The 60,357-nt window shown below is 48.9% G+C and overlaps 1 protein-coding gene across 1 annotated transcript; it reads left to right on the top strand.

Moving 5' to 3' along the window:
- The first annotated feature begins 22,546 nt into the window (after positions 1–22,546).
- On the top strand, positions 22,547–59,389 carry LOC116952589 (integral membrane protein 2B-like). Its single transcript, XM_032972075.2, has 6 exons — positions 22,547–22,856; positions 47,542–47,676; positions 48,898–49,170; positions 53,931–54,041; positions 55,374–55,521; positions 56,017–59,389. The coding sequence occupies exons 1-6, from the start codon at positions 22,770–22,772 to the stop codon at positions 56,109–56,111; spliced, it is 849 nt and encodes a 282-aa protein (XP_032827966.1). The 5' UTR covers positions 22,547–22,769; the 3' UTR covers positions 56,112–59,389.
- The last annotated feature ends 968 nt before the right edge of the window (positions 59,390–60,357 follow it).

The raw sequence follows: 60,357 nt of genomic DNA, 5'->3' as shown, positions 1-60,357 counted from the left end.
TTCCCGCGGTCTTGTTCGGTGCAGCGTAGTTTTACAAGTTCCCCTGACCGCGTTCTCTCCCACGGCTTGCACCTAGCACTCGGGATTTCCTCCCCAAAAGGTGCGAAGTGAACCTGAACATTGCTCGGCGGAATTTGTTAAACAATGCGCTTTGGGATTGCGGAAAGAATGAAGGTTTTTCTCCCGGTGCTCTGGTTGCCTGCCACATGTATAATAAGCACTTATTGGCTCGAACACATCTTACTATGTAGAGGACAGCAGAGCTCGGTAGTGCTGGCTTGCCACCTCGCTGCTGCCTTCCAGCTGGTGTCTGTGGTTCCTCTGTGATGGGTGCAATTTGCATGAACGACGATGCTGTTGTAAAACTTAAGCATTGGGAATGAATATAAGAAAAATGAATACAATACTCGCGGAATGACAATACACAACCGCATGAAGGTTGAGAGGTCTCTCTTGAATTGTGCGATGGGCTTTTCCCACCTGGTTGAAATAAAGGATGCAAGGTTCAGCTGAATATGGGGGAAAGACACAGACATGGATGGCCATTGGTGGATACTGCACTCGGTTCCCGATACCTTGTCAGGATCGTGGGAAGCGCCCAGTACCACTGGGAACTGCTTCAATGAGCAGTTGGTGGCTATATTCTCATACTGAGGCCAGTAGCTGGTATTGGGCAATATCTATTGAATGTGAGGAGTTATCAAAAAGTCTTAGGCTTGACATAAGCGCTGGTGCTACAGCAAAAGGGGTGGATATTCAGTTACAAATGTGAGCTCGGAATTTACATTTCATAGAACAAAAAAATAACACTTGTGAAATTGTGTTTTTGGATCCACTGAAACAGTGGGAAATGTGGACGTTCCAGACACATCCGTCAAAATCCCATTGCAGGCCTACTTCATCGTGGCTTCCACTTTTTTTTTACCAGTTTAAGGATCACCCGTGCGAAAGTAATGTGACAAGCAACCGTGTCATAAGAGGAAGCGGCATGAGGAGCGAGACGAGAGTTATTTCTGGTAGGACAGAAGCCGTGTGCTTTGCAGTTATAGTGGACTGGAGAACAGTATCATAAAGGTCCGTATCTCCTTTTTTTCCAATCATTCCTGGTATTCATACTTAAAGGAGTACACCAAGCAGCTCTCTGACCTGTCTGCCATCCACAAAAAGTGCAAAATACTCAATTAGTAATTGGCCATATGTCTCAAAACAGCACCCGCTGGAAACTAATTTTGGAATGTAATAGAACCTGTCATTGGTGGAGTAAGAGAGTGGGAAAGAACATTGCATTGATAGCAAGTCCCAGATCTCAAGACTGGTTATCGCAATACGTGCAGGTACAGCTACTGCTGGCATTGGCCGGCCTTTAACGGTTGTGCAGGGCTGGACATCAGGAGGGGGGATACTGACGGCCATGGTGTCTGAAAATCGTCCGTCCCTGGTGAATACACGCACGAGATGTGCTAGGGGGCTCTGTGCTATAATAGCGATTGTTTGCATTGTCCTGAATGGGTTTAGATAGGAACGCTCGCTCTGTGTGCCTGCTGTAATTAATATAATTATCTGTAAACGTGCATTAGTTTAATTGCGATGAATTTTATATTCTTGTAGGGGTCAATAAACTGTAAATTGCCAATCTGTGGTCTTGGGATTTTGATTTGCATTGAAAGTGTTAGCCGAATGCCAGAGCGCACGTTCATGTGTCCGCATGTCCTAACTGGTTGCAAATCGGTTTGCTCGCTGCACCACGATCTTGAGCACCTAGGGCCTAGTACCGAACGGCCTACGCAATTGTAAACATTGGAGCGGGCGTGATGATGTCGTCTGCGGAACTCTACTTTTCTCACGTTACATTTTTGTAGCGTTAGCAAATTGCCTTCCCGCTTAGATGTATGCGGTGTTTCTGTGCTCGGGCCCCTGGGTTCGGTTCCCAGCCATGCACAACGTAAGTGGCAACTCGCGCTCGCTTGGGGCCTCCCCAAGGTTGACTCGGGATTTAATTGAGGACTTGATGCAGAATGTGGACATCAGAATTGGAGAGAGACAAAGGAGGTCATGCATTCTAACCACACCACCCCTGCATGTGCCCTTAGCACAGCTTATAAGGAAGACTAACAGGAGATATTACATGCGTGAGAGCATATGTGGTCCGTAGCCCAGAGTGGAAATTGGTACCACTTAAGGTTTAAGAACTTTAGTACCGATTGACGTGACTAATAAGAGTGGGCTATTTTATCACCCACTCATTCCAAATGGTAATCACAAAATTCACTTTTACTGACCACGTGAAGAAATGGGAACCCATAAGAGAGGTGGCGGCGGTGGCTGCGTAGTGGTTGTTGATGCAGCTGGACAGGATACAAAACCTCAATCGGGAGCAGCATTTGCAGCAGATGTTGCGGCGTCTGTTTCACGAGCTGGCTGTGCCACCCGGAGGCGGCAGCTAAAGAAGCTGTTGAGCCTCCCTTAACAGACGTGGCATCGGCTGTGGTGCCTCGGGCTTCTGCTCTGGCTGCACCGCTCGAGGGGACGGCTGTTGAGGCTCAAACAGAGGCGGCGAATGCTGCAGGCTTGCGCGGTGGTCGCTGCCAGCTGCTGGTGCAGCAGTAGCAACTGCTTCTATCATACAGTCGACTTTTTTTCTTTCAAACGAGGTAGATTTCGGCGTGAGCCTCTGGACTCTGGTGAGGTATTTGGTGGAGAATGCCCTTGAGTTTTCGGTGCTCCAAAACTTTTTATTCTACCAGGTAAGTCTCACTGAGCTATATGTAGCTCTTTTTCAGAAGTGACCTGGCCACAAATGATAGCTCGGCAAAGTGGCTTATAATCACGTGATGTTGATTCTAAATGTGGAGGGGAAAGCAGAAGGACCCGGAGAAAAATCCACCCGACCACGGGGATAACATGCAAACTCCAAATATACAGCAGGCGTCAGGGTCGGGATCTAACCCACGACCTCCTGTATACCAGGTGAGGTGGTTAACATCTCGCCACTGCGGCACCCACATGGCGGCTGCGACTTAGGAAGGTTTCACTGACGAGAGGCCTCCAGGCCCAGACTCCCCCGGGGCACCTACTCGGACCACGTCTCTTTCCTCCTGCCTCAAATCCTGCTGAATCTCTTTGGACGGTGGTCTTCCCGGCTAAGGCGAGATACGTGGCTATCCCACTGCTGCCACCAGATGAAGAGGAGTCCAGCACGATGTGTACGTTTACTACGTTTACTCTTGTACTCGCCAAACACAGAAGAAACTTCAACTTGGACACCTCGAGCGCTCATTTAACCCATCCCTTTTATCCCGTTTTTGGATCCAACTCGACCCTTTAACCATCTCCACTTTCTTAACTTCTTTTATATTTATAGAGAGGCTTAGACTCAAGGCACCTTTACGGAGTTTAAAAGCGGGAATCAGATTTAGATTTTCAAGGGGCAGTGCAAGGACCGAGGATTGAGCTACCGTAACAGAGGGCACACATGGGGTCACGAAAAGGCTACAGGGGAGGGATGGGGGAAGGAGTGGAGGGGGGGGAATGGACAAGAATGTGAGGCTTCGAGGAATGGAAGGAGGTTCAGGAGGTCGACTGCTTAATGTCCAGGGGGAGATTATTCCAGCTACCCTAACCACCCTCAAGCGACCACTCGCCCTCCAGTATTGAGTTTTTGACGGGCTTTTCACTCCAAATCTTCCCCGTCAATCACCGTTGAATTCCATTTTATCTTTAACCAATCGGGTGCGGGCCGGAGCCCATCTTTGACAACTTTTTTCAGCGCGTGATTGGCCGATTCTATATATCTGTAATAGGGGGCTTTTTTGGGGTTGGATCGCGTAAATATAAATGTGTCGTTAAACTCGCCACCACCGGACACAGCCAATTAGTAAGGTTTGTTACGTAAACAAATTGTACCAATTCTGACTTCAAATTTTCGTGACTGCAGGAATTCATATTCTTTGGTTCTTTCGGTAAAGTCACGGAGATAGAAAAAAGTAAAAGATAAAAAAACCATGACGTTTCGATCGCAACACAAGCGGTCGTCATCAGGGAAAGGGGGTTAGCCTCTCAAGACAAGCTGTTTATAAAGGTTTAAAATGGGCGTAGCCCAAGTGTTAAAAAACGGTGACCCAGAAGCATGTTGGGCGGTGCTGGTGGTGGGTTTCCACCAATAAAAGGGCTGCCGTGATCTGATCCCATCTGTGAAGGACAAGATCCCTGACATGCAATATCCAGGCGTCTACAAACTAAGCTGTGTCTGCGGCAGTAGTTGCATTTGGGAAACTAGGCGACATGTCTCGGACCTTGTTCGTGAACAGAAGGCAGATCTGAAACACGGTCGGACCAATACCTCGGCCGTGGCTGATCATTGTTTTAATGCTGTGGGCTCACACGAAATTGATTTCTCCAAGACGACGAAGGTACTTTGCAAACCCACTGGCTATATATCAACAAAGATTCGTTCATGAAGCCATCCACATATATACAGACATAGACACAATTTCAACCGAGAAGATGGGTACAAACACGGTAATCACTGGAAGGACGTTATCATCCAGTTTAAGTCATAACTGGATGTAATGTTTCCATTTTAGCCTTGGCAGCACTTTAATTGGTGGAAGCCCACTTCCAGGACCATCACTGCCCACCACTACCATCACCACTAGCAGTAGCCCTTTATTGGTGGAAGCCCACTACCAAGACCATCACTTTTCACTACTACCATCACCTCTAGCAGCAACCTCCACTGCCACCAGTGTGTAATTACCTGGCAGCACCGCCCTACATGCTGCTGGGTCACCGTTTTTTTTAATTCCTTGCATTAACATTAGCTACTGAAAGTGAGGTGCAATAATTACCTGGCAGCCCTTTAATTGGTAGAAACCCACCACCAGCATCGCCCTACATGCGTCTGGGTCACCGTTATTTAACACTTGGGCTACGCCCATTTTAAACCTTTATAAACAGCTTGCCTTGAGAGGCTAACCCCCTTTCCCTGATGACGACCGCTTGTGTTGCGATTGAAACGTCGTGGGTTTTTTTATCTTTCATTTTTTTTTTGTCTATATGTACCAATTCGTTTCTAGTTCAGCACACCAGTGTGTTGGAGAGTGAACCCACAACATTTACAATTCGAGTGACATTTCGCCGGTAATTGCAACCAGACTCATTAGGCGACAGCCAGAATTGTGTAGAATGGCCTCCTGTTTAGGTATTAGAGGGGGTAAGTTTGAGCCAAACAGGTGCAAAGACCGGGGGGGGGGGGTTAATGTAGTTCTATAAATTACAATGGATTTCCATCAGTTAATACATGGATTCCTCTACGTACGAACATTCGACTTACGACCTTTCAGAGATACGAACCAGCCTATCCGTATGGCCAGTTGCCAGTTTGGACCGAGAGTCGTTAGTTCAACCGCCGCGCAGCAGAAGCCCGTGGTGGCATCTATATCTGCAGGAGATTATACAAAGTTTAAAGCCATTCCCGGTATTTAGTGTCCATGCCGTAAAACATGTTTGGAATCTACAGGAGTAAAGTTAGGCTTAAGAACAACTTATAAACAGACCTCTGGAACCTACCTCGTACGTAAGTTGAGGAGTCCCTGTGACGCAGCCGGTCAAGCTGCTGTTTGGCCGCGAAGAAATATATCATACTAGGGATTTTTCGGGGGCAACTGTGGTGCCCCTCACAGCCATTTACGGCCTTCGGCCAGGAAAATCACAAACAAATTGCACACGAGCGACGCATTCACGATGCTCCGTTTTGAAGTTTTAAAATGAAACATTTTTTAATTGTATTATGTTTTGAATTAGATAATTCTATTGCTTCATTAAAAGCTTTTTGTCACTTAACATCTGGAAGATTTCATTGAAAACGACATTTGGTGTGAATTTTCTCTCGTCGTTAAATAGATGTCCTTGCTGGGGGATTCGGTTCGATGCGGACTTTCACCTGGTTGGGATTGGGTGATCGAGATAGGGCGACATCGAGATAAGGCGACATTGAGCTGACCGTGCGAGAAGACCGCCGTCTGCAGATCGATTGCAATGTCATCGAACGTCTGTCCCTGCGTCTCCGTCGTGCATGCACGGGGCGCATAGGTTTGCAGCGCCCCCTGCATGAAAACGACGAAGTGTAGCGTTCATCACATTCATCACAGATAAAGTTGGGCGTTTATATTTATATAATACTCCTTTCGGCGATGCTACACGTCTAAAAGATTCGTTTGTGCACTGTGCGGGTATATGTGTAAGACGATTAATAAATGTATGCACGTGTGGGTGCATGCGTATGAGATATATCCGTGCGCGTTGTGGGGACTACGTGTGTGTGTGTTAAGGGTTTCGTAGGAACACGTGGTGGTGTTACGATGGCGGTGAGGGTGGTGGCAGCATTACGCGATGCATAAGGGCCCAGTCGGCCACAAGGGAACCCCGAATCAACAGATAAACAAAACAGTTCAAGGTGGTTGTTTTTCATTTATTAATTTAAAATAACCTGCGATCTACCAACGGACCAAGCCCGATGATTAACGCGTCTGCCTGTCGGCAAATCAATAGAGCAGCATCACGTTGCGCGATCCACCCCCTTTGAGGAAATCCTAGACCCACGGAGGCCCGGCATGAAAGCAAGACGCACGATAACTTAATTGTGAATAGTATTGTATCTATAAATATTTTTTTTATTAATACAGTGTCAGACTGTCTTCCTCTAAACCCAGTACACGGTGCAAAGAAAACAATCAACATAGTTATAGCCTACCATATTGTATACGGGTTAAAAATAATCCGTAGTCGCTATTTCAGTAAAAGTGAGTCGGGAGGAAAGAGGGGGGGGCCCACATTCGAAGCTTGAAAAGCCCCCCACCCCCCCCCACTTTGGGTTCAGTCGTTGCGCCCCTGGGTGTACGGGCACGTAAGCACAATCACAACTAAAACACAAATATCAAAGGTGGCGTGGACACAAGCTAGCCAGGATTGGTTGATGGAAAGGAGGAGCAGGAAAGGAGGTTGGAGGAACCTTCTCCTCTGGGCTCTTGAAGAGATGCGCTTATTGTGTGTGTGTGATTTGGAGTGTAAGAGGTTGTTAATAAAGCATTACCTGGAGATCGCCTCGTGTGGACTCCCTTTCACAGGCACGTACGTTTAACTTATTTCGCGCCGTATCGTCGCCAACCATGCTAATTGGAGGTGCGGGAAATGTATATCAAACGTGTGTATTATATACGTACATGTACGTGTAGGTACACACACATGCATGTGGGTACATGTGAAGAGGAATCACGAGTCCAGCGGTCGCTTGGTAAGGGCTACTTTTACTCTGCCTTGAACTCTTAAACACACCGGTCGGGAGCTGTACACGAATCTCCAGAGATCTCCTCACCCTGCTCTCGTATCGCTTTTCCCCAATCTTCTGGAGCATTCTCGATCTCTCCAACGCTTCCCAACACTCCAGAAATCCCAATCAGTGCCTCCTAACGGGCCTCTAATGGTTCTCTCCTGTCCATAAACTTGGCGGGGCTCTTGTTCTTCAAATCCCTTGCAGCAAATCGGGTCAAAATCGCCCTCAACCCCACCAAATCAGTAAGCGATCGGCCAAAGGCATGAGTGGAAGGCACTACTCTGCTCGGCAGAGCCGATACTGCTGACAGCTTAACCTATAAGTGGCTGACTAATGCCCATTTTGAATGACAAAGACATTAGGAGTCTTGTGCAGGTGGAGGTGGGTGCGTTTCAAGGTTACTGCCAAGAGAGTTGCCTGGAGAAACTGACAACAATGGAGCTGTGGGCAGGGCACGGCGAAACGGGGTGATCGCCCTGGGCCCCCCACTTCGGGAGGGGGAGGACGGGGGAAGGCGTGCTTCAACGTCACGTTGTCGGATGTAAACTTCCAGCTTAGTTTGAAGGCATGGGGGTGGAGGGGCACGCACAGTGGGTAGTTTGCCCCGGGCCCCGCAGCCCCCCCCCCCCCCCCCCATGGACGGCCCTGGCTGTGGGTAAAACATTTCAGGGAGAGTGCACCTGCAGACTTTGGTTATCGCTGTGAGGCCTTTGTGTCTTGTGGTCAGCCCGGTACTTGCCTGGAACTTCCTGGTGGGCCTGTACCCATATCTCCCATGGCTACACAAAAGAGTGCTTCACATTCAATCGCAGAGTTGCTACCCTTTCATATAAGTCCAGTCTACACCACCTCGTTTAATACAGTTCTGTAGCACAGGATTTAAAAGGGTAGTGACAATGTTACGAATTGGTGATTGCATAGACATACAGTGTGTTAGCCTCGCGTTTATTTCGTGTTGCAATGCTTAGGCTAAATGCCTCCCAAAAATCAACCCCTCGTCCACGTCGTGGGAGATGGCAACAGGTAAAATACAGGATTTCCAGACAGGAGCGACCACCTGGGCCGCTTCGGTAACCAAGAAGGCCTGTCTGGACTCACCTGGAAACGCGCTGGCTAACGGGGCTCTGGTTATCCACTTAGGCTAAGGGAGTAAACCCTGATAAAATCCCGGGTGGATACCGAGTGGCCAACGGCCCACCTCGGTGGGTCGGATGAGCTACGGTCCAGAGGGCCAATGGCATATGGCGGAGGAGCCACTGGATGTCTGGTGCTTCAGGAAAAGCCTTCCAATCGTCTTGGTTTTCTGCCTTGCCATTGGACCCAGGCTTGGCTCCTGGTTAAGCCCCGTGCGGTAGCTGATGTGCAACAGACACTGCGCGTAAATTAATTCACGCACTGGCACCCTTCAGGGAAATTGTGCCATCGCACCACCTCACTGCACACCTAAAGCCCTTGGGCGATTGGCAAGTGCCGTGCGGGGCAGGTCTATGCAGCTAGAAGCTCCTAGTCACAACCCAGCACCAAGGTGGCAGCTATTAGAAGGTCGTCATGCACTCGGATTAGGCAGGAGTGCATCCCGGCAGCTGTAGCCGTCACTGAGCAGCCCACCAGGATCCACTTTGCTCACCCCAAATGGGGAGGGGGCTAGAAAAGATGCCCTAAACAGAGGGAGCATCAATAATTGCGGTCGAAACAAAAAGAAATAAAACCTAAACATTGGATCCTGCAATGTCAGGATCCTCACAGACAATCCAAACTCGCAACGTCCAGAGCGCCGAACAGCTCTTGTGGCACACGAGCTGAGACGATTTAATATCCATATTGCCACCCTTAGCGAAACCCGTCTGGCAGATGAAGGCTAACTGACCGAGCTAAGTGGAGGCTACACCTTCTTTTGGAAGGGTAAACCAGCGCATGAACGTCGCCTGCATGGCGTAGGGTTTGCAATAGACAACATGCTCATCAGCGGCTCAAGTGAGCTCCCAATTTGTATCAATGCGCGCTTTATGAGCCTACGCCTGAAACTCGCAAAAGACCAACATGCAACCATCATCAGCACCTATGCATCAACACTGGACTCTGAAGAAGACACCAAGGAGACCTACAACAGCCAACTCAACCAAATCCTTCAGAGTACACCAACAACTGACAAGCTGATTCTCCTCGGCGACTTCAATGCTAGAGTTGGGAGAGACCATCAAATGTGGAACGGTGTAATTGGTAAAGAGGGAGTTGGAAAGTCCAACTCCAATGGTCATTTTCTTCTTACAACCTGTTCTGAGCACGACCTGAAAATCACCAGCCTTAAGACCTCAGGGTGCCACCATCGATCACACCAATGGCATTTACTGGACTACATTATTGTTCGGAAACTTGACAGCACAGACGTCCGCATCACTCGTGCCATGATCAATTCAGAAAATTACTGGACTGACCGCAGACTAATTCGATCAGTGATGACTCTCAAACTAAACCATAAACACATCAACCGACCAAAACTATAGAGGAAAAGACTGAATGTAACCAGACTAAAAGACCCAGCAGTACAGGCCCGACTGAAAGAACTAGCTCAAAAGCTCAGCACCAACCAGGCTTCAGGAAATGTTCATGAGTACTGGACACAACTGAATGTGCCAGTTATAACGAGCTGTGAAAACACCATTGGCTACACAAGAAGGAAAAACTGACTGGTTTGATGACAACGACCGGGAAATCACAGGCCTCATTGACAAGAAGCGGAAAGCATTCATCGCCTGGCAACAACACAAACAGTCTAGACAGAAAAAAAAACAATAATATAAGGAGGCCAAATCGGAAGTGCAAACTAAATCCAGGAACTGGAGAACTGGTTCAGAAACAAAGTAAAAGAGATACAACATCTTGCAGATTCCAATAACCCACATTAATTTTTGTTAAAGCAACCAAAGTCTTATGTGGACCATGAAAACAGGGCTTTGCACCACTTCAGTCTAAGGATGAGAGAGAAATCTTCAAAGACAAAAATGCAATCATCTCCCGCTCGCAGAAACACTTCAGCACTCTTTTCAACTGCAACGCTGTTGTAGACGCTTCTATATTCAGTGAAATTCCGCAACACTCTACCACTGAGGATTTAGCTGGAGAACCAACGATGCTTGAAGTGGCTAAAGCTGTAAAGTCGATTAAAGAGAACAAATCTAGTGGGCTAGACCAGATTTCTGCTGAGATTTACAAACATGGAGGACAACGCCTACTAGAACACCTGCACTCCCTCATGCGTTATTGCACCAAATATTTTCTCTCTCTTCCCGGCGGGAATGCTTCATGTGACAGAGTACAGACTTCCCAGAGGCATAGATATCACGTATAGGACAGACGGGAACGTATTCAACATCAACCGTTTTAGAGCTAAGTCGAAAACATCAATCACATCCGTTATTAAATTTCAATATGCTGATGATGCCCAAGTCAGTGCCTGCTCAGAAATTGACCTTCAGGTCATCGTCAACATATTTACAAATGGTTACAACAGGATGAGTCTAACATTGAATACCAGCAAAACAAAGATCTTTTCCCAAAAGCTCCAGGAGGACATTGACCACCCCCTACAATCACTACTAACAATGCAATACTAGAAAACGTTCCCAGTTTTCCATACTTAGGTCGCCATCTCTCTTGCAATGTCTTAGGGGCCGTCCATAAATGATGTCACGCGATTTTGGACGATATTTCACCCCCCCCCCCTCGTCACACGGCGTCACAGAAAGTCAGACCCCCCCTCAAATATGACGTCACAAAGCTCTGCCCCCCCCCAAACCATATTTCCATTTTGAAAATAAAACATGCTTCAAATCGCTTTAAATTATTGTCATTGTAGTGCGTATTTAATGTGGCGCTGCACTCTGATGTTGTAGGAGTGTTGTTAAACAAATTAGTGTTGTTAACAATTCTATATTTATTTAAAGTTGCGCACTTTTATGTGACGTCACATTTCTCAACCCCCCCCCCCCCCCCTCATCACACATCGTCACAAATGTCTGACACCCCCCCTAGGTACGTGACGTCATTTATGGACGGCCCCTTAATTGATTATGAAATTTAACATCGGATTGCCCGTGCTAGTGCTGCCTTTGGAAAACTTAAGAACAGTGTCTTTTGAGACCAGGACTATCACCAAGACCAAAGTGGCTGTGTATAATGCTGTGATCATTCCAACCCTCTTATATGATGCAGAAACTTGGACCACCTATCGTAAACACATACAAGCTCTCGAAATGTTTCATTAACGCTGTCTCAGAAAAATACTAAACATCACCTGGGAAGAAAGAAAAACTAATATCAGTGTCCTGGAGCGATCCAACTCATCCAGCATAGAGGCCATCATGAAGTATAAAATCAGATGGGCAGGTCACCTTGTCAGGATGAATGACTCAAGGCTTTCTCAGCAAATCTTCTATTCCCAGCTCAGGGAAGGATCACCTGCCCCCGGAGGTCAAAGGAAGCGTTTCCGTGACAACCTTAAAATGCACCTCAAGCGAAGCCACAAAGATCCAAACAAGTGGGAAATCTATGCTCTTAGTAGATGGTCATGGAGGGCCAAAATAAACAATGGAACTCAGCATTTTGAGGCCGAACGAGCATGCCGCAAAGCACATACACCAGAGACAGAGACAACGAGTGGGAGCTCCAGGATGGACCATCCCTGCCCCTACTGTGTCAAGATCTCCAGGTAACAGATTGGCCTATTCAGCCATCTCCGGACCTATGGCCAGCCAAGTCCACCTCACAACACGGACAAGTGACACCTGGAGGGAAATCATACTCGACTACGAGGTATCCCAGAAGCAAGTGGTGAGGCAAGCTTCCGGAAAAAAACCCCATACCTCCTCGATGGTGCCGGATGGTAACGCTGTTGTGGCTGTGAGCAATGCCATGGGGGGGAAGGCCGATTCTGACTGGCTGTTCCCCTCATGGCACTCGTAGCCACCACAGCGGCAAATGGGGGCTCTGGGTGGGCATGAAGAGGTTGGTAACCCATTAATCTTCGATTCAATTACCACTAAACCGCGTGAAAATATCTAAGCTTGTGCCGTAAGCCCCAGTGGAATGGGCATCTATAACGTCTCCTGGCCAAATCCTATTTGGTGGAGCTAGGAGACTGAACTTGTACCCTCAGGGTTCCTCAAGAAATGGCAAAAAGCCACTGAGAGTGGCCACGTAGAATGTTTGAACGCTCACCAGTGGAGGAAAGGCAGGCACTCCTCTGTCGGAAGATGGACTGGTACCGCCTGGATCTCTGTGGTATTCAGGAGGTCCAGTGGACTGGCTCTGGCTCCCATCACTATGAGGGGTGGACAGTCTTCTGCTCGGGGCAGGAAACTGCCAAACAACAGTAAGTTGTTCTTCTTCTGAACAAAATCATGAAGGGGGCATGGGAAAGTGGCGGTGAGGTGTTAGAAACTGGATGTCCCAAGCTGTTGTGGGCTCGCCTCACCATCAACGGGAGGCGAGGAATCAGTCGAGCAAGATAATGCTGCGTGGAAGCTACTTGGTCTGTTACTCCACACGAACTTCGGTTTGTTTGTCTTTCCCCCGATACCTCCGATTAGCATGGTTGGAACATCTTTGCTGGTTAGAAACATTCAGGCTGGCCTGCCTACGATCCATTATGGGTTAAACGAGGTTGGATTGTGTGAGCTCACAAATTCTTGAAAGATCTGACCACCCCATTGGTGAGCTCCTTCAGCTGGCGAGCCCGCGTTGGCTGGGGCATGTAGCCCGAATGCCCAGCCCATTCAATGCATGCCAAAACAGCTTTTGTTTGGCCGCATAGAGGGGGCTAAACGAGTGTGGCACGGGCTGAAGAAAATATGTAATTGTGGTACAAGAGGATGTGGAGCTAAGTGGACGTTCCAATGACTGGTACCAGTGGTGTCAAGATCTGCCTCTGTGGATGAGGCTCGTGAAGGACGCTGCTGCTGGGCAGTTGGAGGCAGTCGCCCTCCAATAACAGTGGACGGCAGAGAAGCGACACTCACAATGAGTGGAGTGTCAGGTGGCTAAAACACAGAAAGTTGGCACAGCAGGGGGCACAGGTGGTGAATCTGCCAGTCATCTCAGTCAACCCATGGCGCCTGGATCTGTCCCGTGACCTGTCAGCGAGCATTCAACACCTCACGTGGCCTTAAGAGTGCACATAGCCTGGCACAAGCGCCATGGTGACGTGACCGCCACTTAGTGGCGAATGGCAGTTGTTGAGGGGGGCCTTCCTCCTTGGGCAGCTCCTTGGTTGTTACCACAGGGTGTGCGAACGAGTCAGGAGGTTAATATTCTTTGGTTCTTTCAGTAAAGTCATATAGATAGAAAAATTAAAATAAAAATTAAGGGAATAAAAAATAATAATAAACAAAAAACACTCATGTAGACTGTAGTCTGGTTCTTAATCTGAGTGAGTGTAATGGCAGCCTATAATGTAGACTGTGGCCTGGTTATTAAGTTTGGCGAGTATACTGGCAGTCTATAATGTAGACAGTAGCAATGGTTAAGCTGGGTGAGTGTACTGGCAGTCGACAATGTAGACTGTAGCAAATGGTTAGTAAACTGAGTGAGCATACTGGCAGTCTATAATGTAGACTTATTCTTTGGTTCTTTCCATAAAAAAAATGAAACATAAAAAACAAAAACGACGTTTCGATCACAACACAAGCGATCATCTTCAGGAGGAAAGGGGGGGGGGGTCACCGAAGGCAACCGTTTATAAAGGTTTAAAAAAGTGGGCAGGGCACAAGCGCTCCATCCGTGGAATCATGGAACATGCAGTGCCAACAAAACGTCCTGGTGTCAGAACGAAGTGGACAGGGCATAAGTGCCCATGGGTAAAATAACAAGAAAACACAAATCAAATCATGACCTAACCTGTGTTCCATTGACAAGAGAGTCGTGACCCAAAGTGGTTGATGACATCTTTCCAATGATTGCCGAGTTTGTCCCCATCTTCTCGTTTGAAATTGTGTCTGTGTCTGTTTTCTGGATGGCTTCATGAACGAATCTTTGTTGATAGCCAGTGGGCTTTCAAAGTACCATCGTCTTAGAGAAATCAATTTCGTGTAAGCCAGCCACATTAAAATAATGATCAGCCACGGCAGAAGTATTGGTCCTACCACGCTTCAATTCTGCCTTATGCTCACGAACACGGTCCGAGACATGTCGCTTAGTTTCGCCAATGTAACTGCTGCCGCAGATACAGCTTAGTTTGTCGATGCCGGGACATTTAATGTCAGGGATCTTGTCCTTCACTAATGGGATCAGATCACGAATTTTATGTACTGTGTAAAATCGGACCTGGATCTCGTGTTCGTTCATGATTTTGGAAATATTTTTGGTTAGCCCTGCTATGTATGGCAAGGTGATGGTTTTGATTGGATCCTCAGATGGCTTCTTCCTCACGGTTGGAGTGATAGCTTTGCGGATTGTGTAGTCAGAGTATCCATTCGCCTTGAGAGTTTGGTGTACGTGTTTGAGTTCACTGGTTAGGTGTTCATGGTCGGAGATACATTAAGCTCTATGGTGTAGAGTTTTGATGAAGGAATTCTTCTGGGATGGATGGTGGTGGGAGTCAGGTTTTAGGTAAGCATCAGTATGGGTTGCTTTCCTGTAGACAGAATGGCTCATTCAGCTATCTGGTCTCTTTTTGATTCGGACATCCAAGAGAGGTAGCTTGCCATCTTTTTCTACCTCCATGGTGAATTTTATGGCTGGGTGTATGGAATTGATGTGGTTGAAGAATTGGTTCAGAGCCGATCGGCCATGTGGCCAGATGACAAACGTGTCATCCACGTACCTGTTCCACAAGGACGGGCGTAGAGTGGATGCATAGATGGCGTCTGTCTCAAACTTTTCTATGAAAACATTGGCTGCAACCGGAGATAAGGGAGAACCCATTGGGGTGCTCTTCAGTTTGTTTGTAGAACGTTCCATTCCAGGTGAAGCAAGTATTGGTGAGGCAGTGTCTCACCAGGGCCGGTACATCAGCATTCAATCCTTGTTGGACTAAATCTTAAATGATTGCAATAGTGATTTAAAGCTTTCGTGACTGCAGTAATTCATATTCTTAGTTCTTTCGGTAAAGTCACGTTGAAGGGAAACAATAATGCTCGATACTATTGCAATCCATATTCTTAGCTCTTTCGGTAAAGTCACGTTGAAGGGAAACAATAAAGGGAAACAATAAAATAATAAAATATATTATTTTATTGTTTCCCTTCAACGTGACTTTACCGAAAGAGCTAAGAATATGGATTGCAATAGTATCGAGCACAGGAACTTTGGTAAACAAAGCACTACATCAAAACTAATGAGCAAATCATCTGGGGACAGTAAGATGTCCTTAATTGACGATACCAGGTGACCTAAGTTAAGTACAGAAGAGAAGGTCTTACCAGTGAATGGCTGTAAGGTCTCAGACAGATATCAGTCCAGTTTGTAGGTGGTTGAGCCGAAAAAAACAAAGAATAAGTCTATATTATAGACTACCAGTACGCTTGTAGTGTTCTTCACGGAGGCACACACTTGACTTGGAGACAACATGTTTATTTCATAGCCAACAGGGCTAACTACATAACGTACAATCGTTAACTTGACCCCAACAGGGTAACTACATAACCGGGTCAGTCAGTAACGTCCTGACTGACCCACGATGCCGAGCGGAGACCGAAAACCGGAGCGACGTAGCACCGAGGGTTGATTCCAGAGAACAGCCCCGATCGAGGCTGGGCTCCGCCCTTGGCCACGCCCCCTTCCAGATCCTTACAAAACGTATCCCTCTCTACCCCTTTTGGGCCCCCCTTGCCACCTCGTCCGGTCATGTGCCCTCTCTCAGTAAACCAGATTGTCATGTCTTCACTCGACCTCTCTCTCACTGTCACCAGGACTATGCCCCCTAGGGCCTGCTTCCATGGCATACCCACTCTGGTGTCGGAGAGAGGCCCAAGACACACAGCTCCACTCTTATTCATAGTCTTAGTTCTTTCGGTAAAGTCACATTGAAGGGAAACAACATGGTCGAAACGTCGAAACGACGTTTCGACCATAACACAAACGGTCGTCTTCAGGTGTGTTGGTTTGCATAACAGGTGTGTTGGTTTGCATAACAACACACCTGAAGACGACCGTTTGTGTTATGGTCGAAACGTCGTGAGAATTTTTATTGTTTTATATATATATTATTATTTTGTTGTTTCCCTTCAACGTGACTTTACCGAAAGAACTAAGAATATGAATTACTGCAGTCACGAAAGCTTTAAATCAAAAAGCTCCACTCTTGTGATGGTAGCTGGTGCTAACCGCCATAGTGACCCCATTTATGTCACTACATCACCCCCCCCCCCTTTTATAAAACACAGCCGTCCCTGCTGTAAATCCCCCCAGAATAAAAAAAACCCAGTCGCATGCCTCAAATTATTAAAAGTGTAGCAACGAAGTTCACAGCCAGCAACGAAGTTCACAGCCAGCGGCGGCACAATAATACAGAAAACCTAATATATATAACTACCGAAAAAAGATAAAAAAGGAAGATTTGAAAGAAAGAGAAAAAAATCTTGGCACTGTGAACATGCCAAGAACGCGCCGATTCAACTCCCAGGCACCAGCACAACCCCACCCCCGCATGTGTGTCACCACCCAAGGCACAAGAAGAGCCAGGATCAGCCAATGGCCCATCCGGCTCGCGTGTGTGACCACAACCACACGGTGCATGCAACTCGAGCCTCTGTGCCTCGGATAAATTCAGGCTCTCGGAGTAGAGTGCGTAAATCCACGATTCGTCACATTTTTCACCCTGCCCCACAGCCGCCGCAACTCCCACAGTCCTGCCGTTTTCCCCCTCGCAACACACGGCCGGCGCGTGAGCCAAAACGGTACCTGCTTGTATGACGGATGTCTCTTAACTGATGTTCAAAACCTGGATAAATGGTTGCTGGTCGTTTTCCACTAAAGTCTGTGCATACACTAAAGTTGGACCTCGAACCACCTTGTTGTAGGGGACTAACAGCATCCTTCCCGCGGTCGTTTCCCAGTGGAATTGTTTCCGCAGACGCAAGGGGACGAGCATCTGCGTACCGGGGGAGATTTTAACAGTTTGTTTGGCCAGCGCTTCGACCAAAGCATTAGCAGTGCGGAATTGAGTAGGAGAGGACAAAAACGCCATTCAGCGGCCTGACGGTAACTCAATGCAGCCTTGATCCACAAGGTTCTTCAGCGGCATTTTCCCTAGAAAATCTGTCCCCAACAGGCAAGGTATAGATCAGGGGCTTCGAAACAAGTACTGATCCTGTGAACCGAATGTCGCCTATGCAGACCGTCGCCGATATCTGGCCAATAACCCCTAAGGATTGTCCATTAGCGGCAAAACAGGGATGTCAATGGGCTGAATGGTGTGCGAATTTAGCGGCACACATTTAAAAATCATGTCTGAAATGATGGTGGTGGATGCACCGGTATCGATGAGCACCCGCACCTCTACGCCCTGAACGGTTCCAATCACAGCTGATGATCCGCCGCAGCAGCAACAACACGCCGGCCCAATGCCAACAACTGAATGGGATGCCGCGGCCACCCATCGCCCACAACAACCCGACCCTCACGCAACACAACCCGGCGAGAATCGACGACTCTGAGCCCGATGCCTGAGGTGACTGCAAGGGCTGTGCGTGGCTGTGCGTGTGGTGAGCCGCGACTCGCTTGAGGACCCAGCGGAGTGAAGGACGGTGGAGTACAGGATGGCGGCGTGAAGGGCCCCCCTCGTCGTGCATGGTATTCCATTGAGGCGTGTCCCGGCAGGCCACACCTGAACCAGACGACCGGGTCGTCCCTTTGGCGAGGGAAGGTCTCCTTCGGCCGGACTCGACCACCTTGTCATCGCGCATTGCCCTTCTTCCACTTTGCTCCATTCAGTGAAGCGCAGGCTTGCAGAGGCTCCGCGTCTTCAGGTGCACCTTCGCTCTCGGAAGGTCCGGTGCACGCGGCCATGGTCGCACGTTGCTGGATGTTTAAATGTGCCTGGAGGCACCGTGCGACTTTGAATGAGGACAAGTCGTCCTCTTCCGTGGCTGGCATGACGATTTTAAATTCTTGGGTCAGCAGCAACATTCTTTCAAGGACCAGGGAATTCCTTCCGACGTGGTCCATCCCGGGGTACGCAGACTTCGCCAGCATCATGAGCGTGCTGCAGAAGGCGAGGGGCGTCTCGGTCTCCCCCCACCTTCGCGTGGCGAACTTCTGCCGCTTGTTGGATGGCGGTGCAAAAATCTCCGCAATCTGTGCGATGGCTTGAGGCAGCGTCGACTTGTCTTCGGACGGGATGGCGTCGAATGCTGCCATGGCGTGGTCGTCGAGTGCTGTGAGAAATGCCCGCAGTGCCTCCACCTCTGTCCACCCCGCAAGATTGCAGGCGGCGGCGAAGCGTCGTCGAAACGCCTCCCAGTCGCCACCCACAGCTGCAAATTCCCGAAAGGGAAGCCTCTTCAGAGCACAATCCTGAAACTTCAGCGCTCTCGGCGGGTGGTCCGTTCTGGCAGGAATCCCGTCCCGCCCGTCCAACAAAATGGCGGCTACTTGTGCGGGCCACACCTCTCTGTTTTTCTGCATGCAGGAACCAGCGGCAGCAGAGACGTCTTGCCGCTGCTCCGGTGCCCCGACGTCCTCTTCCCGCTTTAAAGTGGTGGCGAGATATGCCACGGCAGCCAGAAGGTCGTTGATGCACACGTTCTGTGATCGGCACTCCCTCTCTGGCGGTGATGGCGCGGCGATGTACGGGCTTTTTCCCTGCTCCGCTAGCAGAAGAACTTTGCGCTCCATCTCCAGGGCTGCAGCTCCCAGGGCTGTCTGTGGAATCACCCCGTTGTCATCCTCCTTGTCTAAAGACTTGGTGAGTTGTTTCCGCCTAGTTAACATTATTTAACGCTAGGCTATCACCTGTTATGTTTCACTTCTGACTCCAGTTGTAGTGTTCTTCACGGAGGCAACACTTGACTTTGAGGCAACACGTTTATTTCACAGCCAACAGGGCTAATTCCATAACGTAAACACGTTAACTAGACCCCAACAGGGTAACTAATTGCTACAGTCTACATTATAGACAGCCAGTACGCTCACTGAGGATAAGAACCAAGCTACAGTCTACATTAGACTGCCAGTACACTCACCCAGCTTAATAACCATTGCTACAGTCTACATTATAGACTGCTAGTACACTCACCAAACTTAATGACCAGGCCACAGTCTACATTATAGACTGCCAGTACACTCACTCAGATTAAGAACCAGGCTACAGTCTACATTAGTGTTTTTGTTTTTTATTACTTAATTTAATTGTTTCACTTTTTTCTATCTACGTGACTTTTCCGAACGAACCAAATAATATAAATTCCTGCAGTCATGAAAGTTTAAAGTAAAATTTGAGTCAGGAGGTTACACGGAGCATTAGGGCGGTGACGCGGACTAGCGGTGGTGTGTTTATCGCTTGTTCAAGAGGTTATCGGTTGGAAATCTCGTAGCCAGCCTGATTACTACTGCGGTTTGTAATAAATGTAATAAGTGCACGCTGTCTGCTTCACACTGGAAGATCCGACCATGTCATCTGCAACAGTCGACCATAGTGCCAGCATCATGGTCCATATTTGTCTATTTGATGAACTCTTTGATGTACGATAACGTACAGGTACGTCATTGGAAAGTAATCAGAAGTAAAAGGCCATGCAGGAGGGCGTGTGGTACAGTTTGGCACCAGCTATCATAGAGTGCAAGTCGTGTTCGCTACAGTTCTTTGCGTTGAGTAACAATGTCTTTAAAAACAGCGGTACTACGTCTCTCTAAATTAAATTAACGTTGAAGCGTTTGGGCGCGTTCCGACATTCAGCTTTGAACGGGACCCCCCACCCTGCAACTTTCAGTCGTCTCGGAACTGGAAAGGGGTAATTACACCACAAATTACTCACTTGGAATCTGCATACCACACACTGCCTTCTACCGCATAAGGACCCTCCTGAAAAGTTGTCGTGAGACTCGGTGAGGCTTTCTGAGTAAATGTGGTGCTACGACCGCGGAGCAACTCCGCAAGCGCCGCGATTCTCTCCCGGCCCCTGCACTAAACACACACCCGCACGCAGCGCACCCACGTAGTGTCCTCGCAGGGGATTGCCTGGCACATCGGGTTTTAATCCAAAGGGCGCCTAGAGGGAAAGTCCCACGGTTTCCTGGTGCCAGGAGATTGGCCGACCCTCGCAGGACAGGTCACATTGCGATGCCCCTAAAATTGGTTTAAAATTGTAGAGGAGCAGAAAAGAAAAGGTTCCCTGGGCCAACCGTAATGAGGTACAACTCGGGGGCGAGAACGGAGGGCGGAACATTGAGCGAGAAGGGTGCAAGCGCCCTCCCAGACAAAGGGGCAATGGGTAGCCGCCGCCGCTCGCTAGTAACGGGGGGGGGGTAACTGCAGGTAAGCGCACGATTGGCCGTGTGGTACAATGGCACCACGGGCCTTTGAAGTTAAGAGAATAAAAAGAGTAGCCCGGGACGATTTCAGTCTCTTGTCTTCAACCTCCGGGCCGTCCAGACCCACTCCCTGATGTCCTGCCTCCTCGAACCACTCGCAGCCTCCGTGTGATGCCAGCAAGTGCTGCTACGAGGCATTAATAGGTAAAGTTTTCTCCCGTCCTTCTCCCTCCGACTCTTACAGCGTCCGTGCGACGCCGTCAGTCCAACTTCGAGGTACGTGGTAGGACGCTTGAGTGACTGGGTTTGTAGGCAATGTCAGGCAAAGCTCTTCTCGCAAAATATTCCCCCTCCAGGTAGCGTGTATTTGCGCCGTTCATAAACTTTAGCTCAGAGTATCGGTGCAGTGTGATTTGTGTGTGTGTGGGTAGAACCTCGGCGTGGTGTTGGTAAGTTGAGGGTGTGTGTGAGGCGCGCGTGTATTAAAACATACACGGCCGCAGACGCTCGCGTGTCTGTGCAGCTGTGCCGCGCGAGTATTAGGGTGGGGGAGGTGCGACGCGCATATTCATACCGCCGTTTTTAGCGCTAGCCTTTGTGTGCAAGCGGCTTTGGGCTTAACCCCCCGGAGGTACGCGTGCATATTCATACCACCGGTTTTTTTTAGCGCTAGCCTTTGTGTGCAAGCGGGTTGGGGCTTAGCCACCCGGAGGTGCGCGCGCATATTCATTCCGTCGTTTTTTTGCGCTAGCTTTGTGTAAAACAAGCGCCTGCAGGGGCGCGCGCGTGCACGCAGCCGCCTTCACATTCGTGGTGTACGTGGGCGTGTGCGAGATAACCCCGGGCGGTGGTGAGCCACCCACTTAGCGATGTCCCTCAGAGAGGGCGCTGGCGCGGGGGTGGGGGGTCGATCACCCGATCGGCGGGGGCCCGTGTGGAGGTGGTGGCGGACGTGGCGCCCCGCCCGCTCACAGGGAGCGGGCGTCGGCCCCCACATTAACAACCAGAATAGTAAACGTTATTTGGTGATGCTGCTGCTGTTGGCAGTGGTGCACAAGCACAATAAGTGTTTGTGCGTTGAATTAATTATTAAATAGATTATCTCGTCTGGTATGCAGTTCTATCCAGAACCTGACACCAGCTGTATATTTGGAGTTTGCGTGTCTCTCTCTCCCCGTGGTCGGGTGGATTTTTCTCCGGGTCCTCCGGGTTTCCCCCTCCACATTTAGAATCAACATCACGCGTTTAGAGTATTTGGCTGCTATAAACTTCCACATAAGCCACTTTATTGAGCTTTAATGTGTGGCTAGGTTGCTTCTGAAAAAGACCTTTGTAGCTCAGTGGGCCTTACCTGGTAAAATAAAAAAAATAGCTTAGCCTAATAACAAAATCTCGTCAACAACACTGCCTAAACGAAAGCAAAATAAGCAATGGTTCCTAATGGCCCACGTACTGTGGGGACATTTCCCGAAACGTTGCCAGAATAAAAATTGGGGGGGAGATGCAAAAACCACGAACACACACAAAAGAGCACATCCCACTAATCGAAATACAATGGAATCTAGAAGAAAATGAAATCGATACAAGGAATCGATTCTCGAATATGCGGTGGGGGGGAGGAGTTAAATAACCTCGCAACATCGTCGCGTGATTGGTCGACCCGCGCGGGCCCACGTGGTGGCGTCTGCAACCAATGAGGGGGGGCAGTGCCCCCTGGTGTCGAGTCTGACGCAACCCCCCCCCACCGCCGCACTTCGCCTTTTGTCGTCTGCGCGGTTCGCGAACGTCACCGCTGCGCCACCGCTCCTCCCACCACCACCGCCAACAACAACCACCAACATCATCAACCACCACTATCAACAACCACCACTATCGCCCCGCCTTCCCGCCAACTGCTCACTGAGCCCCCGCCGCGTCCGCTCGAGGAAGTCCGCCGCGAACAACGCTCGTGAAGCATCTTCGCTCGCTCGCTATGGTGAAGATCTCGCTCGGGGGGCCCAAGCCGCCCAGGGACGAGAAGGAGGAGGAGCGCAGCGCGGGCCTCATCGCGACCGAGGAGGTGAGCCGAGATCCCGGGACACCCCCCCCCCTTTCGCCGTACCCAAACCGGACTACCATATGCAAATAGCGCGCGTGCGACATTTACAAACGATACCGCAGATTAGCGGCGGGCGGCTTCGGTGACGATGCGTGGTAAACATGGGCGCCCTTTTGGAAATGTTACCGCGGATAGGCGGCGTCGCTGCGATGTTAAAACGAGAGGCGGATGTCGCGACTTGAGGGGGATTGGCGGAGTTGAAGCTTCATCGCGCGCGGGTGCCAGTGTCTGTGCGCGTGCACGTAGCCTGGCACAAGAGCCGCGGTGACGTCACCGACACTTCGTTGCGGATGGCGCTGCTGCTTGTTGTTGTTGGTGGGGAGCGGTGGCGTAGCGGTTAGCGCGCTGCGCATGCGAAGCAGGCGACGGGTTCGTTTCTCGCTCACGGCCACCAACAAACCGGTGACGATCGTCTGCAACCGGTCCCGGGCCTCCCCTAGGTCGACTCGGCCTCAAATGAGTACCCGGCGCGGTGTGTTGTAAACATCGCCACCGGGGAGACAAAGGCGGCCGTGCGCGATGTTGGCCACCCACCCCGGCGTGTGTCACAGTGCTTGCCCCAAGAGTCTGTTAAGGCTACACGGGGGACCTTTGTCTTTGTACAACGTTAGTCGCCGTGTAAATGCCGCTCGAGATTTTGCCAAATCACTCGGCTCCGGGGGTGAAAAGGAAAAAGCCAGTCTGTAATCGGGCGACGTTTCGGACCATGGGCCGTCATCGGACATGGATTGGAGATCATCGTAAACGGATGACGTACACACCACGTATATCGTGTTGCGTCAACGTGGAACCGGACTATGGATTATTGCTGTGGATAGACGCGCGATGCAATTTGCTACAACATGCAAGCCATGGGCATTGTACAAATGCTACCGTAGATAAGAATGCACACGCAATGCTGCGTGTAAGCAGTTTTTTGTATTATTTTAAGACCCCGAGTTCTGCTTAAATCTCATCACGTGAACTTTACAATATTGTACTACGGTATGTAAACGAATACAGTGTGTGTATGTACCGTACTGCTGTGTGTAATCATTTACTGTCCTAATGTTAGTATGGCTAAGGAGCTTACAGATGTAAACAATGCAATATACCAACACGGCCGTAGAGATGAACCAATTTGCCAGCGTCGCAGATAAGCACACAAATGCATTGGTTACCCAACGTGTAAACGTAGGACTTCTCTACACACTCTCGACTGGCTTCGTCGTCATCGTGATGATGCCACTGCTGGACTAACACACGTCAAAACAACACAAACATATAAACTAATCGGCGACGTTTCGGACAACGGCCCCTCATGGCCCTAGAGAAGCCAGAGTGGATGATACGAGTTTGGTGACTGCTCTTATGGTACCATAGGGGGGTGGGCTGGCGAGAATTCCATTAGGCTTTACCCTACCTGGCAATTCTCATCATTTGGATACTGGCAAGAAGATCCCATCGATGCAGAATGTTTTCTGATTATCGGGATTTTTTTGTTTAAATTAGGCTTTTGAAACGTCAGCAACCTGAAAGCTATTGTGTAACATACAAGCCCTGCACTGCTGGATGTCAGGTCGGAACATTTATTTATACTGGAGGAATCCGATGAGCTGTAAAGCTCTTTTTTACCTCGCAGATGGCCCATAGTCCAGCGATGCATGCCAACAATCCATCCTGACCCGTGTACAAGTCGTCACCTCGCTGACATTCTCCGCGCCCTAGAGTTTTGTTTTGTCCTCTCTGCGGGTCGTCTCGTTTAGCTGCCCGTTCCCGCTCGGCTCAGTACGGTGCGAAAGAAGTCGTTGCCAGTATCAAAGTTTGAAACATAAGAATAGGTTCTACCCTTTCTGGCAATAAAACAGGAGGTGTTAAGATGTTCAATCACCAGATAGATACATTTTGCAAGGAATCAAGTCTGAATTAACCACACGTACTTGTGGCAAAACATGTACTTTCTGTTCGCCTTTTGGCGTTCTCAGATCCGACGCTGAGGCAAGGCCATAAGAACTGCTCTCTCTGGTGTAGGCCAATCAGTTATATTATCACTGATTGAATGCATATATTATCAGAGCATGTTTGCACGTTTTGCCAGAAGTATGTGTGGTTAATGCAGACTCGATTCCTTGCAAAAGGTGTCAATTTGGTGTTTGAATATCTTAACACAACTCTTGTTTTATTGCCAGAAAGGGTAAAACCTATTCAGATGTTTCATACATACACATCGTCACCAGTGTCCGTCCCATCGACCCTGATCGCCGACGATCAGTGTTGGCGAAGCAGACTTCGTCCTTGACATGGCAGTGTGCACGCGTCTGATATTGGGGTTGTTCCTCTAAATTCGTTTGCTTCCTCTTTCTGTGTGAGTGTGCCACGTACGTTGTTGTGCACAAAAACAAAGCCAATGACACATAGATGAAAATTTTTAAGTATATTTCACGATTAGGATCGTGTCTTTTTGTATGAAGTATGCATAATTGTGGAATTGTACTCGAATCGAAAGATGCCTAGGTGGTCGCTACCGTGGTCTGGTTCATCAGATGTCACCCAGTGGCTATAAATACCTAAGGCAATTATTTATAGCCGTATCGGCTTCAAAATCACGTCGTGAAGGGGAAATGATGGAGTACTTTGATTAAATTAAACATGATTAAAAACAACTGGACTTTTGATAATAACACATTATTAAACGTGGTTGTATGCCTTGGATCGTTGTTTTGCTGGGTGAATGCCTCTCCCACATGCTGCATCGGTCACGGAGGGACGGGGTGGGTGGTTGTGTGACCATACTTCAAACGCACGCTCGTCATTGCGGGTTGCTCAGATGTCACTTAGCTACGCTTGCTGCTAGCCACGTACTTGAACTCGTGTTTGCCGGGTTCGTAGAGCAGTGTGTGCCGCTGCCAAGTTGATTATCTGATGCGTGTGTCGTGACTGTGAATGTCACTGTGTGGTGCCGGGCCAGCGAGGCCACGGCAGCTAATGTCATTATGTGCAGCCCGGTTTGCTGGGCATAGTACCAGTCCTAGCGGGGCTTGGGTGAGTGCTGGTTAGCGCAGAGGCACCGCGTACAGTGTGCGGTGCGGGCTCCCGGTGAGGGAGCGAGAGAGAGCGTCAGCCAGCCAGGGTTACGTTGGGGCATGATACACTGGTTGACCTGCCGACACGTGACCGGATGATATTGGAGGGGGGCCACTGGTGAACGGGGGCCGCTGGGTGGTCACGTGGTATAGAAGAGCTCTCGGGAGCCTTCGGGAAAGGGCCATAGAGAACGAGGTGGACGGGGCGAGAGGCAGAGCCGGCCCGGGCCGATATAACGGGGGCCCCCTGTGGGGCTCGGAGTTCTTCTGGTTGTTGGTGAAGAAGATCCACGTCGGGTTGAAGAAGCCTCTAGCCACGCGGTCTGGGACCCAGCTTGTGGTCCGGACGGGACCATGTCTAGTTCTGCCATAGCGTGGTTAGATGGGCGTTCAACACCCGTGTATAGATTACACTGTGTTGTGTTGGTGTTAGTGTGAATAAAAGTGTTGCTCCCAAGATAACGTCTGCGACTCAATTGGACTCACTTTACGTGTGCATAAAGACGTATGAACAGATATGATTAGCGTAACTTTGAGCCCTTGTAAAGATCCCTGAGATCAGCTGGACCGCGGCACATCTCGGATATTTGTCATTTTCCCAAATATGCGCAGATCGTTGGAAAGCGACCACCAATGTTTCTGTGGTCTGCAGATAAACTTCACAAAATTGTCCAAATTTTGGTCACCTTTTGCTGAAAATCCACGTCAATCGGCATATTTGCCCACGGCGTGACACACTTAATTTGATTGGTGGTGTAAGGTTATTGTTGAATCATTGACAAGTATGTATCGATGTTGAACTTCTTTTGCACCGTACGTAGCCAACTGGTGGTCTGACCCAAAGGAAGCTAATGATGGATCGTAATGTTTGTAAAAGCCTGTGTGTCAAATTCACGGTGGAAAGTTAAATGCTCATAACCCCGCACTGGCGACCAGCGTGGGTGAAGTATGGTCAAGCAACCTCACGTGACTGACGGCGTGTAGGGGGAAACCCTTCATCCAGCAGTGGATTGTCACAGTGGCGCTCTGCATTATTGTTTTAAGAGCATTATTTGATGATGCTGTCGCTGCTGCGTCGACATTCCGGTTCCGAAGCACAAATAACAATAAACAAAACGCTCAACGCATTCGTCAGTAACACCGTGTGGCCGTAAATGTGAAATATATAATAATAATAACTGACGTTTCGGGCAAGGTCCCTTCTTCATGGCACAATAATAGAGGGGCCAGAGAGATCGTGGATAAGGTGGCAGTCTCGAACCCTGATCCCCTACCTGAAACGTTGCCAATTATAAATTATTTTTACCATTCTCGCCCATACACTTATTTACGAATGTTTATTTTTTTTATTACTATTTAATGTCACTGGAAGAGCAGCTGCTGCTGCTGATCGTGTCGGTGTGGTTGATTGCCGTTGTTGTTGTGCTTGTTGATAAATAATCCGCGATGGCGGCTTTTGCTTGCTGTCCTCCTGCGGCTCCGTGCTTGTTGTTGGTCGGCCAAATTGGTGGGTACGCTCTTTCTACCCGCCAGAGGAATGTGGCCTTTCCACCAACAGAGGCCTGTAAACAGGAGATAAGCATCCACCCAGGCGAGGGTGTGTGTTGTAACCCTCTTATCTCCTGCTACGTCGGCATCATTCATCCATGATTCATCCGTTGCCGAATAAACGCCGCTCATCTGTCGTCCTCCCGCGATGCGACGACCCGCAACAGCATCCGGCACCCGATCCCACTTCGTTGCTCCGTCTCCGCGCGGTGTAAAGTTCTCCCCGGTGTGTTTTTCCTTCCCCACCCTTGACTGGCACTCGTCCCTCTCACTCCGTCTCTCCATCGTTGGTCTCAGAGTCGCCAGCCGTCATCCCTCCTAGCAACGTGTGCACACTTCACGTTACGGTTGTGCGCATTGTAAACCACACATTATTTTTATTGCAATGCACATTACAATGTGTGTTTGGGGTGGGGGGGGAGCGGTAGTATCGCGGTTCGCGAGGTGTGCTACAAACCCCGGCGACCCGGGTGCGATTCCTGCTCACGGCCAACACCAATGACGATTAATCTGAACCGGTCCAAGGCCTCCCCTGGATTGACTCGGCCTCAAATGAGTACCTGGTGCGGTGTGTTAACATCGCCATTGGGGAGACAAAGGCGGCCGGGCGTGGTGCTGGCCACCCACCTCTTCGAGTGCTGTGCCGGCCTTCATAGGTGCTGCTCGTTAACATCGCTTGCCCCAACAGTCTGTTAAGGCTATACGGGGGATCTTTGTCCATTTACAGTGTGTTTACAATGTATATTACAGTTGTGTGGGGTATTGTAAATCGAACCTTATTTTACAATGCAAATTTTACAGCGTGTATTGTGTTTATTCCCTGATCTAGCTATTCCCTTTTTCCTGTCTCTCGGGTGTAACTGAGATCCTCCTTCCCTGCTTGCTCCTTTGTGTGTACATTTCGGCTCTTGTTTTATTGTCTCTGTCCGTATCCATTTTGACCGATCCATACCTCGGAGCTGGGAATATGCAATGATTATATCCTTTCCACTTAAGGTACATTTAGTATTCAAGTTCGCCTTGACAGAAGCCTCTGCATCCCACTTTATTTTAATTAAAATTAGTATTACCACCAAATATTTTCTATATTTATTGGCTTTTGAGCCTGGCCAGCATATTCGTGCAGATGTTTTTGTCAACACTGTCTATCGCTTTATATATTATGGTTGGTTAGCCTGTTGGGTATATTAAAATTAACTGATGTGTATTATGTTTATGTTCTATATTGTTCGTTTATAGGTACTGTATGTACTTGTGTTCGTAAACTCGAGTGTTTTTAAACTAAAATTGCGCACACAGGGTAAACATGGGAACATATAGCACTGCCGTAGCTTGTCATTAATAATGCACACGTAGCATGGCACGTTGCATTGGTCATGTGTGGAAAGTGTTGCTGCTTCCATGGGAATGTGGAAATCCAAGGGACCGACTGTCCCTAACTCACGAGCCAACCCTGCCCACTAACCAGCTAGCCACTTAACCCCAACCACCCTGCAAGCCAGCGATGAGTACAAGCCCTCTCACTGACCCAAACCAACTCGCTAACCAGCCACCATTAACAGCTCTACCTCAACTCTAACCAACCAGCCACTAGCCACATGGCCTACTCCAACCCTAACCAGCTAGGTAGACAGCCACTAGCCATACCCTGACTCTAACCAGCTAGCTAGCCGGCCACTTGTGCTTGCCCTACCTTTAACCAACTAGCCAACTAGCCTCCAGTACCAGCCCTACGCGTAACTTGACCAACTACCCACTGGCCCAACCTAACAAATGAAGTCACTCGTGTTAGCCCTAAGCAATTAGACGACCAGCTGTAATTTTTAGCCCTACCTCTAAGCCTAACAACCCTGAGAACTAGCCTCACCAAAGCACTGTCCTATAGCCTACTTAGGCAGGGAGACACTGCCTGTTTTAGTATGTACACGATAGGCTTAAGTGCAAGATTCCTTGGGTTGTATGGCAGTGCGATTACCGTGTGGGTTATATGTCAGCGTGTGGTGTGAGTGTCTCTCTCTCTTGATTTGAGCAGGACGGCTCATCGTGAGAGACTTTCTCATCCGGTAAAATTATCGCTGCCATAAACCCTCTCATAATCATCATAACCACCATTTTGATAATTATAATCAAATGTCATTTGTGTTATCTTGTTTCGACTGAGCTCTCCATCCCATTTGTTCGTCTTCATCATTCATTTTGGCCATTGGCTAAAATGAACATTTACCTGAACATTGACGCACATTTGAAAGAATATCTATCTTTGGGAACCGTTTGCCAGTATCCAAATTAGTGAAAATAAGAATAGGTTATACCATTTACTAGCTTTACTACATCACAGATGTGACGTCACTGCTCACTTGCCGTGCAAAATATATCCATTATTGTGCCCCCCCCCCCAAAATACAAAAATCTACGTCTATTCTTATACTTTTTGCATTGTGTACAGTCTGGAAGCTACCCACATGCCAAATTTCAAGTTTGTTGCATGTCGGGAAATATGCTGAACATTTCTAACAGACACACATTCACGAATTTCCCTTTTATATAGACATAAAGCAGGAGGTGTTCAGATGTTCAAAAGTCTAATCGATTCCTTTTGCAAGCCATCAAGTCTGCATTATCAGAGCATGTTTGTTTGCATGTTTTTCCACATATTTAATAATAAAAATAATAATTAAAACTTGTAATGCCCCACACAGTCAGTAGTTGCTTGCTTTCAAAGCAAGAGGATGTACGTGTGTACTGGAAAAAAGGTCCGATTTTGTAGCTGCTCACTCCGAGCTATAAATGCTCTGATAGTGCATTGTCTTTGTACTGTTTGCCTTTTGGCGTTCTCTGGTCTGACACTGGTGTGACTATGCCCTAAAGAAGGCTGTCTCTGGTGTAGGCCAATCAGTTTTAAAGACTTATCAGAGCATGTTTTTTTGCATGTTCACCACAAGTATGTGTGGTTAATGCAGACTTGATGCCTTGTAAAAAGTTTCTATTTGGTGTTTCAACATATTAACACCTGCTTTATTGCCAGAAAGGGTAAAACCTATTATTATTATAATTTTAAAGAATATATGGATACCGTGAAACTGGTATTGGCTAAAATCTCCCAAGGATAAAAAAGTACCTGCAATCTACTCAATTCAGATTACACACAGCAACAATGCTCCTCCTGCTGTTAACGTGGCAGGACCCTCCTGACAGTCTTGAGACTCAGTGAGGTTTTCCTGGGTAAATGAAGAACAATAATACGAATAAATGAAGACTAATACAACCCGCTATATTTTTTTATTTTTTGCCAGGTAAGGCCCCACTGAGCTATGTAGCATTTTTTCAGAAACGACCTGGCTATTACAAATAACAGCTCAACGAAGTGGCTTATAATCACATGGAAATTTATAGCAGCCAAATTCTCTAAATGCGTGATGTTGATTTGAAATGTGATGTCGTGCCATATGGTGTAGCCTTGCTGTATTCTGTGTACTGGTTGTACCGTGCTGATGCCATTCAGAACTTGGCCATGTGCAGTCGTTTTTCCGATTGTTTTCTTGGTGTTTTTTTGCTATTACCAGGCCTCTCTCTATTTGTAACCAGGTCCCAAATTCTAAAATGTGCATTTATTGCCCAATAGGTTTTGTCTGTGCCGAAAATAAACCAAACCAGTGGTTGTTGAAAATAAAAAGGTAAAATTTATTTATCCTGGAAAATCCAATGAGCTTTGAAGCTATTTTTACAGATATTCAGTGGGGGGACGGGGTGCAAAACTTACAACAAGACAACAAGACGATAGGAGTGCAGAGTATAGGACAAGTAGGCAAATCACTGAAAATAAACAAACTAACATTAAACTATTTTTGTTTCACCAGGTCAGGTCAACTCAACTATGTAGCTCTTATTCAGAAGCAACCTGGCCACAAATTATTTCTCAACGAAGTGGCTTATCATCTGGAAATTGATATCAGCCAAATGAATAATAGACTTGGTTCCACCATAAGAATGTAGAATTTACAGCACTGGCTCAGCTCTGTGAGTGTAGATGATAACCTTTGAGTGGCTCTTTGCATGATAGTATTCTTTAGTACATTTGTATAATAATGTATTTACTTATCCAAGAGAAACCTTGCCAAGTCTTCATACCTTCTCTCAGGAGGGTGCTGCGGTTGGAGTGTTTGACAACATTTTTTTTATAGGTGAGGAGTGTGTTGGTTCATTTGGGATGGAAAAGTTAATTAAAAATCATACCATTCACGAGAGGAGATACCGCTCAAAAGTCCATACAGATGGGTTCACATATCCACATACAAGCCACATTCTCTACTACTGTACTATTCTGTACACTTAACACCGATATGCACTCCCTCGAGGCAAGTGCTGTTAGTGAGAATCTTTAATGGTGAATGGTAACAAGGGGCTGGTGTGACTATCACCACAACTGACTGCCTTTGTCTCCGCCATTGCCGGTGTTTAAAATGCCGCAGCAGGTACTCGTTTAAGGGTGAGTCGACCTCGGGGAGGCCCGGGCTAGTTCAGATACTCGGCACTGGTTTTATCTGTGAACGGGAATTTAACTTGGGTCTGCAGGTTTCGTAGCAGAGTGCGGTAACCACCTATGCACACTATCGCTCCACCCATCGTGCACACTGATATGCACACATCGACAAATACACACACGAACACACTCAAACACTCATTGCTCTCACACTTTCTGACACACGCAATATTAAATACTCACACACACCCACTTGCACTCTCTTTCCTACACACACTAACATACACACACTCTCTCCCACACATGCACTTACTGACACTTTCATGCACGTGTAGTGTAATAGCGCCAGCTGGTGGACAGCAGCGGCAACTGGTGGACAGACAGCACACACGCCGGTGGGGGTGTGCACGGCGTATGGGCAGAGAGGAGGAACTGGGGCAAGGGTCACGGAGGACCCCATCTGGAGGCCCCTGATGGAGCCTGCTCGCGGGTTTGAGAAGGGAAGCACGGTCAGGGTGGAGCCAGGCCGCGCTGGTAGCATAAAAGGAGCCGAGAGCGGGAGCTGGAGGCTGCCGGTTCTGGGAGTTGTCTCGTCGTTGCTCTCGTCTCATCGCCGTCGTCGCTAAACGTCTCCGCTAGATATTGCGCTACGAAGGATAGGAGTTGGCTATCTCAGTCAGCGCCGTCAGTGTTCGACGGCTAGTGTAATGTACAGGCTAGCCTAAGCTACTGTGGAGAGTGTTCGGACGAGACCGTAAAAGTTGTTAATAAAGTGCCTCCTGTAAACTCTAAATCGTTGACACTACACACGCACAATCTATCATGCATGCACTTTCTAACACTCGCATGCATGCACTCACTAACACTCACTTGACAACACGCACAAAGATCCCTGTGTAGTCTTTAGCAGACTATAGGGGGCAAGTGCTGTTCGCGAGCAGCTATGAGGGCCGGCACGGCACTCGAGGGGGTGGGTGGCCAGAACCATGCCAAACCACCTTTGTTTCCCAAGTGGCGATGTTTATACACTGCACCTAGTACTCATGTGAGGCTGAGTTGACCTAGAGGAGGCCCAGCACCAGTTAAGGAAAATCATCACTGGTGTTGGCCGTGAGCAGAGAATGTAACTGGGGTCACCGGGTTCGTAGCACAGCGGCGCTAACCACTACGCTAGCCACAAACACTGAAATGAACACACACTCGCACGCTCAATTGTCATGAATGTTTGAACAAATATGACGTCACAGCTGCATCACCTTTACGTTGCTATGAACATGATGCCCCGTGATGCTATGACGCGACTCTTTTCGACCACTCTGAAACGAAACAACGATCTAGATGATCCAATGTTTCAGGTGCTCATTTAACGCTGAGTTCTATTCCCACTCAAGGTCACCATCGGTGATGAATATCTGAACCGGTTCTGGATCTCGCCAATGTCAACTCAGCCCTTAATAGTGCTGTTGACCTATTAAGGCTGTGCCGGCCCTAATTAGGTACTCGCTGCTAGGATCACTCACCCCAACAGTCTGGTAAAGGCTCTACAGGGGATACTCTTTGGTTCTATTGGGTAAAGTCACGTAGGTGAAAATAAAATAACAAAAAATCACGACGTTTCGGCCACAACACAAGCGGCCTTCATCAGGTGAAGGGACGAGACTGTCTGGAGGACAGCGCTGGAGTGAGAAAAGCCACGCTTAGATCACGACCTTTAAGCTGTGTGAGAAGAAACAAAGTGCCTTGACAAAATTGTTTCTTCTCACACAGCTTAAAGGTCGTGATCTAAGCGTGGCTTTTCTCACTCCAGCGCTGTCCTCCAGACAGTCTCGTCCCTTCACCTGATGAAGGCCGCTTGTGTTGTGGCCGAAACGTCGTGATTTTTTGTTATTTTATTTTCACCTACGTGACTTTACCCAATAGAACCAAAGAGTATGGATCCTAGCAGTCACGAAAGCTTTAAATCTAGAATCTACAGGGGATCTTTTTCTTTTTTTATTAGTGTGTAAAGCATACGTATGGTAGAGATAGTGTGAGTGTTTGTGTGAGTGCTATGATGGCGAAATGTTTACTACCTCGTCTGGTATGGAGGAGGTGTGGTGGATTTGAACCCAACCCTGACGCCTGCGGTTTTGTTTGCATGTCTCTCTCCCTGTGATCGAGTGGATTTTACTCCGGGTCCTCCGGTTTTCCCCTCCACATTTAGAAACGTGCGTTTAGAGTCTTTGGCTGCTATAAATTTCCACATGATAAGCCACTTCTTTGAGCTATCATTTATGGCCAGGTCGTTACTGAAAAAGAGCTAGATAGTTCATGAGGCCTTCCCTGGTAAAAATTAAAAAATGTTTATAATTTAGCTTTAGTGACAGTTTGTTAGTGTCTGGGAGAGATGGTGTTATTGTGTGTCTTTGAGAGTGCCAGTGAGTGTGCGAAGGAGAGATATATTATCAGAGTAATCTGAAAATGGGCGAACCCATCCCTCGCGCAGGCCATATGGTGGTGTGTGTCGCCAAATCTGCGTTTCTATATAAAGTGTAGTCTCGAAAAAACTGCTCGCGAGATCCTTTTCTTGCGAACGATGATTGTGCAGTATTCCAACGTAACTTTGGTGACAAAATAACCTGCTGGTATTTGACATCCTTTAGCTAAACATAGCGACCACTAAATAAAAGCACACATTGACGTCACCCACCGTTTACCATCAGGCACGGTGGTTAGTGGTGGTCGTTTCTGCTCGTAAATAATACACTAGGGTTTACTTCCCTCTTACTGTATGCAGTGGAGGAAGTCATCTTGTTGCTTAATCTTAAAGAGCACAACGGAAAACCCCGCGCATTGTTTGGGGGGGGGGGGGGCTGTGTGTGCCGCCTGTATATACACGTCTCAGCCCTTCATGTTAATCCACCGCTGGATTACCGCGTTGGTCATTGGTGGGGGGGGGGGGGTATTTTACCGTACTTCAAAGCACCGTCCATTGCGGTCTGCAGCAAAGGCATTGGGGGGATAATTCTGTTCAACGGTGGATCTTGCTGCAGCGCCCCCCCATGCTGATAACTTTGGCCTGCAGCAGCAGCCTACAACACCTGCATCACGATAATAATAATCATGGTAATTATTTCAACTTGTAGCACGCCGCGCAGTATTCGCTCGATCGCGACGACAGGAACCGCAAGGCCAATTGGAAGGAAGCAGCCTCCGTGGTGAGGAAGTGGCACCAACAATTTCCCAAGCTCAGCGGTCCTCTATATTAAGGTGTTGGTCAATTTAATGAGTTGTTTCCGTGTGGGAGGAAACCAGCACCCAGGGAAAGCACACGCGTGCAAGGGGGCAACTCTCTATCCCCTACAGATGGGGAACAGGTGGAGTCCATATTTTTCTGCACCCGCCTTCATGGCGAGCCAGGGTTACGGCTTCCTCCTCGACGCCCACGGGAAGGGAGTTTCTCGGCGTTTATGTGCGGTGATCCACCAACCTCTACAGGGCCCCGTGTGAAGCCACCACCACTTTACGGCTATGCACGGTGGCCGATGACCCATCCAAGCACCAAACGAGCTCAACGTAGCTCAACTTCAGAGATTGGGTGCTGTCCGGGTGGTTTTTGGTCATATATCTGGGCGTGCGTAGTGTTTGTTTAGTTGTCCTTCCCCGCACCTCCGATTAGCACGGTTGGCGACATATAGCGCGAAAGATGTTCAACATACAGTACATACATCATGGTCTAAAATCCTCCGACACGATATTTCTGCGGCACCTTCCGTTCCCCCCGGGGTGGAGGAGTGCTTTAATTCTGTTAACTGGACCAGGAAAAAAAAGCATCTGCTGCCCTGTTATTCGCAGGACTGCCGAATAAGCCTTATTTATAGTCGTGCTTTGGCTTCCCCCCCTTTTTTGCGGCATGTGAACCCGGTCATGGAGCCGTGGGAGCAGAACCCACGTGCCTGTACAGGAAACGCAACCACAGTGAGACGGCACTGACACTTGTGCTTGTGACACAGCGGGTGACACAGCGGGTGGCACACAGTGAGTGCACACAGTGGGTGAACACAGTGGGTGAACACAGTGGGTGAACACAGTGGGTGATACAGCGGGTGGCACACAGTGAGTGCACACAGTGGGTGAACACAGTGAGTGCATACAGTGGGTGAACACAGTGGGTGAACACAGTGGGTGATACAGCTAGTGACACAGCGGGTGGCAAGGTGAATAACAGCCACGCCGAAGAGCGCAGTGCAGTGTGCTGCACGACAAACGCGGTGACCAGAGTTCGACTCCCGTTCACACCCAGCATTGGCGAAATAACCAAAACTCGGTGCTGAACTTCCCTGAGGTTGACTCAGCCAAATAATGAGTGCTTGGTGCTGTGTGTAATTTTTTTTATTTCACCAGGTAAGGCCCACTGAGCTGTATAGCTCTTTTTCAGAAGTAACCTGGCCACAAATAATAGCTCAACGAGAAGTGGCTTATCTAGTTGGAGATTTATAGTAGCCAAACACTCTAAATGTGGAGGAAACAACCGGAGGACCCGGAGAAAAGTCCATGTCATCACGGGGAGAACATGCAAACGCCAATTACACAGCAGGTGTCGGTCGGGATCGAACCCACGACCTCCTGCATACCGGGCGAGGTATTTAACATCTCGCCACAAATGTTGGTGGGGCGTGGTGCTACGAGCTCTAGAACAGCACTTGCCCAAACTGGGTGGGGGGATTTTTTTTGTCTTGACTCGCGTTGTGGGGAAAATTTATTTCTGACTTCCTGACAAAATAACAACGAACTGCGGGAACAGAGGCACCCAAAACGGCACTCCGCTTATTGGTGGCCGTGGCCACTTTACGGGAAAACGGTGCCCCCCCACCCCACCCCGTCTCTAACGACCCCGGTTGCGATTTCCATAAATGCACGCGATTAGCAGCAACTGGGCGGAAGGATGGGAGACTTCCCTCTTGCCTCGCCGTCGCGGCCGAGAAGCGACGCGCGGCTGCGCGAGCCTAAGCGGCTTTATGCAGCATCGCGCTGCTGGCGGCCCTTGCTGGCTTTTTACAGTGCGGTTGCGTCGGAGTGACCTTGCCCTGGCGAGAGCTGCCCAGCCAGTTGGTGCACATTGTGCTCGGTGCTGGCGCTGTGGGGCGTAGCTACTGTGCCGTGTAATCGTTCACTCCCTTTGCCTCCCTCGTGATGCAATGAGGTATCGCCATACAGGGTCACGATTCGATTCAACGGTCAATTCTTTCTTGTGTGATTTCTGCTGTGTTTATTGTTTCGTCCATGCTGTTGTCGTTTGTGCCTTCTGGCTCTATCTCCTGCCGATTTGGTGTCATTTCATATTTTCTGTCTCACGTTACTGCTCTTTTTTACCATGAGCCTCAAATAAACACATTTCCATAGCTACATTTAAATGACAGTGTTGATGTAGTGCTTACCGCACTGCGCAATGAACCTGGTGACCCGAGTTCGATTACTAGCCGCGGCCACCATTGGTATCCAAGTGATGTCTCAACCGGTCCTGGGCTGCCTCCCTTCACCAACCCACACTGACCAGATTGGTGAAGTATTGTCAGACTATCCGTGACCAACATAGCATGAGGAGGCCTTAATATAGCAGTGGGAATGGCTGGAATGTTGCTGCTCCGACCTATGCTGCCAACAACGTAACAACCTGTCGTGGATGATGGTCAACATTCTAATCAACTAATCCACAGCTCAATCCTGCTTTAGCTTCCCCGAGGCATGATAAGGCTGGGTGCATTCCGGGCGATGTAGTTACATGCAGAGTTAATACACAACAGCGTGCACATATGAATCGTTCAACATGTGTGTGATGTTTGCATGGCATCGTCACAGTGATCACGTGGTATTGCCTCAGGACGGATCCTTAGAGTAGGACCACGTTGTAATCCAGCCGGATGCTGCTCTATTCGCATGTGGAAGGGTCTCCCAGTGAGTTACACTCCCGGATGTGCATTGACTCCACCCGTCATGGCTCCCGAAATTGTATACGAACGAGAACCGGTTTATGGGCCGTCTCCATCGGTTGTTCTGTGGGAAAAAAATAATCTGACATTGGACTGTGGAATTGCTTAAGAACACTGGACATAATTTGAGGATAATAATTAAAAGAATAATTTAAACTTGTAACGCCCCACACAGTCAGTAGTTGCTTGCTTTCAAAGCGAGAGGATGTGCGTATGTACTGGCAAAAACGTCCCATCTGTAGTTGCTCACCCCGAGCTCTAAATGCTGTGATCGTGCATTGTCTTTGAACTGTTCGCCTTTTGGCATTCTCTGTTCTGACACTCGTGAGACTAGGCCCTAAAGAAGGTTGTTTTGGGTGTAAACTCATCAGTTTTAAAGACAATGTATATATTATCAGAGCATGTTTTGTTTACATGTTCGCCACAAGTACGTGTTGTTAATGCAGACATGATTCCTTGCAAAAGGTTTCTATTTTGTGTTTGAACATCTTAACACCTGTTTTATTGCGAGAAAGGGTAAAAGCTATTCTTATTTTTTCGTACGTATGTACATTGAAAAATGTTCGCACCATACGTAGCCAACCGAGCTCATCGGAGAATGACTCTGAGGAGCCAGAGACAAGTGGGAAAAGCTGCCATGTGGTGAGCCGGCGAGTACCAACAGTTGCCCGAGCTTTGCGGTCCTCTATATTAAGATGTTTTCAGCCAGTTAATGAGCGTTTAACACACATTGTAGGAAACAGGGGCACCCGGGGAAAATGGATGCATTTGAGGGGTGGTGGGGGGCAACACGCTCTATCCCCCCCTACAGAGGGAAATGAGTCCACATTTTCTCGACCACATTCTGGCAAGCCAGCTTACGCCACCTCGACGCCGACGGGAAGAGAGCTGCGCAACATTTGTGCGATCCACCAACCCTCGCTGCTGCTGCTGCCGTCAAAGTGCTGGATTACTATAAACTATTTTTTTATTTTGCCAGGTAAGGGCCCCACTGAGCTTTATAGCTCTTTTTCCGAAGTGACCTGGCCCCAAATGATAGCTCAACGAAGTGGCTTATTATCACGTGGAAATTTATAGCAGCCAAATACTCAACGCACGTTGATTCTAAATGTCGAGGGAAAAATCGGAGGACCTGCAGCAAAAATCCACGCAACCACGGGGAGAGAGAGACGTGCAAACTCCAAATATACAGCAGGCGTCAGCGTTGGGATCGAACCCACGACCTCCTCCATACCAGGCGAGGTAGTTAACATCTCGCCACCGCGGCGCGGCATTACAGGCCACGTGCAGCGTAGACACCCGCTAGCAGCCGGCAAGGGTGGAGTTGCTCTCTTGCCCAACCTGGGACGTTCTGTGTGGGAGGAAATCCACCGATGCATGCAGCCATGAGAACACCCACGCTGTGGTACACAGACAACCTGTTCGGCACCTGCCTGCTGTACTGACTCTGATACCAGGAATGGGAAGGAACAAAATGTGAAAAAGAAGCCTGGTGCTAAGTGCCCGTTGGTGGCGGGTTGTTGTTATAGTTATGGTCTTATTGGTTAGTCTGGTAAGGAGTAGGGTTAGGGATCGACTCTGATTGGCAAGGCATACTTCTCTTCCTAGCAAGGAGTTGGCCATTGGTTCAGCTAAGCGTGTCATTTAAATAATAATAATATTTTTACTAGATTGTTTCTGCACACAAAGGCCTGCAGCAGAACGTTGGGTGACAAACAACCGCACGTGGTTGTTTATGTACCCCATGCGTCCTGATTGATGGGGGGGGGGGGGACAGTCAAATGTTCTACTTCCCTTTGATAGTGTGCTGTTTTTTAGTTGTACGCCTTTTGGCCAACACCAGTGGAGACTAGGCTCTAAGAAAAGCCGTCTCGGGTGTGGACCAATCAAATTCAAGGACAGTGCATATTATTATCAGAGTTGTCTCTTTTGTTTGCATTTTGACTGCTTGTGTTGTGGTTATTGCAAACATGATGCCTTGAATAAAGGTGTCAGTTTTTGTGCCAGTTAAAAGGGTAAAACCTATTTCTATATCTTGTTACTGGCAAAGGAGGTCTCATAATGTAAATGCTCACCCCGAGCCCTCAGTACTCTGAAAGTGTGCTGTTTTTGAGTTGTACGCCTTTTGGCGTCTTCTGGTCCAACATCAGTGGAGACTAGGCTCTAAGAAAAGCCGTCTCGGGTGTGGACCAATCAAATTCAAGGACAGTGCATATTATTATCAGAGTTGTCTCTTTTGTTTGCATTTTGACTGCTTATGTTGGGGTTATTGCAAACATGATGCCTTGAATAAAGGTGTCAGTTTTTGTGCCAGTTAAAAGGGTAAAACCTATTTCTATATTGTACTTCCCTTGTTTACCGGTGCATCACCAAACTTAAAAAAATAAATAACTGTGGCCAAGCCCTTAACCTGTTCTATGAAGGTATGTAAGCGTGACCGCATCTCAAGACTCTGCACGCGAAGGAGGAACATGTACATCGTGGCAAGAGTGGCAAGAGGGAAATAGTTTTTGTCATTCATGCAGTGCGAGAGGTTAGGAGGGACAGGAGGTTATGGGGCAGCGAGGGGCGGTCACAGGAGAAGGCAAAAGATCTTAGTCCTGGGTTTTGAACAGGGGAAGGTAATCCTAAGCCGCAGGTGATCAAGGGGGATTCTAGACCACAAGGGCAGCAGCAGAGTAAGTGAAAGTTAAGGTATATTGTTAATGGGGTAAATCCCACTTGAGCTATTCATATTTATATTCTATGTTCTATGGTTCTTCTATGAATTTTATTTTCAAATGCTACCTGGCCGCACACACTAGTTCATCGAAGTGGCTGATGTCATCACGTGGGATTTTATAGCAGCAGCCATATAGTCTAAAAACATATGTTTATAAAGGCGGAGGGCAAAACCGGGAGGAACCCGGACAAAAAATCGACACGACCACCATGGGGAGAGAGAACACACGAGCTATAAATATACAACAGGCATCGTCAGGGTCTGGGATCGAACCCATGACCTCCAGTGTACCAGATCATTCCCACTCCCATCCCCCCGCGTTTAATGGTGATTGATCTGGAGTTCCAGAAAAAAGGCCTCTTAGAAGCAGGCATAGAGAAGAGAGCGGAGTGAGATGAGAGTGGGAGAGGTCAGGATGCCCCAAGTCCATAGACGGTCGTGAAGAATGTGAGGGAGATGTGGCTAATTTCGGCTGGGTAGGGAGCCAGTGAGGGATTTGTAGACTCTTGGGGGCGAAAGTAGTCCAGGCAAGATGTGACGAAGGCCCCAGCGGAACCCATTCGTTGACGGATGGTGGGCTGGGGCAACACCCCCCTGGCTGGGATCTGAACTCGCAAGCTTTTGACTGAGCATCGAGCACTTTGACTGCAGTGCCATCAAGCTGTCCTTTAATCAATCCGGCTGTCGTCGTTAGTCGACCGCCGGTATCTGCGAATGAAGCGCTTTTGCGGCGTGCCCGTGTGTGTATGTGCGCCTGTCTGCATTCAAATGAGATTCGCAGCATTGCACGTTGAGGCCTTGGCTCCAGGCAGTGTTGTTAGCAGGTGAAGTCTCACATTGTGCCGGCCAATCCCGTCCACCGCGCCGTCGCTCAAGTGCATTCTAAACCTTTGCACGTTGAAGATCTTGTTTTTCAGGTTACGCAACCGTCAAGGACAGATTGTGTAACTGGGGGAAATGAGCCAGTGTTTTACTTGTTTATTTTAACTATTACGGTCAGTTCTCCAGCGATTGCAAGTTTGCGTTCTAAGGGAGTCTATAATTCCCTGAGCAGCACGCCGAGCCAGCATCTCTGACATCCATCCAGGATTAAAAGGTTTGTGGATGTGATGAGCAGATGGCTGCACAAAAACCCTTCCGCGTAAATATTACTGGGTTGCTCGGGGGGGACTCACCACGGCCATGTCTGAGGGAGGCACTGCGTTGGCACCACCAAGATGGCACCGCCGATACCTCGTTGATTGGAAGTGTTCAGCTGGCCGCGGTTAAACCGAGTTCTTGAGAAGAAGTTACTTTGATGGTCTCGTCTTGGTCAGCAATGATTTTACAAAAGCTGTTGTGTACAGGGTGGCCCATCTGTCTTGTGACACCTATTTAATTCTCTAAACCTTAATAATTTTTAAAGGCAGCTTTATTTAAAGCAGAAATGACTGTAAAGGCAAAACAAATTAGGGGTCAATTCATTGGGGGTCACAAGACATCTGGACCACCATGTACATTTTTATTCAATCTGTCCTGGCCCAGCTCTCGAGACGGCGGCTGTTTCGGCATCTACAGATTGTTTAATCTGTATAATTAATTGATTTCTATCATTGGCCTCGGCTTTGCTGCTTCCTCCCTTGTCTGCTGCCTCTCGTGTAGCCTAGCATCACCCGACCTTGACTCCAGAGGCGTGTCCAGCAGCTCTCTCTCTTTGTTCGCTACGCGAGCCCACTTAGGTTCGCGGCCAATTTGCATTTAAATTCCCTCTCGGGGCTTCTCAGTTTTAAGGTTACAGCAGGTTGCTGTTGATGTCGCCACACCATGCCAGTGCTTTCGTCCGCTCGATTCCACGCCACGGTGGCTAGGATACGTTAACTACTTCGCCTGGTATACAGGAGGGTCGTGAGTTTGATCTGACCCTCGCGCCCTGTATATTAGAAGTTTGCATGTTCTCCCTGTGGTCGTATGGAATTTTCTCCGAGTCTTCCGGTTTTTCCCTCCACATTTCTAAACGTGCATTTAGATTACTTGGCTGCTATAAATTTCCACATGATAAGCCACTCCGTTGAGCTATCATTTGTGGTGGCTAGGTCGCTTCTGAAAAATAGCTACACTGCGCAGTGGTCCTTGCCTTACAAAATAAAAAATAGTTATATCGTTTAGTTATAGGGATTGCACAACCATCTGAGACCGCCCCCACGATCTGTGCTTAGTCTCATCACCGGCCATCTGCATTGGGGGGGGGGCTTCCCCCCTTGGCTTTAGCTCAGCAGCTGTGATTTTTTTCTTTAACCGATTAGTGCCCCCCCCCCGGTTCCACATTGGTGGCCACTTGAAACAAAACCACATTTCTCAGCTTCAAACATCACCAGTCTGAACTTGCAATTTATTTTGTAACCCACTGTCTTTCACACTTGCATGGGGGCCGCCCGTGCTTTAAAGGAATGACTCTCTCCCCACTAGTCCTGCCCTGGATGTGCGTCCAGTCCGACTTGAAGCCCGGTCTCCAGATGTTTGCTGTGCCCTACGGACGTGTCGACATCTGAGCCGTCGGTTGCGCAACAAAAGGACACCACGAACCAGACGGCAGGCAGTCAGGGTTGTGACGCCCCAGTGACAGCTCGCAAATGTCCGGCACCCGATGAATCGCTGAGCCTATCAATGGTGGAACGTAGTCTATCTACCGGAAGCAGTAACTGGTTGTGCAACTGGTTGCAGACACATCCATGTGTAAGAATGAGTTGCATTCAACCAATGTTTGCAGGTGTCGACCTGACTAAAGGCATTGGAGTGACTCCCAGGAACCTTCAGGGAAACAACAGGGGATTGTAAATTGACTGACGTATGGACGTATGTTGAACTTGTTTTTGCACCGTACGTAGCCAACCATGCTAATCGAAGATCGTCGCTTTGCTGTGAAACTGTCAGCGTTTACATTGTGCCTGATTGAGTTATGAATGTAGTTTCTGCGCTGAGTATAGGTTCGTAAAATGTTTAAAGCAATATTTTCTTTCTGTCATGAAACTTAATGGCTGTAAGGACTTGACTTCTCAATGCTGATTCCATGGTTATTATTCAGCTGTTGGTTAAATAATTCAATTTAGTTTTTCATGGAGTGATGCAGAACCAAACTGCATGGACATGGCATGGAGAGGCCTTCACACAGCAGTCGATTAACAAAAGACCCAATATATTTTTCTTAATTCAAATAATGATTTACAGAGGCAAAGATCTCACCCCTATAGCATTTAACAGGCTATGACGGGCAATTGCTATTCGCGAGCACCAATGAAGGCCGACACTGCACACGAGGGGGTGGGTGGCCAGCACCACACCTGACCGGCTTTGTCTCGCCAGTACTGGTGTTGACACACCTCACCAGGTGCTCATTTAAAGCTGACCCGACCCAGGGGAGTCCCACGACCGGTTCAAATAAATAAATAAATCATAAATGGCACTGTTATTCCTCGTGAGTGGGACTTAAACTTGGGTTACCGGTATTCGTCCCAGCGCAGCGTGCGAAAAGACTGTGCAGCCCACCCACGCCAGACAAACTGCACGATCGCGCAGAGAGAATTGCGTCGATGGCGAAGCATGGTGGCATATTGTCAACATCGGCCTTGGCGACCTCTCGTCTGGTTTATCTCCTTCAACGTGGTAAAGCGGTCGATGGGATGAATTAACCAAACCGTCAAGCGATCAACTTAAGAGTAGACGAGGAGTGGGCGCCATTCAGATGTGCAGGAGGTGTCCGTTTAGTTTATTGGGGTAATAGATTGGTAGCCTGCTCCAATTGACAGGTTAATGAGTTGATTGGTTGCTGCTGATGTTGTCTGTGTGTGTATCAAGTGCACAGTAGGGGGCACAGCTGGTGCATCAGCCAGTCATCTTAGTCAGTTCACCCATGGCACCTGGGTCTGTCCCGTGACCTCCTGCCAGCGGGCGTTCGACACTTCACAAGCACCGTGGTGACGTCACCGTCACTTAGTAGCGAATGGCAGTTGTTGTTGTAGCAAGTGCATTTCGGGCTGGAAAGTGGTGCGTGATTGATTGGTCAATGCAATTTAGGCAAGTAAGCCGTTGACCTTTCTGCTAGTCGATACATCATCACTACAATTGGAGGTTATCATTGAAGCTGAAATCAATAATTATTAGTCTCATCTCCACTTATTTGTAATGTCTACGTTTCTATTATCTGTTGCAGCTGTACAGCTTGCACCATCTACAAGAATAAATTGGTGTGCATAGCACGAGATATATATCAGGGACATCGTTTGCACTATATCTCATCTGTAATGTCTGTTTTTTTATGTCCTGCCTGCCTTCTTTGTATCGTTTGTCACCCCTCAGCCATGTCTCATCTGTACTGGCTCATTCCACTTTATCAGTCCTAACAATATCACAAACTTTACACACGCCTTCGTCAACTCCCCTTACATTTGTTAAATTCTCTAAGGACGGATCTGTTGAACTGACCCCGACCCGGGTGTGAACTTGCACACTTACGTTTGTGAGCTGCGTGCTGTAATCACGGTGCAGCTCTGCTGTTTGATTAGGGAAATCGGTGCCATGGTGTCCCAAGCAAATTGGGCCTGGGTGTATGTGCTACGAACCCAGCGACCCGAGTTCGATTCCCGCTCACGGCCAACACCAGTGATGAATATTTGTAACGCCCCACACAGTCAGTAGTCGCTTGCTTTCAAAGCGAGAGGATGTGCGTATGTACTGGCAAAAAGGTCCCATCTGTAGTTGCTCACCCCGAGCTCTAAATGCTCTGATCGTGCATTGTCTTTGTACTGTTCGCCTTTTGGCATTCTCTGTTCTGACACTCGTGAGACTAGGCCCTAAAGAAGGCTGTTTTGGGTGTAGACTCATCAGTTTTAAAGACAATGTATATATTATCAGAGCATGTTTTGTTTGCATGTTCACCACAAGTACGTGTGGTTAATGCAGACATGATTCCTTGCAAAAGGTTTCTATTTTGTGTTTGAACATCTTAACACCTGTTTTATTGCCAGAAAGGGTAAAAGCTATTCTTATTTTTTCGTACGTATGTACATTGAAAAATGTTCGCACCGTACGTAGCCAACCGAGCTCATCGGAGAATGACTCTGAGGAGCCAGAGACAAGTGGGAAAAGCTGCCATGTGGTGAGCCGGCGAGTACCAACAGTTGCCTAAGCTTTGCGGTCCTCTATATTAAGATGTTTTCAGCCAGTTAATGAGCGTTTAACACACATTGTAGGAAACAGGGGCACCCGGGGAAAATGGATGCATTTGAGGGGTGGTGGGGGGCAACACGCTCTATCCCCCCCTACAGAGGTAAATGAGTCCACATTTTCTCGACCACATTCTGGCGAGCCAGCTTACGCCACCTCGACGCCGACGGGAAGAGAGCTGCGCAACATTTGTGCGATCCACCAACCCTTGCTGCTGCTGCTGCCGTCAAAGTGCTGGATTACTATAAACTATTTTTTATTTTGCCAGGTAAGGCCCCACTGAGCTATATAGCTCTTTTTCAGAAGTGACCTGGCCCCAAATGATAGCTTAATGAAGTGGCTTATTATCACGTGGAAATTTATAGCAGCCAAATACTCTAAACGCACGTTGATTCTAAATGTCGAGGGAAAAATCGGAGGACCTGGAGCAAAAATCCACCCAACCACGGGGAGAAAGAGACGTGCAAACTCCAAATATACAGTAGCCGTCAGCGTTGGGATCGAACCCACGACCTCCTCCATACCAGGCGAGGTAGTTAACATCTCGCCACAGCGGCGCGCCATTACAGGCCACGTGCAGCGTAGACACCCGCTAGCAGCCGGCAAGGGTGGAGTTGCTCTCTTGCCCAACCTGGGACGTTCTGTGTGGGAGGAAATCCACCGATGCATGCAGCCATGGGAACACCCACGCTGTGGTACACATACAACCTGTTCGAGACCTGCCTGCTGTACTGACTCTGATACCAGGAATGGGAAGGAACAAAAGGTGAAAAAGAAGCTTGGTGGTAAGTTGGTGCCCGTTGATGGCGGGTTGGTGTTATGGTTATGGTCTTAATTGTTTGTCTGGTAAGGAGTAGGGTTAGGGATCGACTGATTGGTAAGGCATACTTCTCTTCCTAGCAAGGAGTTAGCCATTCGTTCAGCTAAGCATGTCATTTAAATAATAATACTATTTTTACTAGATTGTTTCTGTACACAAAGGCCTGCAGCAGAACGTTGGGTGACAAACAACCGCATGTCGTTGTTTATGTATCCCACGCGTCCTGATTGATGGAGGGGGGGGGACAGTCAATCCGGGGGAACCAAGTGTGTCATTTTTCAGGACGACTCAAATGAGTACTTTGTGCGGTGTGTAAACATCGCCAGTCGGGAGAAATAGGCGGCTGGGCGTAGTGCTGGCCACCCACCACCTCTTTTGCCGTCCTTTATAGGTGATCGCTAACAGCACTTGCCTCAACAGTCTGTTACAACTTATATTAGAATGTTTGTCTTTGTGCACTCACATTGTGTTGAGGATGGCCCACACCTTGCTGTCTGATTGGCTGATGCTGAAAGGATGGAATTGCTGAGTGGATGATTGGCCATGCAGGTGGGAGAGTGACACCCGGTGCACCGCACATACGACATCCAGGAGGGGGTGGCGAAAGTGCATTATTGATTTTCTTATCTGGCTGACTGGTTATTTGCCTCACTGATGCGCTCATTGCTTATTTGGCTGGGTGGTTGCTATTCTAGCCAGTGAATTCGTGTATTGTGTAATTTTCCAAACTTTCAATAAATGGCTGACTTGTTAAGCTGGCCGTGTAATCGGACTGCCTGCTTAACCGACGGACTGGCTAATTGATCGACGCGCGATTGTTTTGTTGCGTGTCTCCGCGCGTGCAAGGATGTGGAAGCAGTGGCCGTGAACCCGCGCCGTGCCGGAGGCCGCACCTGGGGCTGGTGCCTGGTGCTGGGGTTGGGGCTCATGCTGGCTGGCCTGGTGGTGGTCGGCTTCTACCTCTACCGCCACTTCATCCCGGTGCGGAGCGTGCAGCGGGAGTGGCACCTCCACCCTCATCTCGTTATCCGGCCGCTACTGCTCTTCCTGTCATCCCACCACTACTCTTATTGACATCCCACAACTACTCCTCTTATTGACATCCCACCACTACTCCTCTTATTGACATCCCACCACTACTCCTCTTATTGACATCCCACAACTACTCCTTGTCTCGTCACCACTACTCCTTGTCTTGTCATCCCACCACTACTACTTGTCTCTTCACCACTGCTCCTTGTCTCGTCATCCCACCACTACTCCTCGTCTCTTCATCCCACAACTACTCCTCGTCTTGTTGCGTTTCCTCTCTTCTCCTCGTGTCCCTCCAACCCCCCCTGCCGTTTGTGTCTCGTCCTCTCGTGTGTCCCGTTGTGTCTTGTCCACGGCTCACCGTCTCACCTCCGTTGGACTTTTGTCTCTCGTCATCGTTCAAGCCTCTTATCATCACACCGTGCCTCATCACTCCTCTCTCGTCACTCCTCTCTCATCACTCTGCCTTTGTGCGCCTCATCTTACGACATCTCACGACATCTCACGACGTCTCACGACATCTCACGACATCTCACGACATCTCACGACGTCTCACGACGTCTCACGTCTATTCCCATCTTGACCCCCTCCAAGCCTCATTTCACCTTTTTCTCATCTCTCACCTCGGCTCATCGCCGGTACTGGGTGCTAGCGGCTACGCTGCTTATGACCAATAGGCAACCCATCCCCAACAACCCTCCCCCCACCCCCTGCAAGCATCCAGATCGCCATCTCCTGACATTGGCCAGCGTATGATGGCAGTACAGCAAGTGGGTTAATCTCCATCTGTACGAGGATATCGAGTGTTACCCCACCCCCCACCCCTCCCCCCGTGCATGCGTGGGTTATTTCCGGGCTCTCGGATTTCCCTCCCACGTGCGTGAACACTCTCAAATGGGGATAAAAAAAAAATATCCCAATAGAGGACCACAGATCTCGGGGCAGTTGTCGCTAGCGCCACTTCTCGCCGCCTTTCCCCCAAGCCGCTCGTCTGATTTCACCCCCAGCGGCGCACCCCGTTACAAATTCCACCGCAATGGCGGTGGCCGTTGTTTTGTGCCATTGTTTTTTTGTGACACCGAACGAAGCGGTGCACGAATAACGTCTCATCGTCGCCGCTATTATTAACGACCGCCGACGCCTGCCCTGGCTCCGCCGTCCCCCCCGCAGAACTCTCGCATGTTTCACTGTGGCGTGAGCTACATGGACCAGCCGCCGCCGCGCGCCATGTCCCCGGCGGCCGTGGGCTTTGGTCCGCGTCACTACAGCGATGACATCGACGATGACGGAGACGAGCTGATGCTGAGTGGCGCCAGCGCGCCCCTGCTGCGCCTGGAGGAGGACGTGGAGTTCGACTTGGACTACTCGGTGTCCCTCATCAACGTGCCCGTGCCCGGCTTCGAGGAGAGCGACCCCGCCGAGATCGTGCACGACTTCCAGCGGGTGGGTTTGCTCGGGACGTCGCGGCGACGGAGGTGTCACCGCGATTGTGGTGTGACGGCGGTGCCGGAGTTCGCCGGCTGTAGAGAGTCGACTGTCAACTTCCGGGCTCGCACGTTCCGGTGTTAGCTGGCCACGTTCTGAGGCTGCAGCCATCCGCCGACCACTGTTTAAAACATATACCAGCAAAGGCTCTGTGGTCCGGGGGTAGGGGTCTGGGGGTGGGGCGGGCAAGGAGTCGGGGAACTTGCCCTATTGTTTCAATTCCCAGAAAAAATTGAGGTGGCAGTCGATTGGGGTGTTTTAAATCCCCCCCCCTCCATTCCGGCCCCCACTCTGTGCACCCAGAGATATAAATAGGTTCATCGTGGTTCGTTGATAAGCAGGTTGTGTGTGGTTGGGGGTATAGTGGTGGGTTGGTCCCACTTCTTCGGAGACAGGATACGCACATTGTGCAAACAAGAAAGTTCCGATGGGTGGTACAAGGACGAATGAGAAAATATTCTCTTAATCGAATTATGGTCCTGAGTTATGGCAGTTATAGGATCGTGACCGAATTGATTCCTGATCAGGTTCTGAACTCGTGGGCCACTAGTTGTGAGTCACGTACTCTTATCCACTGTTGCCACACAGCCAGATTAACAATTAGGCACTGTGTTGGTTACTTTCTAAAGGCAGTATCGATTCCCTCGAGACATTAATTCCTCACATTACATGCACTGAGTAATGTATTTATAATCTATTCGTATGTGTTTAAACCCCTCTGTCTCATTGATCCATAATACCACTGGATTACGCATGTGGACCACATGGGCAAAACCAAGTGACGGTGGCTAGTGAGTTGGCCCGCTGACTCAAGGGGGCTCAGCAGAGACACGGAGTCAGGTGCCACTGAGAACTTACTGTGGTGGCGAGATGTTAACTACATTGGCTGGTATGCAGCAGGTTGTAGGTTCGATCCCGACCCTGACGCCTGCTGTATATTTGGAGTTTGCGTTTCTCTCTCCCCGTGGTCGAGTGGATTTTTTTCCACACATGTAAAAACGTGCGTGTAGAGTATTTGGCTGCTGTAAATATCCACGTGAGCTATCATTTGTGGCCATGTAGCTTCTGAAAAAGAGCTACACAGCTCAGTGGGCCTTATCTGGTAAAATGAAAAAAATGTTTACAGTTCAGTTTATAGTCTTCAAATCTGGGCTCCAGCCAGGTGCGAACAAAGTGCGTCCCCGAGTAGCGACTTTATGGTCTAAAACTGTTCACAATTGATTGCGCTTGTGCTTTTCAAAACGCTTCCATTGCGTTGTCGGTCAACTTCACAGGTTCAAGCTCTGCGAAGGAAACATTGTCGCTGTGTCGTACGATGAACAGTCTTTGCAGGGTCTTACGGGCAATGCAGTGGGGGATATCATGGAGTCAAGATGATGATAACACCACCACCTTGCTGCCTACGCTTTCCACCCTCCGCGCTACCCCGCAGCTGCTGCAGTCGAGATGCGCATGTTTTACGCTTCCACGTTTATGCGTATTTAACGTGAATGTCTCCCCTTGGGTTACAGATCAGAATGGATGAGATGGGAACAAAGCAGGGAGACCGATAAGGCGTGCCGGACGGGCGGAGCGCACGAGAGCGGTGCAAATCAGACGAGAGTTGATTCTTAATTGAGTCATGGCCTCACTGCCGGACATTGGATTACATATCAGGGGTTTCATGCATTATGATTTGTGTACAAAGCAGAAAGCGGGGAATAATCTCTCACGGCTCAAATGTGTAATCTCTGATTAACATTCATCATTGCCCGGAGGTTCCTCACAGCGACTCATGCATTGTATAAAGGTGGGCGCACCGCAAGACGCTGGGTCAACCGAATGGTGCCCAGAAAGGTGTCATCACGTGGACTCCCCCCACCTGTGTTCTGTGTGTTTGGGATAGAGTCATAGAGTGTTTCCCACTGGTAAGCGTGGGGTTTCTCCGGGTGCTCTGGTTTCCTGCCATGTGCAAACACGAATTAATTGGCCGATGACATCTTCATATATAGAGGACTGCAGAGCTTGGGAAATTGTTGACACCAGCTCATCGCATGGCTGCCTTCCTGCTTGTCTGTTGTTCCACCTCACGCCTCCCGAGTATTCCTCTACGAGAGCCAGCGAGTGCTGTGCACGCATCACAAGTTGAAATTATTATCCATTATGACGGAGCTTCAATTCTACGGCGCTTTTTACTGGGGTAACGCAGCGATACTACACCCACGGACTTGACAATGTGAAGATGTTGTCATACGAATCTCATCCCCCCCTTAATCCTCCACATGTTCGCCGTTGTGTTGGCGACACAGGTTCGAGAGAATCCCAGGTGTCACCTGGCCATCACTCTGCTTGGTACAATAAGCATATGTGTCCTGCTTGTCATGGAATCTGACTTTGGAAGGTATCGAATTAAGCATGGTTTTTTTGCGTGCAAAAGCCTCATGAACATCGAGCAATTAATTATTACTGCTTGTGCAACCTCTTTTTATCCATGGCACAGCAGGGGAAGTGGAGTAGGGTCACGGATGTAATGCGTGGGAACGGAGAAAGGAACGGAAGAGGGAAGGGGATGCTGGGAGGGACGTCCTCAAGACGGACAGAGAGGAGGGCACACGGTTCAAAGATGAGCAGCAGGAGGAGAGAAGCAGTGGTGAAGAGGAGGGGGAGGAGGAGGGGCAGAAGGAATGGCTGGGCCCAGATGTTGGGGATGAGAGGGCGGTGATGATAATGATGAGAGGTGGAGGGGTGGGAAGAGAGAGAGAGAATATATAAGGAGCGAGCAGAAGTGAGATGCATGGAGGAGGAGAAGCAGCGGCATCTTTTTTCACAGGGGGCTACGGCGGTTAGAGGGGAGGGATTCGATGTGGGGATGGCCACACATAAGTCACGTGGTTTGCGGGAGGCTTTAGCTAATGTAGAGATTTATCAGAATATTTATTTAGACGGAAGGAGGAATCCGATGAGCTGTGAATCTCTTTTTCACAGATGCCCAATATGGGCGGGTCAGCAAGTTACAACAACAGACAGTACAAATGTGACTATCCAGCACTAATCTTCTACTTCAGGATATTTTTTTACGTGCTACAAAAGCAAAGACTTTGTCACCTATACCAATGCTTGCTCTAGGGACATTTCAAAGGCAATCTATATAATCACTGATACGAAGCACAAATTCGGCCGAAGCTGGGGTACTGTCGCCATATCTGGGGTGGTGCACCCAGTTTCTCGAGCGCACACTGCCCCTGATGGAATACAACGTAAAGCAACCGGGGTTCGTTGATTATCGAGCACGCACTGGTTCAGTCCGGTCACTCACTCATGGGGCGGTCAGCCTTGTTCATGGGGTGCCACGGTGGCGAGGTGTTAACTTCCTCGCCTAGTATACAGGAGGTTGTGGATTCAATCCCAAACCTGACGCCTATACATTTTAAGTTTGCATGTTCTCCCTGTGATCGTGTCGATTTTCCTCCGGGGTCCTCCGTTTTTTTTCAACCTTGCAGTTCAATCTGTTGTCTAAATACAATTTTGTCTTAATGTATGCACCTCTGGATATTAATATAATAATGAAGCTGGTAGCCCTGTGCCCGGATCACCCACCAATGCACACGACCATGTCAAATCTCAGAAGCTTATCAGAGTTGAGCCTGGATAGGGCTTGGATGGGTGGCCGCGATCCACAACAGATTGTTATAAACTGCGGCAGCAAGTTACACTGCTGTACTGCACTCGTTTTCCCGCCACTATGCTCCCAGCTCCCTGTGGTTAGTTTATTATAGTTTTGCTGAGATCACTTGGTTCTCATTTCAGTTCCCATTAACAAAACTCAGCTTTCACTTTTAGTTCCCGTAAGTGATGATAACACTGGTGTGAGTCTTATTGTGTGCGCGGTCCTGCTTCCTGTTGTGGGTTCTGTGCACGCATCTCATTGTGTGTGGGCGCCGCTGTGGCCAGATGTTGCCTAACTCCTGGTATACAGGCGGTCGTGGGTTCGATCCCGACCCTGATGCCTGTATATTTGGAGTTTGCATGTCTCTCTCCCCGTGGTCGTGTGGATTTTTCTCCAGGTCGTCCGTTTTTTTCCCGTCCACATTCATAATCATTGTGCATTTAGAGTATTTAGCTGCTCGAAATTTCCGCGTGAGAGGCCGCTTCGTTGAGCTATCATGTGGCCAGGTCCACTTCTGAAGCTACATAGCTCAGTGGGCCTTGCCTGGTAAAATAAAAATAAAAGTTTCGTTTAAAAGTTAAAGTGTGCTCTGCAGTGCCCGCGTGTGTGTTCTGTGTTGTTTCTCGCTCGTGCCCTTGTGCGTGCTTCCACCCCCCCCCCCCCCCCCCCCCGTGTGTCTGTTTGTACATCCCATTGTTTGTGCGCACGCGTCCTGCGGTGTGTTTGTGTAATGTAGGGAGTGATTGCATAGTGGTTATCGCACTGCACTACGAATCCATCCAGCTCTTGACTAACACCATTGACGAATATTCAAACGGGTCCTCACCTAGGTCGACTCAGCCTCAAATAGGTGTCTAGTGCGGTGTTTCAACATCACCACTGGGGAGACCAAGTCTCCCAGGTGTAGTGCTAATCGCTCACCCCCTAGTGTGCCGTGTTGACCTCCATAAACGCTCTCTAATGGCACTTGCCGCAACAGGCTGTGGAGGCTAACGGGGGATCTTTGTCTTTGTGTGGGTATGTTGTGTGTTGTCTTGCTCACACGTGTGCGTGTGTGTGTGCGTGTCTGTAGCTGCTGACAGCTTACTACGACGTGAACCTGGGAAAGTGCTACGTCATCGCCCTCAACACGTCCATCGTGATGCCTCCTCGCAACCTCTTTGAACTCATGATTAACATCCGGGTAAGCACCCCACGCAGTTTGTGTGTGTGTTTGTGAGTGCGTTTCCTGTGGAGGAGGCTCGTGAATGACGCTGCTCCTGGGCAGTTGGAGGCAGACGCCCTCCAGCAACAACTGAGGGCAGAGGAGTGACGCTCACAATAACGAGCGGAGTGCCGGGCGGCTAAAACTCAAGTTTGCACAGTAGGGGGCACAGGTGGTTTATCGGCCAGTCATGTCAAGACTTTGTAGGGTGTACGTTGAGATTTATAAGGGCACGGGGTGACCAATGAGGTCTGAAGTGGTCTGTAATAAGGTAGGCACTGATAAGGTGTTGATAGATATGCGACTCCAAAGCGTTAGATTCGACTAACAAACGAGAAGACGCCGGAAAGATTATTATTTATGTTAACCCCTGGAAAGTCCTCGCTGCATCTCAATATATTTTTTTAAACAGAAGGATCCTACCAAGTTTTGCGCAGTAGGGGGCGATGTTGCTGCTGCTGTGGCTACAGCTGGTGCATCTACCAGTGATCTCAGTCAGCCAACCCATGGCACTTGGGTCTGTCCCGTGACCTTCCTGCGGGCGTTTGACACTTCACGTAGCCTTAAAGTGCACATAGCTTGCACAAGCGCCGTGGTGACGTCACCGCCACTTAGTGGTGAATGTCGGTGGTTGTTGTTGTACGTGGATGTATGCGCAGTGGTGGCGCAGTGCAAGTAAGGACTGGCCACCTGGGTTCGATTCCAGTGCGTGGCTGACATCAATGGCGAGTGTCTGTACAAATTCTGGGCCCTCCCTCCCCCTTGGTTGACTAGGCCTCAAATGAGCCAATACCCAGTGGGCTGTGGAAACATCTCTACTGGGAAGACAAAGGCGGCCGGGCATGGTGGTAGCTGCACCACCCTCTCGTGTTGCGCATCGTCATTCGTCGGTGCTGAATGGAGTTAAAGAGAACTCGCAAAAAACACCTCTGCGAAAGATCCAACGCAGAAGATCCCTGGGTTTGAACTTCCACGAAGCTCATGGTCCACCCTAAATCACATCCGCACACACCATGGCAGATGCGGACATCTGATGCACAAATGGAAAATGAAAAACTCTCCAGTAGTGTGCGACTGTGGTCATCCAGAACAGACCGTACAAATGCATAAAGACGCAATGCACCGAACCACAAATATGAAGGAGACATCATCACAGCAATGCACTCTGCTGGCTCCTAAAGTGGTTATCTGGCTTGGCTACCTGAATGTGAAATTGTAGTTTTTGCTCTGCATCTACATCAGCCGTACGAATGAAGAAGATTCATCGGTGCTCGCTTACGGCACGTGCCCCTATGCATTTTGTCCTTACAGCGTGGGACCTACCTGCCTCAGACGTACTTGATCCATGAGCAGCTGGTGGTGACGGAGCGGATTGACGACGTGGACGAGCTGGGCTTCTTCATCTTCCGCATGTGCAATGGCAAGCCTACCTTCCGCCTGCAGCGCCGCCCACAGCCATGTACGTATGGGGACACGCATGTGGGGATGTGCGGGGAGGCACGGGGGGACACCAGCGAGGCACGGTGACACCAGGCAGGCACGGTGACACCAGGCAGGCACGGTGACACCAGGCAGGCACGGTGACACCAGGCAGGCACGGTGACACAAGGCAGGCACGGTGACACCAGGCAGGCACGGTGACACCAGGCAGGCACGGTGACACAAGGCAGGCACGGTGACACCAGGCAGGCACGGTGACACCAGGCAGGCACGGTGACACCAGGCAGGCACGGTGACACCAGGGAGGCATGGAAAGGAATAATATTTTGTCTTCTCCAAATGAATCGTAAATGGCACTTGAACGCACAATTTGCAAAGGAAGTTTATTGTCTCATGAGCTCGCGACCCCTTAATGCCAACCCCCATAAAATCTGACCTCTCATCCCTGACCCCCGCCCCCCTTGGCTTCCCCCGTGCACGTGCGTGTGTGTGTCCCCTCGTGTCGGCATGGTAGTGGCGATGGAGAAGAGATCGCTGGAGAACTGCCACAAGATCCGCCACTTTGCCAGCACCATGGTGGTGGAGACGGTGATCTGCGAGCAGGACTGAGCGCCACGTTGCGCCGCGCCATGTCGGGTGGCCGCGGCACGTGCCGGCGTGCTCACTCACATGTACGCTTGCACACGCACGCACGTAGATTCTCTGCTCCCTTTGCGATCCCACGGGGCTTTGGCAGCGCTCCCGAGCTGACGAGAGAAACTCAAGAGGCATGTTTTCCGTCCTCCGCGCCTTTTTTTCTTTGCACATTGTCAGTGGTGTGTCGAGCTAAATTACAGGTTTTTACGTAAAAATATTTGTATTGCCGCACCTCCAATTAGCACGGTTGGCTACGCACAGTGCGAGAGAAGTTCAACAACATACATATCCGCACCGAGCAGTTTAGATCGCAAAGCTTATGACTGTGGTCACGTGTGAGTCTACATTCAGCAAATGTAAGGCCTTTTTATATATATGAACATATTTTAATTCGTAATTACATTTTTATCACCTCTTTAATTGAACTTTCATCACCATTTTTATCCCAGTTGTGTTTATTTTTTTTTATTCGCTTAACGAATTTTGTTCCCCGCGTCACGTTCAACTCCGCTTGCTGTGGAAAATTACACGTTCTGGTGGGGCCCCGTCTCAAAAGAACCATCCGACTAAGGCGGTACTAATTTTATCGACCACTCCCTACCCCCCCGTAGTGCTAATAGGGCTGAGTCGACCCTGTCCGCCGGGTTACGACCTCTCCCCTTGAATTTGTTCTGGAACTGAGACACTTTGCCTTCTGATGGCGACACTTTGCGCAATCGAACCATTGTCTCCAAACGCCCCCCCGTGGTCCGCGCTGTGTGCGCGAGCGTTGTGCGGGGCAGAGGGCAGCGCGAGAAGTTTTTGCTGCATCGCTCGGGGGCGCTGCTGTCTCTCCCCTAGATTCCAGTGTTGCGTGCCTACGTATTGGCATGCGTGCTTGCGCGTGTGTGCTTGCGCGTGTGTTTGCGTTTGTTTTCCAACTCTGCTCCACTCTCCCGTCCCGTAAGAATCGATGTAACTCTTTTTAGCGACGCAGCCATTTGTTTTGCACTATAATCCCTGCGTGATTGTCACTTTTAATTTTCCGGCCGTTCACACCTCTTGTCTTCTTGCCCCTCTACCCCTCTCCTGACAGCTGATCTCTATATATATATATTTTTTTCTTTTAACTATCTCCTTAGTCCATCATGTGTTGAGTTGCTAGCTTACATTTGATGATACACTGTACTCTCTGCATTATCGATCGGTAGTCGTTTGGTGGGGTGTCCATGCGCGCGTTGTCGTTGCTCTTTAGGCACGTGATGTAATCGTCCTCTCTCTCTCTCCAAAAGCGATTGGCCGCTACGCTGAGCCGCTCCGTCGCCCCCCCCCCCCCGTAGTCGTCGGCTTCTTTAGCACCACGTTTCAACGTCTTCAAGCATCCTCCCCCGCCCCCCCCCATTGGCCTCGGCCAGTGGCGGGCGCAGAGTCTGGGACGTGTTGGGCACACTCCGGGCACACTCTGGGTTCTGTCCGCGATTCGATTTAGAATACAAAAACGCAGCGGACACTATTAACAGGAATAACACATTTTGATGTTTTAAGCTGTGCTTTTACTATTAACACGTAGTTTTGAGAATGGATATATATATGAAAAATGTGTTTTATTTGTGTTTTCAGTAAAAAAGGCTCGTGTGTGTGTGTGTGCGCGCGTGTTTTATTAGTGCTCGGGAGGTGTGTGTGTAGGCGGTTCTGCAATTCTGGAGTCAAAGCGGCTTGTAAGCAAACTCAGCTTGGGCAACTGACACTTTGCAATTGGTCGCCTGTATCGGGGCAACGGATATATTTCAGTCCAATTGAATAACCAAAATCTCGTCTGTCAGGAATAGCTAATTGCTTTTACCCTCGCAAGTATTAGTGCATAAATCTGCTAATATGAATAAAAAGACAAAGATCCCCCCCATATAGCCTGAACAGACTGTTGGGGTACGTGCTGTTAGCGAACACCTATGAAGGCCAGCACGGCACATGAGGGGGTGGTTGGCCAACACCACGTCCGGCCGCCTTTGTCTCCCGAGTGGTGATGTTTACACAGGCCACACCAGGTACTCATTTGAGGTTGAGTCGACCTAGGGGAGGCCCAAGACCAGTTCAGATAATCGTCACCGGTGTTGGCCGTGAGCGGGAATCGAACTCGGGTCACCGGTTTCGTAGCGCGGCGCGCTAACCGCTACACTACCGCTCCCCAAGCTAATATGAATACCACACCACACCCATCTAGGCCATCGCTGACGTCGCCACTTTTTTGGGACTCGCTCATCGCCAAACCTGGTGGCGAGTTTTACTGGAATTTACGAAACGCGACTTTCGCGTCGCTGTTGTTCTGACGGCGGGAAAGATTCGGTGTTTAAATCACTTCAGCGATATGCGTAGTTAAATGCACAGGAGGGAGGGGGGTGTTTGTCTCATCGTGGCGAGCGTTCCTCATCACCCGATGCTCGGGAGCCGCGTGATACCACATTTCCCCCACCGCCACCACAGATTGCCCGGCGCTGTAGTTGAGACGTGGGGGCTCGGATTCTAAACGGCTGCTCTCTGTGCCAGTCGGCAACTTAGGAAATTAGGGTTGTTTTTCTTTTGAATTAAGCGCACGTGGTCTTGCTAATTAATCCAGGGAAGGAGTGTTGCATAAATATTATACACATGTACCTTAATACAGTAAGTAGAGCGTTGGTTAAGAATCCTAACACGTAGATACGTTTTAAGATATATTCGTTAAGAAAACATGATTTGTGTTGGTTCCACTGTTATTCTGATGTCATTTAAATAGTACGTTAATCAAAAACTCGCTCAAGAGTTTTAATTCATTCTATTCTGTAGGGCCCTACGGCTGCCCATAGTCGTCAGGGATCGCCCCGTAACGTTGTCTGGGCTCGAGGCTGATCCGAACTGGGTGAGCAGCGCTAGCTGGCTTGTGATGTGGCTTTGTTCGCTTGTTGTTTAGGGCCAACTAGCTAGAATGGGGATTGCAATTAAGTGATCCGGACTTGGTTGGCACCATTGGTTGGTGTGGTCTAGCAGCTACAAGAGCCGATATTGCGCTCAAGCTTATATGATCAAAGTTGTGGTTGTGCTGGCTGGATTTATTGGGCCAGCTGACAAGTTGGTCGGTGCTGGCTGCTGTGAACAACCAAAGCCGGCTTGATTGGTCGGGACGAGCTGGATGGCTGATTTGTACACTGATTTGACTTGGACCTTGCCACCTAGAAACAACTCATGTCCCCACAATAAATGTGTGTGCTCGCTTCATAAATAAACGTTACTTTAATCCACGTAAATTGTTCTGCCTGATTTTATTGAGAGTGTGTTCGTGAGCACCCATTAAAGTAAAAAAAAGCCGACATTACTTCCGTAGAACCCTCTATCCACGTAAATAACAATTATTTCTCGTACAACCAATCTGCTGCGTTGCCTTCTGGGAGTGCTAGTGTCCGCAGCATTGTTTCAAGACGAGCAAACGTTGCTGATGAGATGCTACGTGTCGAAACTGCTGCAGAGTTTTGCTTGTCTTGAATGAATGGCTGCTGAAATGATATTCTCCCAGAAAGCCATGTGGCCAATGGGTTGTGTAGGAAATATATTTACGTGGAGAAAAATACTTTCATTTAAAGCTTTCGTGACTGCAAGGATTCATCTTCTTTGGTTCTTTCGGTAAAGTCACGTAGAATGCGCTCCAGCGCTGTCCTCCAGACAGTCTCGTCCCTTCACCTGATGAAGGCCGCTTGTGTTGTGGCCGAAACGTGAGAATTTTATTGTGTTATTTTATTTTATCAATTTATTATTTTATTCTCATTCTACGTGACTTTACCGAAAGAACCAAAGAAGAAAAATACTTCTTATTTATCCATAATTGAGCTTTTTGTGGGTTCGATCGTGTAAATATCAATATCGTTAAACCCGCCACCACCTGACAGCTAAGTAGGCTTGTCATGTAAACAGAACATGCCAATTCCTTACAAGTTCAGCACACCGGTGTGTTGGGAGAGTAAACCCACAACATGTACAATTTGAGTCCGACGTTTCCCCGGAAATTATAACCAGCCTTATCCGGCGACAGCCAAAAACCCATCTTATGGATCACATTTGTCGCGAAAGCCTACGTGTTAAATAGTTATTGTGTTGTTAATATTTTAATGACACGTGCTTATTTGACATACAAAGGCTGGCACATCTCGAGAGAAAGGTTAGAATGAAGCCAATATGAATGCACCACTCTTGCCACCTTTGTCTTTCCAGCCGT

This window comes from Petromyzon marinus, chromosome 47, assembly GCF_048934315.1.
Source record: "Petromyzon marinus isolate PM22_M1 ecotype Great Lakes invasive population chromosome 47, UKy_Petmar_22M1.pri1.0, whole genome shotgun sequence".
Classification (NCBI taxonomy): Eukaryota; Metazoa; Chordata; class Hyperoartia; order Petromyzontiformes; family Petromyzontidae; genus Petromyzon; species Petromyzon marinus.
This window is presented reverse-complemented; position numbering and strand designations above follow the sequence as displayed.

Excerpts from the sequence above, each read along its gene's own strand:
- LOC116952589 (XM_032972075.2), top strand. The coding sequence starts at position 22,770 with ATGGTGAAGATCTCGCTCGGGGGGCCCAAGCCGCCCAGGGACGAGAAG. Across the intron at positions 49,171-53,930 it reads TCGTGCACGACTTCCAGCGG|CTGCTGACAGCTTACTACGA; the intron begins GTGGGTTTGCTC and ends GCGTGTCTGTAG. Across the intron at positions 54,042-55,373 it reads AACTCATGATTAACATCCGG|CGTGGGACCTACCTGCCTCA; the intron begins GTAAGCACCCCA and ends TTGTCCTTACAG.